The sequence below is a fragment of the Meriones unguiculatus genome, chromosome 3 (genome assembly GCF_030254825.1).
Source record: "Meriones unguiculatus strain TT.TT164.6M chromosome 3, Bangor_MerUng_6.1, whole genome shotgun sequence".
Taxonomy (NCBI): domain Eukaryota; kingdom Metazoa; phylum Chordata; class Mammalia; order Rodentia; family Muridae; genus Meriones; species Meriones unguiculatus.
The window spans coordinates 90,775,802-90,836,749 of record NC_083351.1 but is presented as its reverse complement, the minus strand read 5'-3'; the positions used below and the strand labels follow the sequence as shown (position 1 = coordinate 90,836,749).

The 60,948-nt window shown below is 39.6% G+C and overlaps 2 protein-coding genes across 3 annotated transcripts in view; both read left to right on the top strand.

The window, feature by feature from the left end:
* The first annotated feature begins 549 nt into the window (after positions 1-549).
* Mfsd14b (major facilitator superfamily domain containing 14B) lies at positions 550-47,367 on the top strand. The gene is made up of 12 exons (XM_060380347.1): positions 550-683; positions 11,677-11,772; positions 24,543-24,605; positions 29,894-30,021; positions 32,101-32,215; positions 36,910-37,128; positions 38,575-38,688; positions 40,234-40,305; positions 41,747-41,859; positions 42,648-42,745; positions 44,330-44,469; positions 45,427-47,367. Exons 1-12 carry the CDS (start codon positions 570-572, stop codon positions 45,673-45,675), a joined length of 1,521 nt encoding a protein of 506 aa, XP_060236330.1. The 5' UTR covers positions 550-569; the 3' UTR covers positions 45,676-47,367.
* A 5,039-nt stretch (positions 47,368-52,406) lies between these two features.
* The window catches only part of LOC110541671 (putative serine protease 47), an 8,627-nt gene continuing 85 nt past the window's right edge, over positions 52,407-60,948 (top strand). The window contains exons 1-4 of one of the 2 annotated variants that reach the window (XM_021628382.2): positions 52,407-52,576; positions 55,543-55,820; positions 58,421-58,584; positions 60,420-60,948. The exon at positions 60,420-60,948 is cut by the window's right edge and continues 85 nt beyond it. In XM_021628382.2, coding sequence (XP_021484057.2) covers positions 52,431-52,576; positions 55,543-55,820; positions 58,421-58,584; positions 60,420-60,719 — 888 coding nt within the window. In that variant the 5' untranslated portion in view covers positions 52,407-52,430 and the 3' untranslated portion in view covers positions 60,720-60,948. Of the gene's footprint in view, positions 52,577-55,542; positions 55,821-57,617; positions 57,801-58,420; positions 58,585-60,419 lie in introns of those variants that run through there. The other variant, XR_009590343.1, reaches the window with a different exon arrangement.

Below are 60,948 nucleotides of genomic sequence, written 5' to 3'. Positions count from 1 at the left end.
CTCAGTTCCACCTGAGGACAGAAGTCAGATCCCCAAAACTCACAAAGAAAGGAAGGGGTGATGATGCGCAGTTGGAATCCTGTCCCGTGGTAGGAGGAAACTGGGAATCACTAGGGCTTACAATAAGCCTAATCAAGAAAGCTTGGGGTCCTTCCCGTCTCGGTAAAAAGCAATAGGCCTGGAGTCCCCAGAAGATGACGTCGTTTTGATGCGCTACGCGGCCGGGGCGGAGCTTGCTTGAGCTACTTGAGAAGGGTGGGCGGTCTAGGCGGGGTCCGCCATTGCTTAGAGCGCCGGGTCAGCTGCAGTCCGCTTACTGTCCGGGTGCTGCTGACAAACGCTCGCCGCCAGTGCTCACGGCTACGACGCTCTAGCTGCGGGCCCTGTGCGCTTCCCGCACGGCTCCGGCTCCTGTGTGCACTCGGCAGCCGGCGTCGCCCCTGGCGCCGCCGCCTGAGCGGCAGGCCGCTGCGGACCGCGGAGCCCATGAAGACGCGGGCCCCGCCGCCGCACTCGCGGCGTCGCCGGTGTCTGGGAGCGACCCGAGGCTGCCCGGGCATGACGGCGGCATGAGCACGGACGGGGAGGAGCCGGAGGAGCCGGGGTGGAAGGCGGTGGCCTCGCCCAAGGCGTCAGCCATGCCTGAGAAGCGCGGGAGCGCTCAGGCCGCGAGCGGCAGCTGGGTAGGTTTGGACTGGGTTCCGGCGGGGACTTGGAATTTCGGTCTTTTCTAGAAGAGCCAGGTTCATTGAGAAGCCAGCTTTCCTAGTATCTCCTACCTAGACGAAGGTCTGGGAGATTTGGTTATGGACTCAAGAGCCAGCAGACATGGGACAGGAAATACAAGTAATTTGGGTCTCTCCTAATTCTCCATTCACACTCACTTGAGAGAATCTTCTGGGCACAGATTTTGTTTGTCCAAGGCAATTTAGGCAATGGATGGGGAGTTCTTAAAACCGTCGTTTGACCCAGTCTCCGGAGTAGCCTACAGGGATGCTGGAGGTCGAGGTGGGTGGTACCTTTCTGTTCCTTCCTCCTCTAGTGCAGGGGAGAGACTGTAGGGTGCTGAGCGGAAACTGATGATCTCTGTACCGAAGGACTAAGTTCAGCCTGATCTCCTCTAGAGACACTAGAGATGACTTTGACAGGATAGGAAAGCTTATTTTCATTGACCTGAATTTAGAGTACAGGTCTTATAAATGCCGCCTTGGTTTTTTTATGGTGAGAAATTAAGCACAAGGAATGTCATTTCTTCAGTCCTAAGTATAAAAAGGATCTTTGGGGGAGGGTCTACTTAGGACCAGAAACAAAGTGTTGTTGCAGTGAGTTGAGTACAAACTCTTGCCACCATGGAGAGTTTGTTCAGTGAGAAATAGTGCAAAGCGAGCCGGGCATGGTGGCGAATGCCTGCAGCTGCAGCATTCTGGGAGGCAAAAGTAGGAGGATCACTGTGAGTTCAAGGCCAGCCTAGTCTATAAATCGAGTCCAGAACAGTCAAGGCTACACAGCGAGACCCTGTCTCGAACAAAAACGAGCGTCAAGTTTTTGGTTTTTTTTTTAGTTTTTATGCTTGCACATTTAATTTTTGCTAAAGACTACTAAGTATTTGATTATGTGATTTCATCTTTGGTAGAGGTGGGAGGGTGGAAAATTAGAAGCAGTATGCAGAATGAGATTTTAGGTAAAAATTTATACATGCAAAAATACTGAAGTAAAGCATAAGCACTTTGTATTTAGTACTGGTACAGAATTGCAGGAATCGTCACTAGTCTGCAAGGTACAGATCTTGGAGTTTTGTTTCTTGAACCATTCTTGTGGTTCATTTCTTTGGTGTTTTAGACCTAGGCTAGAGCTTGTTTCTAGTCCTAATTCTGCTAGAGTTTTGCCGCTCAGTACCTGATCTGTAAAATGAGTATTGAGAAAGGATGGGGGTGTTGTGTCATTTTTTCAACGCTAAGGCTTTTCTAATGAGGAACTCTTACCTTGTGAGATGAGTTCTGTAATACTGGTTTTTCTCATTAAGGAGGCAACACTTCTTCCTACCCCTAATGAAACTAAATTACCGCTTCCCCTTCTTGTCTTCCGCCAGTGGATTCACAGTAATTACTAACTAGTGGACGGGCCAATAGCCTAACAAATGTTTTCCTTCACTTCTTCCCATACTTACAACATTGCATATATATGTACAAATTTTAGCCTCTTGTCCTCTCCTTTGTATCTAGGGTTCAGTTCCTCAGAACTTTTTACCCCTATTTTCTTGAGCTCACCCGGCTGCCCTCCTCCACATTGCTGGTTAGTGAGAAGGAACATGTTGGTATTATTGGTAGTGCCATTTTCCCCTACTCTCCCCAGCTGACTCCCTTTGGCATATAGAATAAGAAGTAAACTGCCAAGGGGAAGCATCTTAGCATAGTAATTAGGTGGCCATGCTTGGAATTCCAGTTTCTATCTTTATCGCTTGTATTACTTTGGGTGAGTTATATAACCTCTCCAAATAGTATGTACCTCATAGGTTGTTAGAGTTGCTGCAACCTGGTACCTGATAGGCCCTAAATAAATATTTGGGGATATTCTTAGTATTTTATGAATGTGTGAAATGTTTTTAAGTTTATAGTTTGTTTGTTTGTATATGTTTGTGTACCTGCCAGAGGTCAATGTAGGGTGTCTTTTCTCTATTTCTTTCTACCTTTTAAAAATTTATCTATTTAGTATATATGTATAATATATGTTTACAGGTTCAGGAGCACACCGTATATGTTTTGAGATAAAAGGTCTCTCAATTTGGAGCACACAGATTTATTAGACTGGCTCAAAGATCCTTCTATTTCTGCTTTGTGCCCTCATCCCATCCTTCCTCCCCCCATTCCTGGTGCTAGAGTTACTGCACCACCAGCTTGCCAGCTTTTTACTTGTATGGTAGAGATCTGAACTCAGATCCTTTAGCTTGCATGTCAGGTATTTACTGAATGTGCCCTCTCCCCAGCCCACACGTGAAGTTTGAATGGCCAGGTTATATATGTGAGCCCTTACTATGATAGAAATATTTGGTTCCCATTTTCTAATTTAGAAAGGAACCATACCCCAATCTAAAACCAGTGTGCTTAAAACAGGGACATTTGTAGGGTATTTATCAAAGAAACCTAGACTCTGTTTATTCCCTAACCTTTCTTTGGATCCTAATGCTTATCTAATTTTGGGCAAAGGTAAATTTCTTTCCAGTCTTTCCTCCTCTTTGGGAGTAGTAGGTACAGTCATTGTTGATTGCTGAGAATACTGTTTTCCTTTTCTTTTCCCTATAGTTAATGAAATGACTGGCATGTGCAGGGCCCAATGGAGGGTGTAAAAACAATGAATATCTTTTATTGTAGGGGTTTATGTCATATGCCAGTACTCCGAAATTATTCATTTTTTTAAAATTTTATTTTCATAGTTTCTTTCCAGAATTGCTTTCAAGTACTGTGTTCTACAACTTCCATGATTCTATTCTAATGAGTAATTTTTTTTTCCTTAGTTTCTGGGGATACTCATACTTTTGGATTCTTTGGTATTACTACTAATCACAAGGAAGATTGCCTGGGCACAGGACTATTTTTTTTTTTTTTTTTTTTTCTTTTCGAGGCAGGGTTTCTCTGTGTAGCCTTGGCTGTCCTGGACTTGCTTTGTAGACCAGGCTGGCCTCAAACTCACAGCAATCCACCTGCCTCTGCCTCCCGGAGTGCTGGGATTACAGGCGTGCACCACCACACCCAGCTTCCAACAACTTTTTTTATATGAACTTGAAAAAACATCGTCAACTCTGCGTAATGGAGTATCAGACATTCAGACAATAGTTAATTCTTTAAATAAAAATAAAGCGTATTCATCTTGTTAGTATTAAATTTCTTTCATCTTTAGTAAATCGTAATATTATCTATCTAAATATACCAAAGAATTGTTTAAAAATAAATTTATTTATGACTTATTGTCAATAACTGTTTGCTTTTACCCATTTTTAAAAATATACAGTGTATAACAGCTTATCACTTTTATCAGGCCAACACATGTCTATATAACATCTTTGGATAACTTATAATACTCAATACAATGTAAATGCTATATAAATAATTGCTGTATCTTATTTGTTAGGGAATAATGATGAGAAAAATTTCTGAATTTCTAGTTTGAATATATTCAGACAATATATATATTCAAAATATATATGTATATTGAGTCTGTGGATAGATGTGGAACTTACAAATATGAAAGGTTGGCTATATAATAAATGTAATATTAGCTGTAGACAATTTGGCTTACAACAGATTTTTAAAACTTTATTTTCCCTAGCTAAGTTTTTTATTTTATATTGCAAAACTGGCAATCAAATAAAATTCAAGAGTTTTGAGGACAGTTTTTTTTTAAAGGAAATTAATATAGGTTCCTTCAAGGGACTATAACATTTTATCTGGTACTAGTAACGCATTTCTACCCTCTCCACCCCTTTAAAATAATAACCTTTTATCTCATAGAATGAATATAATTTATTGGAGTGACCATGCTGTCTGTCCTTTAGTGTTGGCACCCTGTAAAGAAAGAAAGAGGGAGAAGAAGGAGAAAAGAAGGAACAAGTCAGGAGCCTGACACAGAGGATGTCTGAAAGGCTCTGCCCTGCAGACTATCAGTGCAGATGCTGAGACTTATGGGCAACCTTTGGGCAGAGTGCAGGGAATCTTAGGAAAGAAGTGGGAATCAGTAAGATCTGGAGAAGACAGGAACTCCACAAGGAGAGCAACAGAACCAAAAATTCTGAGCACAGGGGTCTTTCCTGAGACTGATACTCCAACCAAGGACTATGCATGGATATAACCTAAGACCCCTGCACAGACCCCTGTAGCCCATGGCAGTTCAATATCCAAGTGGGTTCCATTGTAATAGGAACAGGGACTGTCTCTGACATGAACTGATTGGCCTGCTCTTTGATCACCTCCCCCTGAGGGGGAAGCAGCATTACCAGGCCACAGAAGAAGACAATGCAGCCACTCCTGATGAGACCTAATTGACTAGGATCAGAAGGAAGGAAAAGAAGACCTCCCCTATCAGTGGACCTGGGGAGGGGCATGCATGCAGAGGGTGGAGGAAGGGAGGGATTGGGACAGGAGGAGGGAGGGAACCACAGGGGGGATACAAAGTGAATAAAGTGTAATTAATAAAGAATAATAAAAAAAGAAGAATAGAATCTAGACTAATAGAATATAGACCAGAAACATATGTGTAAACAAAATTAAAATGCATACACAAAGTCATATACGCTTTTTTAAATGCCTTATCCTTTAAGGAGCAAAAGTTAACATCCTAGGTAAAATAACTAACCCTTAAGAGAAAAATGAGAGAGTGTGAGAAAGTGAGAGAGAGAGAGAGGGAGACAGAGACAAAGAGACAGAAAAATCCAGAAAACAGGTGAGAGGGCTTTTCTGGTAGTCATATAGTCATTTCATACTTCCAAATACCATGCAAGTTGACAGAGTATGCTAGAATATGTTTACTAAGTATCCTAGACAATGTGTGAACTCCTGAGTACTGAAACCTTAGAAACATGCACACTAAAACGGGCTAAAACCCTCTTATAAAATTTTCTTCCAAACATTGTGGGGGATGTGAGGTAAGTTTTGTGGAAGGCCCATAGGGAACGGGGAGTGAAGTGTCAGTGACTCCTAGGACTACTCAAAAGTTCCTGATCCACTGCACACTTGTAGGGACTTGTAGCTCACAAATGAAGTCTCAAAATGGAACCAGGGCTAGGGGGATGAGTACTTCCCCCTTCTTTGAAGTCTTTTGAGGTGACCTTGTCCCTCACCACCCCCACACATATCTCTCATATTTACTAATAGCTGCACCAACCTAATTGATTGTTATGGGTACTTGAGGCTAGCATGGGGTGATCTGATTGGCCTTTCAATCATTTAAAAGCTGTTACAGTGGTTAAAAAATTTAAATCTGTACCTTTGGAAAAAAAAAAGAAAGAAAGAGGGGTGTGGAATAGAGTACAAATAGCTGCTGACTGCACGTTACAAAAATGACAGCATCTCTCTTGTTTTCCATGCTGGCAGGGATTGGTACTTTGATCTTAAAGTTGGGAATTGTGTGGAACAATGATCTTTTTCCAACAGACAGATCAGATTAAGAAAAGTCAGTGCCTTCATTCATCTGAACTTGTCAGGTCATATTGAGAAAGGGATAAAAACATACTTGGGCACGGACCTTTTGTCCATATACACAGTAGCCAGGCCAGACTTCATAGTATAGGAAACCGGGTGAATGCTAAGTGCAGATCTGAATTTGCTTTCCTTGAGAGGCAGGCTGAATTTGGTTCCTGTCAGTTCTTGTTCAGGTTTCTGGTGTGCAGGCTGCCTGCCACTTGTATATGCTGATTCTGCTTGTAGATAATCAAATGTTTCCATTCACAAGCCTCTGTCATTACCCTTGACGTTTCCTTTTCCATTTCTCTTGGTCAGAACAGCTTGCTGAGCCTGTTCCGAGAGAAGTAGAGGTACAGACTTCCACAGTTTATTTTTCTGTTTTAAGTTGTGCTGGAGGTTTAAACAAAGGTCTCATTCCAGGCTAAGCATTTACTCTGCCACTGAGCTACATATATCTCTAGCCTTAGACATCCTTTTGATAGAATCACCCAAAATGCCATAATTTGAAAAGCTCCACAGATGGCAGTAATTTGTAGGTTATCTTTTAAGCTCGTCAGTGGAGTATAGGGTGGATGTAGAAAGATCAGTGACTGGAAGGTTAATAAAGATTTGAGGGTAAAAGGAAATGTAGTAGAGGACACAGACAGTTGAACTAGAGAGGCTGCCCACGATCAGAATCAATCGATATAATTGCTAATTAGCTTCAGGGAAATGGTGAGTCCACTTTGTTTTGGGTATGGCATCTGGTAGGTTGACCACACGCCAGTGGTTGGCTCTATGATGGTCAAAATATTTGCAGCACCTTTTAAAGGAAGGACAAAAAGCAGCATTTTGTTGCTAAGCAGGACCAGACTTGGACCAGTGGGCTGGCCCACAGCATGTTGTTGGCTGCTGTTGCTGCTGCAGTTCACACTGCTGCTCACCCTCCTTGGTGGTGGAGAGCTTGGGGCTGTGGTGCCTACAGACACAAGGATTGTGGTGCCTGTGGCCTACAGACACAAGGATAATGTGTTGGGGACCCTGCCCCCAGACACCCTGCCCACCTACAAGATAATTCTGACTCTGGATAATTAAGGATATTGGAGAAGAGTCTCAGCGATAGTCCAGTATTTATGGCCCTATAGAAACCAGAAACTTTGAACCAGACCAATGACTCATTGCAGTAAGTGTTTGCATGTAAAGCTGTTTGGGCAAAAAAATATATATATACCATGTGACAGCATAGCAGTTTGCAGTGCCTCTTTGATAAATGCAATGGAGAGGTGGGAACAATGGCAGGACGGAGCAGTGGAGAGAGATGGAACTACAGACTTGGCTCAGAGGCAACCTGTGTGGGAGTGTGGCTGCATATCCCTTCTGAGTAAGGACAGCAGGTTGGTGGACAGCAGCCTGGAACTAGTGCAGGCTGTGCTCTCGAACACACTGCCCAGCTGCACGATTGCCCTGCCTCTGAGCAATGGACGACGATTCATTTTCTGGATTGGGCCACTTGCACTTTATGGTAGGGCCATGCTGCTGTCAGTGTTCCGTGTTGCTGCATAGGCCTGTGTTGGTGTCTGTGGTGTGTGTTGCTGTAGACGGCTATGCTGACATCTGTGGTTTGTGCTTCTACAGAGGGCTATGTTGGTGTCTGTGGTCCATGCTTTGATGTTCATGGTCCACACTGCTGCAGAAGGCCATGTTGAGGTTCATAGCCTATGTTGCCACTGCAAACCATGTGGAAGTTCATGATCTGTGCTGCCACTGGGCGTAATGGTCAGGGAAACTTCTTTTGCAGTAGTACCAATTATTGCAAACTCACAATTGAGAGTGAAAGACACTGAGGGCTTCTGTGATTCCCCCATCCCCCCCCCCCCCACAAAAAAACCAACCAAACAAACAAAAAAGTCTAGACAGGAAGCTATTCAAGAGAGTTCTTTTTTTATATAATTTATTTAATTTTTTTTATTTCATGTGCATTTAGTGTGAAGGTATCAGATCCCTTGAAATTGGCATTGCAGACAGTTGTGAATTGCCATGTGGGTGCAGGGAATTGAACCTGGGTCCTTTGGAAGAGCAGACCGTGCTCTTAACCACTGAGCCATCTCTCCAGCCCCTCAAGAGAGTTCTTAAAAGTTGTGATAAAGATGCTGAAGTGTAGCTCTTCATGGTTGATGGCTTTTGTGGGTGGGGGTACATGGACAACAACTCTTTTATCTTTAAGGGGCTGATCACTGGGTTTGACCATGCTCCATTAGTTTATGGTCAACACAAATGGGACTTGGTGTTTTTGTTGTTTTTTTTTTTTTCCTGTTTTGGAGGAGGGCACAAAGAAGGAATGGGAGGCTCATGTGATCAGGGTACATTGTATGAAATCCACCCCCAAATAACCAATAAAATTATGTTGAAAAAAAAAAAGTGAACAGCAGCCATGCTGTGGTAGTAAATGCCTTTAATTTCAGCACTCTAGAGGCAGAGGCAGGGGTATCTTTGTGAGTTCGCGGCCAGCCTGGCCTACAGAGTGAATACCAGGACAGCTAAGGGTACATAGAAAAGCCTTGCCTTGAAAAAAGAAGAGGAGGAGGAGCAATGTCATTGAAGGGGATTCTGGAAAGTGCTGAGAGTCAGCACACAGAGCTGTGTTCCAGACATGATATGGCCAGAGTTGTAGCTTGTGCTGGCAGTTAAACTTGGTGGTCACCCAGGGGATGCTTGTTTGGAAGGTGTCATGGAGAGTGGCTGAGGCTTGGCACTGTGTGGCAGGACTAGAGTCCTGGAAGATAGCCTAGGAGAGGCTACTGGTGGAAGTGCAGCCCAGCTGAAGGGCCCCAGCAGTTTTGGAGATGCCAATACAGTGCTGACCACCAAGAACAGCATCAGCAGTGGAGTGGGACCAGCCAGAGCCTAGAAAACAGCCTGTGCTCTAGAGGGAAAGTTGGAGAAATGACCCAAGCCCCTCGGGGGAGCCCAATGGCTTGTGAATGAATCCCAGATAATTGGACCTTGAGTGGTATACACTTCTGGAGTTTGGTTTTGCTTGATTCAGATTGTGACTCTCCTGATGCTTCCCTCTTATAAAAAGTAGTTTTAACTTAATTTTGACTTTTTTTTTTACAGGAATCCACAGCTTTAAGACTTTAAACTTTTAAAACTTTTTGTATGTTTAAACAGAATGGACTTTTAATATATTTAAATTTAAAGTTACTTATGTTTTATGTAGAGATATTAATGTTAGTGTGCCACCATGGGGATAAATAAGAAAGGAAAGGTTCTAATTGAAAAGTGATGTTTGTATATCAAGTTGACAAGGAGTCAGTTGTATTGGCTAGTTTTATGTCAACTTGACATACCTACAATCACTAGAGAGAAAGGATCCTCTAATGAGAAATACCTCCATAAGAGCAGGCTGTGGGAAAGCCTGTAGAGCATTCTTTTTGTGTTTGTTTGTTTGTTTGTTCATTTTGTTTTGCTTTTCCAGACAGGGTTTCTCTGTGTAGCCTTGGCTATCCTGGACTTTCTTTGTAGACAAGGCTGGCCTCGAACTCACAGAGATCCAGCTGCCTTTGCTTCCGTGAGCACTAGGATTAGAGGTGCAGTACTAGAACATTCTTAATTAGTGGTTGATGGGGGGAGGCCCATTGCATTGTGGGTGGTGCCTTCGTTAGGCTGGTGGTCCTGGGTTCTATAAGAAAGCAAACTGAGCAAGACATGAGGAGCAACCTAGTAAGCAGCACCCCTCCGTGGCCTCTGCATTGGCTCCTGCTTCTTCTAGGTTCCTGACCTGCTTGACTTCCTGTACTGACTTTCTTTGATGATGAACTGTGATGTGAAAGCATAATTTGAATAAACTCTTTCCTCTCTCTTCAAAACCATGAAGATAAAAAACACAAATTTGGAAAGGGTACCAGAGTTTGGGGTGTATCTGGAAAGAATTAAGGGGTTAAACATTGTAAGCAAGTATAAAATTCTAAAAAAATTAATAGATATATTTAAAATGCAAAATACATCTTTACATTTTAGGAGAGATGCTTGTTAAGTTAAATAATTTCTAATATGTAAATGTACAGTGGTAGTAAGCAATAAGGTATAGGTTTTTCTTTTTTCAAAGTGTTAAAAATAGCAAAATGGCCTAGGCTGGCCTCAAACTCACAATGCTACTGTCTTAGCTTCCCAAGTGCTAGGATTACAGGTATGCAAAACTGCGGTGAGTCTGTTTTTATATTCAGTCAGCATTGCAGCCACATGTCTGCATCCAAATGGGCTTCACAAAGTGTTTTCCTAGGATGAGAGAAAACACCACTGAAGCTGCATGTGAGAGTTGGCTAGGACAGTGTCACCGCCACCCTCCAGGCTTCTTGTTGAGGGCCCTTTGAAGAATGGGTCTTAAAGCCAACATTTTTAAACAGGACACAGCTGCCTCAGAAGTTCAGTGATCTCTGGCACTGGACAGAACAGTTGTTTGTTTGTGAGCATCTTGACCAGTCAGTTATCTCCAACCCTCAGTGGTGTGACAGGCTTAAGGCAATACACTATAACAAGTGTCGAGTTGTTCATATTACTATATCTAGGCAAATTTATAACTGAGTTTCTATGATAGTGTCTTTCTGTAAACCTAGGCTAATAAAAGTAACTACACAATTAGGACTTTTTATATATCACTTGCATAATGACCATGCAGCTCTGGGGCTATAATTTCACTGGTCCTTTTTTAAATGCTGTTTCCAAAGCTGGTATCAACTTCATAGAAATGGCCAGCTACTCCACTCTGGGACATGGCAAATGAGAGATACAAACCAAAGGCCTCAGGACTCTTTGCTAGTCAATATTCTATAAAGGAAACAGATTTTTTATTCTTGAACAAATTCTTACCCGAATTATTATGCTTCTCTGTTATTATTATTATTAATATTATTCTCTGTTATAATATTATTATGATAATAATATAATAATAATAATATAATAATATTATATTATTATTATTATTATGCTTCTCTCATTTTTTCAAGACAGTGCTTCTCTGTGTAGCCCCAGTTGTCCTGGAACTTGCTTTGTAGACCAGGCTGGCCTAGAACCCCAGAGATCTGCTTACCTGTACCTCCCCAGTGCTGGGGTTGAGGGTGTATGCCATTATTCCTGGCTTGGACTTTGGACTTGTGCAGTTGGACTAAGTACATTTTGCATTGTGATAATGGCCTGGGGGCCTCCAGAGAGTGGACTAGTGGTGTTTTGAGTAAGAAGTGTCCTGGTAGTTTCTTTTCAGTGACGTCTCTCAGCTCTGTGTTCAGCTGCCTTCTGCCATTATAGACGCTCTTGCTGCAACTGTAAGCCTGAACAAGCTCTTTCATAAGTTGTTTTTGGTCATGGTTTTTTATCACAGCGATGAAAAATAACTAATACATAGCTGTATCCCTGTTCTCCAGAGTGTGTTTTTTATCTTAAGTGATAAAGGTGGTCCAAAGTTTATATATTTTAACATCTTATGTCTCTTTACTACTGTTTTTTAACAGTTTTCTTTCCTTTTCAGCTACAAGGCTTTGGCCAACCAAGTGTTTACCATGCTGCTATTGTCATCTTCTTAGAATTCTTTGCTTGGGGCCTGTTGACAACTCCAATGTTAACTGTAAGTATTACTGGACTGTGTCTTTTATCTTTATACATGCTGTATATGAAATACAAAGCATTGTGGAAATTGTGTCTTTATTTGAATGTTATTGGCCTTTGACTTGAAGACCTAACAAATGGAAAATTGTTAAGTACTTTGTAATGATGAATGTAAGAATGAACATATCCCTGGTTTTGATAACTTCTCTACAGCCATTTCTTTAAACCAAGTATTGAATTTCTTTTTTTTTTTTTAATTATTTCTTTTTAAACATTTTATGTAGATGGCCTTTTTTGACTGTATACACCTCTTGCATGCCTACTTCTGGAGACATGCCTAGTGCAAGAGACATCGTATCCTCTGAAACTGGTGTTGCAGATGGCTGTGAGTTACATTGTGGGTACTCAATTGAAACCTGGGTTCTCTGCAAGTGCAGCTAGTGTTCTTAACTGCTGAGCTACCTCTCCAGCCTTCTTTATTCTTCAGGAGAACTAAGATGTCTGATGTATTGTAGGCGTAGATTTTTCACCAAACTACTGTATTTAAGGTTCTTAAGCAACTTTACCTCGCTTCCAACCCCCACAACTTTAGGTAGGAGATTAGTAGGGAAAAAGGCTGTACCTCTTTTCTACTTCCTGCTGATTAGAGTCGGGGGATCTTTAGGGGGTTACCAGACTCAGTTGTCAGGATACCAGCAGTCCAGTCCAAGGCCAACACTAAGAAGCAACACGAAGTCAGGGAAAGCTGCAAGACTTAGTTGGATTGCCCGGAGACACTCTCTGGAACGTTTCTCTCTGCAAAGTCAAGTGTTGAAGCATGAAGATGGGCGCAACGGTGTTGGTTTCTCACTTTGTGTGGGCTTCTACATACCTCCTCTCCTCAGAGGCCATTCACAGATGCTCTCAAGCTGGCCAAAGTCAGGCCCCTGCATGTGAGAGTTCACAGCAAAACATCATGGAGCCTCTCAAAAGCCAGCCTTCAGCAAAACATCATGTGCCCAGCTTGCGGGAAAACATCACAGGACAAAACTGAGTCTTCAAGGAAACCAGAAATTTCCACTTCAGTGTATGCATATACTTAGAAAAATAAGTACCAAAGAAAAGATAGGGAGGGGAGGGGTTGGTACAGATTTCAACAATTATTTAACACTTAAGGTAAGTTTTAAATGTCTTTGAAATTAAATTTCAGTTGTCTTTAGTTATTTTTAAAAACCACTAATAGATCAGGTGTAGTGGTACACCTTTAATCCCAGCATTAGGGAGGCAGAGACAGGTGGACTCTGAGTTTGAGGCTAACCTGGATTACAGAGTGACTTCCAGGATAGCTAGGGCTATGCAAAGAAATCTTGTCTTTAAAAAAAAAAAAAATCACTAATAGGTGTCTCGTCTTAGTCATTATTTTGTCATAACAGAAAGCTTCTTAGCATACATTCAATTTTTGTCTTATAGTTAAGTCTAGAAAATACAGAGGTTTACAGGGTGGACAATAGCCAGTTAAAAGACTTTGGCATGATTTTTTAAAAGAATATTTCATTATTACTATTTTGTTGGTGTGTATGTGCATGCATGTATGTATTCGTGTAAGCCAAAGAGCAGTGAAGAATGAGAAGTGAAGAATACCGAAATTCCAAATATACAAATTCCAAATTCTAAAATCCTCCAAGTAGTTAATATCCTTGGGACACTCTGACTTTTTTCACTGGGGCCCTATTTTTATTTTGTTATTTTTTAGTTTTCCCATTTATCTGTTTAAAATTAGCATACGAAGTACTGGCTTGCCCCTCATGGCTTGCTTAGCCTGCTTTCTTATAGAATCCAGGACTGTTAGCTGAGGGATGGCAGCACCCATAATGGGTTTGGCCCTCCATATAAATCAGTAATTAAGAAAATGCCCTACAGGCCTGCCTACATTCTGATCTTAATGTAAGCATTTTCTGAATTGAGGTTCCTTCCTCTCTGATGATTCTAGCTTATGTCAAGTTGAGATAAACCTAGTCAGTACAACAGTAATGCTTTTCATCATGAAATTTACACACACACACACACACACACACACACACACACACACACACAAACTCATCTGTTGCTATTAATCCTCTTCCTTACATACCTTATGCTGGTCTGCTTTCTTTCTCCACTAGCCTTTTGGCAGCCCATGTGTTCTGTTATCCTTTTTTCTCCAGTCCCCAGATCTCCTTTAAGGCTGTTTTTTCCTCTTGGTTCCCTTTTGTTTTCATGGCCTATACCCCACCCCCATACACATATGATTTAATTTTGGGAGATGACATGTTTTTAGGAATTTATCCATTTTTTATTAATTTCTACCCTAATTTTGTTGTTTCTTGTTATCTGTTGCCTTGTTTTTCTAGAACATGGAGGTACTTTATTAGTTTGTGACCTAAATTTTTAATGTGTGATCTTACATCTGTGAAACATTTCTCTCTACCTTTGGTATATCCCATAACTGCCGTTGTTTTCATTTGATTCTAAAAAGTTTTTCCTTTGTTTTTTTTTTTTTTTTTGTTTTGTTTTGTTTTGTTTTTGTTTTTTCCTCCAATGATGTTTGTTTAGTCTCCAAATACTTTCTGACAGTATTTTATTGTACTGTGGGCTGACAAGATTAGAGGAGGAGACTATTTTCCTTTTTCTCTTTCTGTCCTTTTTTTTTTTTTTTTTTTGTCAAGTCATGTTTTTGGGCCATAATATGACAAATTTTGGAATTGGTTTTAGGGAACTGCTGAGAATATTTATTTCCTACCCATTGTGTGGAATATTCTATGGACATCTGTTTTTTATGTTAAATCCCAAGTGCTGGGTGATGTAATTTAATTCAAGCCTTCCAAATTAAAACTTGAGAAAATAACATGTAAATATGAGAATGGTGTTTAAAAGACCTCCTAAAAGATGATAATGGGATGTGATCCTCCCATTGTTAGTTCTATTAGGACCTGTCTTAATTTTTCATTACCTATAATGCCCTTTTATATTTACTGTATTATATTGGGAGCTCCAACAGTTGATGCAAAAATATTTATGATTTTTATACCTTTTCATGGCATTCCTTTTATTGATATGTAATGTGCTTTATATCTTTGAATGAATTTTGGTTTGAATCTTACTTTTTCATATCTGGGAATAACTATGCCTACTTGTTTTAAGCTTCCATTTGCTTGATATATTAACATCTAACCATTGGCTCTTAGTTTATGGCTATCTTTGCTAGTGAAGAATTTTCTTGGAGACAACAGAGATAGTTGTTTTTCAGTCCAGTTAATTAGTCTGCCTCTCTACTTGCCGAGTTGAGGATATTTGCGTTTAAAATGTCTTGTTCCTTTTCTATTACTTTGACAAGACACCATGACCAAGGTAATTTATGGAGTTTATTAGGACTTACACTCTCAGAGTGTTAGAGTCCATGACCATTACAGTAGGGAGCATGGCAGCAGGAAGGCAGGCATAACTGGAGCAGTAGGTGAGAGCTTATGTCCTGATCCACAAGCAGAAAGAAGAGAGGAAGTGACAGACAGAAACAGAGAGAGAACTGGGAATGGCATGGCTTTTGAAACCTTAGAATCTACCCAAGATCTCCTCCAACAAGGCCACACCTCCTAACCCTTCCCAAACAGTTCCATCAAGTGTATGTGTGAACCTGTAGGACCCATTCTCATTCTTACTACCACAAGGTGTTATTCAGATGGTTTCCTGTTTTCCATTGGTAGGTTGTATTCCAGCTGGCTGGATTACTGATAATTTTTGTTTTTTTGTTTTCCTTCCTCCTAGTTAGTGTTGTGATTTTTTTTTTTTTTTGCTTTACTGTGCTAGACAAGATGGATTCCTTCCCAGCTTTCTTTTTTCATCTGTCTCTAAGGGATTCTTTTTTGTGTGTGCTTTTGTGGATGGGACTATTTTCTTCCTCTGTGTATAATATTCCTTTAAATGTTTTTCTGCAGTGTTTTCTTGGTTGTCCTGAAATATCTTAATTTTGTGTCTACCTTTAAAATTCTTATTTCATCATCATTTTTAAGAGATGACCTTGCTGGGTATAAAAATCTTCATAATAGTTACATGGAAGGCTTGAAATACTTTATTTTATACTTTCCTGAGTTTGTAAGGAAGAAGAAAACCTAAATCTTTCATCAGCAATTGTTAATTTTTAATATTATTTATTTCTTTTATACTTTGAATATCTTGACTATGATATATCATATCCATTTAGGCTTTCATTTCTTTCTCTAGGTTTGGGATATGTTCTGATATATTTTCATGAAATAAATTGTCTTTACTTAACTACCTACCTCAATTGCCTCTTCTGTGCAATTGATTTAGCTTTGGTCTCTTGAATATGTCACAGACTTGGAAGTTTTGATCATATTTGTTTCTGCTTGCTTGCTTGATCATTTGCTTGCTTATTTATTTGTTTGTTTAGCCTCTCTGTCCTTGAAATTTGTTGTCTGCTAATGATGCTTTCCATTCTCTTGTTTTGTTTTGTTCTGTCTTTTGTTTAATTAAGCAATTGATTTTTTTTTTTCTTCCATTTCTAGAATTTGTGTTTGGTTCCCTTTTAGAGGCTGAACTTCCTTGATGAATTTTTCCTTCTGTTTGATAACAGTTTGTCCACGTTGGTAATAGTGATAAGTCATCTTGCTTATTTGAGTCCTCTGTATGGTCACTGATCATTTTAAAAGTAGGAATCTGATATCTGTTTCTGGCATTTTAGCAATCTCCCTATTTTTTTTTTCTGGTATTGAGGAATTGTGAACCTGTAGAGGCTTGTTTCTTGTAATTTGCACATCTGTTGGGATTGAGGTGTGCTTCAGTTTTTATTTCTCTCTCCTTGTTTCTCCATTCTTTTTGTTGTTTTGTTTTTAACATGAATCCTGGTGACCTCTCTTCATTTGGATATTTGTTTCCTACTGCTTTTTCAGGGAAAAGCTGAGTGTAATACTTATGCAACGATTTGACAACAGTCCTTGTAGTAACTTGTAGGAGAAAACATCTTTGCACTTCATTTGTGTCCCTTTGAAGGTTGAGAGGCTGCTGTACTTGATGAAATCATAGTTTATAGATTTCTTTCCTTTTTTTTAGTACTTTTTTATTGCAACTAGGAAAGAAAGAATAAAGTAAGTGGACAAATTTATAGAGCTAGAGTTTGAGAAGTAATACATAATATTGTAGAGGAAGGACAGAGATAAAGCTTTTCCTAGCAAGATGAAAGTCAAAACACAATGTTGAACAAAGTGTAAAAGTGTAAATACCTTGAGATAAGGGGGAAATTAATTAAATAAAAATGAGCAATAAAATAGTATTACGACCTTTATCAGTATTTCTTCCTATTTGGAAAGATACTGTTTTGTTTCTGGGGATAGAAAGCACACTCAAGTTTTATGGGACACTCATAATGCTGTATAGGTTCTCCACACAAATGAGGAGCTTAGGGAGAGGTGGACATAGATGAACTCTTAGCTGCGATGCCTGGGCCACAGTTGTGCTACTCTCTCCAGCTGGCAGTGTCCCACTGCCTCCTCTTATATCTTATCTAGCTTTTCTCTTTTAATTTTTGGTGTATCTTGCCTGTAATGTCCAAAGCAGATAATTTTGAGGGTGTTGGAGTATTCCTAGTAGACTCTGAAGCAGTTAGCTGAAAAGCTACTACATGGCCTCTTGAGTTTCTGAGCAGTTGTGCTGCTTGTATAAATTTGCTTAAAATGTGAATTTTTAAGTGTGAGGAGTACCCAGTTGCGAGTATAATTTTATTGTCATGTTATTTAAGAAATGTAGCTAAGTGAGTAGATGTACTAATTTTCCTCTGTAAATTCTTCACTGTTGGCAAACTTGCCTTTGTGTTTGCCTTTGATGTTCTCTAATCAAACAGATGTAATGAGCTTTTCTTGGCATTTGCTTCTCTTTTTAATAAATTTTAACATAGTTTTGTCTGCCATGCATTTTAAAAATGTATTTATTTAAATATATGTTATTGCTGTTCTGTTTTTTACTAAGAAGACTGATTCAATTCCTTTTTAAGAAAAACTCATGTATCTTCTTTATATGTCTGTAGATGTTATTCTTTCTATTCCTTGGCATCTTGACTCTGTTACTAGCCACAGAGTGTATAGCTGTTCGTTTTTCCTTTCTCTTTCTTTCTTTCTCGATCTCCCATTTCTCTCCCCCTCCCTCCTCTCTCTCTCTCTCTCTCTCTCTCTCTCTTTTTCTTTCTTTCCTTTTACCTTCATGTAGCAAGTGGACAGCACTCTTATTTCTAATGAGGCAAAACTAAAAAAAAATTCTAAAAAAGCAGTGTTGGGATCATGATATGAAAACCTAGAATAGTATATGTATTAGTATTTTGACTAGTTCTTCATCTGAGAGTTATTAGGATTATTTTGGAGTAGTAAAAAGCAGTTTACCTTTTGATCCACAGTCTTTGAAATATGTTACTTATTGTTACATGTTAGCTTATAGTTTTAGTTAATTTAGTTAAAACTTTACAAGTTAAGTAAAGTTTGTATCACTAATGCCTTGTAGCAGTTTTATGAACTTGCCTTCATAGAGTGTGGCCTTAGAAGAAGGAGTTATAATGACCTTTCTCTCATCTACATGCGCTTTGAGGGCCTACTCTTAATTTTCTATGAATAATCTGACTAAACTAATACCCCATGGTACATTTAAATCAACTGCTTAATTTAGAAAACTATGCTTAAAATTCTTAGAAACAAGAATTTCATTTCTTTTAATTTGTAGAATTTATTTCTTAAGCTGATTTTGAAAGCTCAGCAGTCAATTAAGAAATAAGCATTCTCTACTTATTTATCTTTTTCTGTAGTGTCTGAAAAACCCAGACTTTTCTTTGAGCACTTTCTTGTGACATTCAGTTCTCTTATCCTTTATTCTTAACTAACTCTCAAGACAGTGTGTCCACTCATTCCTTCATTTGACTAACATGTGTGCTGCATGCTTGCTTGTCTTAGTGTGTGCTTTTCTAGGAGTTATGGTGGCTGAGATGAGGTACAATTGTATACTAGTCCGTTTGGTCACATTACATAGGCACTTTGTTGATTAATTTACTCTTCACATTACAAACAAAAAGAACAAACAAAAAAGCAAGTAAATATTTTAACAAGAATCACATGTACACTGTCTATTTCTAGCATCACGAGATCCCATAGACTGACTTGTTGGTTTTGTTAGATGTACTTGTTGGATTTTTTAGTCCTTCCTTCCTTCCTTCCTTCCTTCCTTCCTTCCTTTTTCTTCTCTTTTTTCTTTCCTTCCTTCCCTCCCTCCTCTTCCTCCTCTGTCCCCCTCTCCCTCCCTCCCTCCCTCCTTCCCTCCTTCCTTCCTTCCTTCCTTCCTTCCTTCCTTCCTTCCTTCCTTCTCTTTATTTTTTCCTTCCTGTGTCTTTCTGTCTTTCTTATAAATTGCTTGTGTTCAGGAACCCTGCAAGCCTCACAGCCAGTAGGGAGATTATCCACATGAGGTGAGGATTGGAAGTTGAGTCAATATCATCTTACCCATTTAAGTATAGTAAAACTTTGGGAAAAAATTTTACTATACTTGAATGGGTCACAACAAAGGTTTTAGGACTAGCTATAAAGAAACTCCCTGACTAAGTAGCCAAGCACCTGTGACTGTTACAATAAGAAGAGTTCTGTTGACTGATAAATAAAGCCCAGGGTTAGGACCTAGACTGGAAGGATTTATAATGAGCATAAGGATAGATTCTATTGGTGGAAGGATTGCAAAGTACATGGACCTCTTTCATAGGGTAGGTTCCAGTCACTGAGAGAGAAAGCTCAGGATCAGGGTCTAAACAGTTCTCAGGATTTCCAGGAAATTCAGTTGGAGCTTGACTCCTAATAGAGTAGCAAAGGATCACCAGGTTGTTGAACCACTTCACTCCAGCATTTTAGGTGATCAAGAATCCTTCATTTTCTTCTGTTGTGGAAAATAGGCCCACATGATTGACAGGCATGGTTTCCCCAATGCTCAGTCTAAGTTGTATTTCCTACAGGCCTGTTCATGGAAATGATAATAAAGGCATTTAAATACTTGCTAATTAATCAGTATTGTTTGTTAAATCTTTGTTCACTTTGAAAAGCTGACAATGCAATGAGCTTTTCTTGGCATTTACTTCTCTTACTAATAAATTTTGGCATATATTTGTCTGTCACATTTAAAAAATATACTTATTTCAGTGTATGCCTATGCGTGTGTGCAAGTGCCAGTGAGAAGCAGAAGAGGGTGTAGGATATGGGCGTTACAGGTAGTTTTGAGCCCTGTGAAGCGAATGCTGAGAATTGAACACTGATTGTTCTTAAGAACACTATGCATTTTTATCTGCTGAGTCATCTCTAGCTCCCTCTGTCACATATGTTTATATATGTAAACAAGTTAATACTTTAACAAACATAACAGCTGATATTCAACTTTGCTAATCTACAATAAAATTATAAAAAGTGACAAGGTAGTATAAAATAATTATTAGTCAATCACCTTATCTTCAAATACGGGATATACAATTTTGGGTACATTCTGATTTTGTTACAGATTTTTCAGCATTGTTGCTATCATTATACTGCCTCTGGCATCAAGTACATCTAAAACAAAGACAGCCATTAATATGAATTTATTCCTCATAAGTCAGTCTGTAAAGCCACAGTATGGTGTTTTGTATGCTTAGGATGACTTTTATAATTTTGATTAGTTGGTATAAAGCAGCTAAATGTTACCATTTTTAAATAATATATTGTAGTTAAAAGGCTTTTTGTTGCTTTGAGCAGTTCTGAGTAATTTGGACCATTGTCTGGTTTGAATTCTACCCCATTTAATTCTGTAAATGCCTCACTTTGAGGACTATGCTTGTGATTATTATCTGTGGCCAGCTACAAAGTTTAGCAGCATTGAGAATAATATATGTATGACCAGTTTTAATAATGCATTTTCTTTTTTTTTTTTAAGATTTATTTATTATGCATACAATGTTCTGTCTGCAAGAGGGCACCAGATATCATTATAGGTGGTTGTGAGCTACCATGTGATTGCTGGGAATTGAACTCAGGACCTCTGGAAGAGCAGTCATTGCCCTTAACCTCTGAGCCATCTCTCCAGCCCATAATGCATTTTCTTTAATAGCTGTTTCTCCTTTTTCTTTTCTTTAGGAGTTTTTGGGATCTAGAACATTAATTTATTGAAAGGCCTTTTTCAGTAGCATTTATTAATTCACTTCAGTTATTTGTAAAAATAAAGAAACAGTGCTCTATCGTAGTGGGGAAGAGATATTGGTTGTTGATTGCTACATATTCCTTTCTAAGAATAATTAAAGGAGCTGGAGAGAGTTACAGATATTTGTTGCTCTTCCAAAAGACCTGGGTTAGACAGCTTAGAACTGTCTGTAACTCCAGTCCTGGGTTATCAGATGCCCTTGTTGGCCTTCATGGGCACCAGACCCACACTTGGTGCATAGATATATATACAGACAAACACCTATACATAGAAAATTAATTAAAAATAATAGTTAAAGACTATATTGTCTTTGATTTTCTTAGAGAAATATAAAATTAAGAGTCTTGATCTTACCTGAGTTTATTGATGTACCTTTTATCATTGTTTGCTATATTCTGATAAGTTATCTTTTATAGTTAAATTATTTACATCATTTTGATTTTTGAATTTGTCATAAAATATCTAAATACTGTCTCTTTTTAAAAAGTTGTCCTATGACTTTTTTCCCCCTTGGGGGGGGAATGTTTGTTATACTTATTTTTCCAGTTAGAGTTTACAGTTACCTTCTTATGGAAGGAGAAAGAAACAGAAAAGGGTGGAATTTTATGTGATGTGATGTGATATGTGTGTGTGTGTGTGTGTGTGTGTGTGTGTTAGAGATGGGGTCTAACTGTGTATCCTAGCCTTAACCTCTGAATCCTATGTTAGCCTCCTAACTGCTGGTATTAAAGGTGTGCATTACCATGTTTAGAACAAAAAGTTTTTAAAATTCAGATTGAAAAAAATTTTAGAGCCTGCATGGTAACTTGATTGCCCAGAATCAATATATTGTAACAAAAACACAGTAGGTTTACTATGCAGTTCAGTAAATAGATGCTGTTCATGCTGGGGCATGATTGCATTAATGATTGTCTCTTATTCTAATGTGCTTAACTGTGCAAAGAGAATGCTATTCAACTATCATCATAGAAATATTCAGTAGAGGTCAAAGGTTGAAGTTTGAGGATGTAGGTGGGCTAGGATGTAGTAACTCACTGCCCCTTTGACAGCTGAGGCCATGCCTGGAGTTACTGCGTGTTTTAGAGCATTGTTACCTTCTGCTTCCTATAAGCTGAGAGGAAGCCAGTAGGCAAAGGGGGTCTGACACAGTATAAAAGGGAGACTGGGGAGTGCGGTCAACTAAAAGATGGTGGAGCAGTAAGTGGCATTTGTGATTAAAGGAATTTTCTAATAGCTTCTCTGTTTTCTTCAGTAGAAGAAAGTAGGGCTTAAATGCCAAGATTGGAAGTACAGTGTGAATATATTTTAATTTTATTTTTAAAAGACTTTTTATTTAGTTATTCACCTTACATCTCAACTATAGCCTCTTCTTCTCCCAGTCTTTCCCCTCCACCCTTTCAACTCTCCCAGATTCCCCTCATCCCTCCCCTCCCTGCCCTTCAGATAAGGGGAGACCCCTTACCCAAACCCTAGCACATCTAATCATATCAGGACAGTGTACTTCCTGTTTCACAGTATCCTGGCAAGGCAGCCCCACCAGGGGAAAGTGATCGGAAAGTATGCAACAGAGACCATGTCAGAGACAGCCCCTGTCCCCTTTCTAGGGGACCCACATGGAGGCTAAGCTGCCCATTAGGTATATATGTGTAGAGGTTAGGTCTAGTCCATGCCTGGTTCTTGGTTGGTGCTTCAGTTTCTACAAGCTCCCCCACCCCCACCCCAGGTTAGTTGGCCTTCTTGTAGAACTCCTGTCCCCTCCAAGTCCTTCTATCCCCCCCACCCCCCGACTCTTCTACAAGGATCCCTGTGCTCTGCCCAGTGTTTGGCTGTGAGTCTCAGTTTCTGTTTGGTCCTTTGCTGGGTGGAGCCTGTCAAAGGACAGCTATGCTAGGCTTTGGTCTGCCAGCACAATAGAGTGTCATCAATAGTATTGGGTTTGATCTTATTGAGTGTTGGGCCAGGCATTGATAGCACATTCTCTAAAAGACTCTTAATGCAGTTTTAAGTTCATAAGAAAATTGAGAGGACATTAGAGAGATTTCTTACATTCCCTGCCATGACATGTATAAGCCTCTTTATCAAAAGTAGTTACCACAGTGGCAGTATACATGACACTGACAGGTATCTTTTTACTGTTTTCTGTGGTGTTTCTTTTTCAGAATGTTGTGTTACAGAATACAGCTTTTTTCAGATTGGTCTCTTTTACTTGGGAATATGCATTTACAGTTCCTTTTTGTCTTTTAAATGAGTGATTACTCGTTTTCTTCTAGCAATAGTTGTGTAGCAGAGTTTACTCATCTATTCACCTAATGAAGGATATTTTGTTTCCTTCCAAGTTTGGGTAATTATCAGAGCTACTGTAAACCTCTGTGGAAAGGTTTTTGTGTAGATAAACTTTCAAGTCCTTTGTACAAATGCCAAGGAGCATGATAGATGGATCATATGCTAAATGTGTAGTTAGTTTTGTAATAAACTACTGAGGTAACTGCATTATATTGTATTCCCACCAGTGATGAATGAGAGCTTTTATGGCCCATATCCTTGTTTGTATTTAGTGTCATCATTTTTTTTTTTTTTTCATCTTGGCTAATGGATCTAATAGCTTGGCTTACAAATCTAATAACTGTGTAGATACCTTTTTTTGGTATACATTTTTAAGTGACATTAAACTCCACTTTTTCAAATGTGTAGTTAACTGTCAACTTTGTTGAGGGGTATGTACCTTTTTGATATTTGGGTAACATTTTAAGAGATTAAAAAAAAATACTGTATGTATCAGTATAGTATGTGCCCGTGAGGGTAGATTCCCACAGAGGTCAGAAAAGGGATCCACTGAAGCAGAGTTTCAGCCAGTTGTAAATTATCCCATATTGGTACTGAGAATGAAACATCGGTCTTCTGAAAGAGCATCATATACTCTTAACTACCGAGCTATCTCTCAAGTCAATGGATCTACCCCCACCCACTTAAATTGGGTTTTTGCTGTTTATTACTTAAGTCTTTTTTTTTTTTTTTTTTGTATATAGGGTTATCTTTGAGTAGGTGCTGATCATTATATGTAGGGAAGAATGTTTCCTTAAAAGCTATTTTTGAGTTTTCTACTAGCTAGCTTAGAATTGCTATAATGCACATTTAAGGCTTAACATTTTTTCTGTACTACTCAGAGAACGAACATGGGTCTGTCCTTGAGTTTGTATCACTCTTTGGGAATAAATGCTTAAAGTTGTTGCAACAAAAATATATTCTTCGTTGGCTAGTCTTTGCTGTAATTTATGACAGAAGCACCTATGAGGGCTGGGGTTTTTCTTGTCCGGTCCTTGCATAGTGTTTTATTATGTTACTGCCTTTTCATGTCTTCAAGGTGTTTATTTTGTTTTTGAGACAAGGTTTTACCTTGTAGCCCTGGCTGAAGTGGGTTTTTGTTTTTTGTTTGTTTTGTTCTTTTCAGATTTCATTAGTAATTGATAATTTTTAAAAATTGATCTTATTTGTTTAGCCTTCTAGTAATAAAGGCAGAAATCGTTACCTTTAATTTATATTTGACTATATCTTGTTTGTTTGCTTTTATAGGTTTTACATGAAACATTTCCTCAACACACATTCCTCATGAATGGCCTCATTCAAGGTCTAAAGGTAAGAAGAATTGTGTGAATTCATAATGAAACAAAACCAGGAATCCCTAGTAAGTCAGAATAAAATACAACACAAATACTTGTAAGGCATAAAGAATTAAACATTAAAAGGCCCAGTGAATACTCTGAAGACCTTAGGCCATTTTTATCTGTATATACATGACAGTCTGCAAGAGTTTAATTAGTATATAAACCTTTAATTGCTCTGCCAGGTAACAAAATAAAATGAATAACTGGACTGTCTTCTTGGACTGAGGAAGAAGGAAATATTCAGCTTGAGAGTCTTTTTGGCTAGTGCTTAATTCAGAGCTTCCAGAGGTCTCCCGGACTTGATTTAGCTGACCTTTCATTTCAGGGTTAATAAGACATACATCAGAAATGTCTGACTAAGAAATTAAAATATGTATTACAGTTTTACCTTAAAGTATATGACAGTTCTATGTCATCCTTCAAGCTTATATAATATTTCTCTGTGTATTATACTGTATGTTAATATGTTAGCATAATTCAAATTAAAATTGTACTTTAGTAATTTGACAATGTTAATTATTAATATTAGTTTTTTTAGATGATTTAAGGATTCTGACGATCATAACAAAGTAATGTTACTCTAGAAGACAAATAGAAAGAGAATTTTCGTTTATTCGAGGATATGAATAAAACTGCATTTCAATAACTTCTGAACTTTAATATTGAACTTCAGTGAGTAGTTTAGACTTAACACTGGGTTAACTGGTTATTTTGTTTTGTTTTCAAGGTAAAGATTTAAAAAAAATCAGAACTCTGCAGTAAAACATGGGTGTGTTAAAATTTCTTAATATTAGCAAGGTCTTTGGGTTCTTCTTTTTCTTACCTCTATCCCCCTAGTTTCTCTCCCTAACACCAGATAGGAGAGAAACAAGGATCGAGGGGGCAGAGAGAGCTAGAGATCCCTAATTTAATTTCTTGTTTCTTCTTTGAGCATGACTACTAACAAACTGAAACCAACCCTCCTGAGAAACTACCAGCCACACCTATCTGGGCTCTCGCATTTATAGACTCTCCGAAAAGTTGTTAGAATTCCAAACACCACACAATTACAGAAACTATCTGCAGTAGGCAAAACCATGCTTCTGCTAGAACACAAAACAGATCATGGTCAGCTGCTGCACACAGTCCAAAGCAGCTTCTCATCCCTACACCTGGGACTAAAACAAAAGCACATTTTTATAATTTTCTCTGTGTGTGTGTGTTTTCTCATTTTTTTAATTAAATCTTCATTTTTATATTAATTAGTTTATTTACTTTGTATCCCAGCTGTAGCCCCCCCCTCATTCCCTCCCAATTCCACCCTCCCTCCCTCATCTCCTCTCTGCCCCTCAGTCCACTGGTAGGAGAGGTTCTCCTTCCATCTGACCTTAGCTTACCAGGTCTCTTCAGGACTGTCTGCAGTATCCTCCTCTGTGGCCTATCAAGGCTGCTTCTCCCTTGGGGGTGGGAAGGTCAAAGAGCCATCCACTGAATTCATGTCAGAGACAGTCCCTGTTCCCCTTACTAGGGAACCCACTTGGATACTGAGCTGCCATGGGCTCCATCCGAGCAGGGGTCTAGGTTATATCTATGCATGGTCCTTTGTTAGAGAATCAGTCTCAGGAAAGTTCCCTGTGCCCAGATATATTTGGTCCTGTGGAGCTCCTGTCCTCTCCAGATTTTACTAACTCCCCCTTCTTTCATATGATTCCCTGCATTCTGCCCAAGGTTTGGTTATGAGTCTCACCATCTGCCTTGATGATACACTGTTAGGTAGAGTCTTTCAGAGGCCCTCTGTGGTAGCCTCCTTTCCTATTACTTGTTTTCTCCTACTTCTAATGTCCATCCCATTTGTCTTTCTAAGTAAGTTTTTTTTTTATTATTATTATTAAAGAAACCTAAATTCCAGAATTCTCACTACAAGTTGTGGCATATACTTATAACCCTAATAGTATTTGGAAGGTAAAATAAGAGGCTCAGGAGTTTGGCCTACAAAGCAAGTATCGGGAGTTTGGCCTACAAAGGAAGCATTAGGCCAACATGGACTACAGATTGAAATCTTGCTTTATCCCATATCCAACCCCCTATCAAAACAAAAAGCTCTTCTTTTAAAAAATAAATAAATGAATAAATAAATAATAAATAAAATATATATGTGTGTATTTAAAATTATGTATCATGATATAGCATTTGAAAAACAATAATTTTGGGAGCAAACTGTTCCCACATTATAGATTTTTTTCTGTTATTAAACTGAAAAATTGTTATAAAATGTTATATATAAAATGAAGTTTCAGAAATTCAGATTGTACTTTATTTGTTATTGCTTGGAATTGTTACTACAAAGTCAGTTGTAAACTTCATGCTAATATTTGAAGGTAAACTAAAATGTTTTAAAGTTTTAAAAAGTATATGAGATACTGTTCCAACTGCATATATTAAATACATGTTTAATATTTTTGTAGTGGCTGATAATTACAAAATTCATATATATTTGCTTCGGGTGAATTATAGTTGCTGTTTTTTAAGACTTGGTACCCAGACTGATGTGGAAAGATCCCTAGTTTAAGGCTAATTTTGGGGTTCATAATGAGACCCTGCCTCTAAAGAACAACCAAAGAATTGTAATTTCTTGAGCAATAAGCTTTAATTGCTGTGTTGTCATATAAGAACCTTAAATGACATAACAGACTTAATGGCTAATTATCCCACCTGAAATACTACAAATGATTAATTTTGCCACTTACAGTTAATATTTAATCCAGTAATACTATATAGTCAAATATTGTTATTTTTGGATTCCATAATTACAGTTTGCCTATTCATTAAATTTATTTGTAACCCTAAATTCAGCAGTGCTTTTGTGTTCATCTTCAGATGTGACCAGAGCAGGGGCAATTTTGAGCTTGTTGTGTTTTCATTGGAAGTTGAAGGAGGTCATACTCTGTACTCTTTTTTTCATGGACCCAGAATTTTGTTGTCAGACTGGCCTTAATTTTAAAACCTTTAAAATTGCAAAGTGGACTTGGCAGATTTAATATTGAAAAAGCACTTACTCAGTAAATCAAATTATGAGCTGTCCTGCTTAATCAGAAACTCTTGAGTTTGTAGCCTACTGTGATCAAGGGCTAGCTAGTGTCATAAAAACTAACCAGGAAAAAGTCTGATTTCTGGGAAATCCAAGATTTCTAAAAAGGTTAAGATTTTATAAAATTATCTCTTAGCAATATATAGATTTTCAATATTTGCTACTGTCACCCAAAATTTGATTTAAAAAATACTTAAAATACAATTTAAATTGTTGATCCAGGAGATTATAATTTTTCTATAAAATTACATTATTTTAAGTGTAAATGGTAACACTTTAGCTTTTCCATACACTTTGTTTTAAAACAGCGTGTGTGGGGCTGGGATAGATCTGTGATAGAATACTTGCTTCATGTACTCAAGGCTCTGAGTTTGATTTCTAGCTTGAAAACAAAGCATTGTATGAAATCTGAGATCAGTTTTTTTTTTTTTTTCCTTTTTGTACTTAAGAATTTTTGTTACAGCTTTGGTATTAGTTATTTTCTTTGCTCCCCTCCTCCTTCTTTCTCGCTCTCTTCTCCCCCCTCCCCTTTTTGTTGTTTTGTTTTGTTTTCGAGACAGGATTCCTCTGTATTGGAGAAACCTGGCTGTCCTAGACTCACTTTGTATTCCAGCATGGCCTTGAACCCACAGAGATCCTCCCGCCCAGCAGGTTATTTCCATCTTACATTTCTTCATGCCATTTTCTTTGCCAGTTGTATTAGCCGATTAGGTGTTTAGGTCTTGATACTCAACTTTAAACAGCATAAGCTATTTTTAAGAGGCTGGAGAGACGGCTGGGCGGTTGGTTAGCAGCACACTCTGCTCTTGCAAAGGGCCAGGTTCAGTTCTTTGCACTCATGTCAGTTGGCTCACAACTGTCTGTAACTCCAGCTCAGATCTGATGTCCCTGCCTTCCACGGACAAGTGTCCACGTGTGGTGAACACAAGCTCACAAGGTCATATACATACACAGAGATAAAGAGAAATCTAAAAAACTCCACAGGTTTTCTAAAATGCATGAAGCTGAGTAGTGCTGGTCTGAGGTCCTCGTCTGTAATCTTTGCAGTTTTTTAGCTTTTACTGTGACAGCCACAGAAGGACGACTGAATGAATTTCCTTAAGTTCTAAGAATATACTAAATTTTCTTGAAGTATACGATGGCTCAGGAGTCTTAAGGTTTGATTTCTTCACTGAGGAATTTTTTTTCTTTTAATCTGATAGGAGCTCAAAAGTTTCATCTTTCTTCCATTGAGTTTCTCCCTTTGACTCTACTCTTTCAGTTTACCTGGGCCTGCTATCCCAGGCCTTTCAAATGTTGTCTGTGGAATGCTAAACTTGTTCCCTTTTCTTCTCAGGTGATTTTAGAAATGTCTGCTGATTTGATTTCTTATTAAAATTCTAATTTACCTCTAATATTTGAAAGCTGCTATTTATAAGACCCTATTACAGGCATCAAAGGTACAGAGTTGAAAAGGAACTGCATACACCATGTGACATTAATCTGTTTTTAATTTAGCAGAGAAGATAGCAAAAGTAACAAATTGTGGTAGAGTATTGAAATTACACTAAAAGAAATAAATGCCAGGTGGGAAAAGTTTGTTATGCCCTTTCCTCTTCATACTGTAAAGAGCTCTCTGCTCCAGTATCTAAGAGACTAGGTAGAAGAATTGCTATTTGTTCCTGATTTAAAACAAAAACAAAAGCAAATAAACAAAACAGCCTAGCAATATACTGGCTTTAGATATGGGAAGAGCATCAGAAGTGTTTATGCATAAGCCTATTGACACAGAAGAACTTGGTATGTTCAGAAAACAGAAGTATTATATGGAGTGATGGCATAGGATGGGAGTAAGGGTCAGATTTGGGAAAATCTTACTTGTTTGATAGGGACTTTTTAAAATAAGTTATAAAGATTAAATACAGAAATAATATGATGACTACCCGTATATTCATGACCCAGCTCATTTAAACTTCTTCCTACCCCGTCACATCTGTCCACTGCCCGCCAACTTCTTATTGTGGTAATGACTTAAAAATGGCCAGTACTGACTGACAAATTATGAGCAAGTAGTACATGTTTGTTTTGCCTCTCTTTAACCTCAGGTCTGTTAAGTTGGATTATTTTCCTTCTTCGTAACTAGATGTAGAAAGGAAGACTTGTAGTAATGGATCGCTTTTTATATCTAACACGGGCTTCTGTTTGTTCTGTAGGGTCTGCTCTCCTTTCTGAGTGCTCCACTCATAGGCGCTCTCTCTGATGTGTGGGGCAGAAAACCCTTTCTCCTTGGCACAGTCTTCTTTACCTGCTTCCCTATCCCACTGATGAGGATCAGCCCATGGTGAGTTGCTGAACTCTTCACTATCATACTGGTATGTTTTGAGTCCTATGTAAATAAAAGCAGATTGGTCACCAATCCTAATCCAAATATCCAAAATATAAAATGACCTAAAAATTCCAAACATTTTGAGCACTGACATAACACAAATACGATTGGTTCAAATGTGTACAGATTTTACCTCATAGTGAACAAGTATACAAAAATAAAAAAGTATTTCAAATATTATATAAAATGAATTTTATACTGTGTATAAGGAGTATATAGAAAATGGATGGTTTCCATTTTACACTTGAGTTCTATGCTTAAGATATCTAGCTCATCATATATAAGTAAAATGCCAAAAGAAAAAAATCTAAAATACTTCAATTCCAATCATTTATGAACTCAGCTTTTACTTTTATCTGCAGAGCATTCTTTGATCATTTCAGGTTAAACTACCTAGTCAGAGATGTTCCAGGTGTATTGAAGAGCAGCTGTCAGTGCTGGGATGTCAGTTATAGGCCAGTGCTGAAAGTGCCAACAGTCCCTGCCCCACACTGTGACTTGTTGCCTTTGTACTTTTTTGTTCTCACGTTGCGTTGTGACACCAAGTGAACATTGTTCATATAAGAACAGGCCAATATTCCACAAGACCCTTGTGTGATGAATCTAGGCGATTTAATTATCACAGAGATGCTCTTCCTCCATGAAAACACTTTCATATTATTATCAGGAATTCTTGTTAATATTTGTAAATTTATTGGCTAACATAATTTATTTTCTACCACATAATTATTTTTGGTAGAATGCTAGCGAATCATGCCTCTCTACTGAGTTAAAAATTACCCCATTCCTTCTAGTTTTATGCTGTTTACTGCTTTTTAAATTTTTTATTAGCTAATAAATTAATGTCTAATTAAAGTGAAGACTATGGACCCTTTTTCCATTTTGTAAAGACTGCTGTAATTTTTTCTTCATTAGGCCTCAAGCCAGCTCTTCCTTCCCTTGTCGTACCTCCCCTCCTTTTTAAACTTAATGTGTATGAGCATTTTGCCTTTATGTATGTGTGTACCATGTGTATACTTGGTGCCTGCAGAGGCCAGAAGAGGTTGTTGGATCCCCTGAGACTGGAATCACAGACTGTTGTGAGCTGCCGTGTGGGTCCTGAGATTGAGCCCATGTCCTGGAAAAGCCGTCATATGTTTAGTCCCTTGTATTTTATTTAAGGAGTTTTTCTTTTAAAATAAAGATTCATTGATTAGATATCAGAATTTATTTATATCAAGAATTACATGTCAGATTTTATTAGATAAATGTTTTGAGGGCTTTTTTTTTTAGGTTATTTATTTATTTTTGCTTCTTTTGGATCCTTAAAAACTGTTACTATGCCCGTGAGACGGTTCAGTGGTAAAAACACTTGATGTGTAAGCATGAGGACCTGAGTTCAATCCCTTGAACCCACAGTAGAAGAGAACTAACTCCTGTCTGACCTATACAGGACTTGATGCTACATGCATGCCTGTTCTCTCTCACATCATACCTATATACAGATACAATAACAGTGATAACAAAATTTTAAAAATTTAAAGAACTGTTAATTTGATTGATTATGTTACTAACTTAAAATAAATATTTTAATATTAAAATATATTTTATGTTGTAGAATAAACTCCATCTTGTGTTCTATAAGATGTTTTTTCACTGTATTTATGTATATTATAGAAATTTTTGGTTTGGATTATCTTTTTTCTTAAACTATTTTTGTATAGATTTTTAAAAAACTTGAAGCATTATCATATTGTCTACCTTTAAAACTACTACTATACCTAAACTATAATTCTATTTAGTCCTATTATTCTTTTTTTTTTTCTGTCTTTTTCTTGGGTGGGGGTAACGTGTATTCCTTTCAGTATTGCCAAAATTCCAGTTATTTTGTTAAATATTTGTCTTTAAGTATTACAGATACTTGAGTTTATTTTCATTAGCATATAATATCCAAATCATTTCTTTGACTTTGATTATAAAATCTTCTTGGGTAATTAATCTTTCAACTGGTAGAAGATGGTGTTCTTAATCATATTTTAAACACTCTTTTGATAGGTGGTATTTTGGCATGATTTCTGTATCTGGAGTCTTCTCAGTCACTTTCTCTGTAATATTTGCCTATGTAGCTGACTTCACTCAAGAGCATGAAAGAAGTACTGCATATGGATGGGTAAGGTCGTCGTAAATTTTTTGTTGGTTTTGAAACAGAAACTTATGTAGGCTAAGTTGACTTTAGAGTTAGAATCTTCCTTCCACAGTCTCTTGAGGGCTCAGATTATGGGTGTGTAGCAATTTGCCTGTCTTAAAACTTTTTGTTATTTTGAGGTAGGGTCTTAGGACAGGCTAGTTCAAACTCAGGTTTCTTGAACTTCAGATCCTCCTTCGAGTTTCAGAGTGCTAGGATTACAGGCTTGTAGACTTTCTAAAAACTAGAGTAATAAGTTGCATTTTATTAAAAATTGACCAGAAATTGAAACTTAAAATATCAGAAATAGATTTGAGAAAATTGACCAGAAATTGAAATTTAAAATAACAGCAGAAATAGATTTGAGAAATATGAGAATCTCAACATGTGTCTCAGACACTCACTTGAGACATAACACTGTAGAAAAAGGCTATTCATTTGGCAGATTGTTGTTGAATAAATATCAAAAGTTATTGGAGGTAGTATTTTTGATAATTTGATATTAGACTGCCCCATTTTCTGAGGCATGATAATGATATTATAGTTATGAAGGAGAAGAAAGAACTATTAGAATGGCAGCATTCTAATAGTTCTTTAGAAGCAGAAGCATTTTGGTCCAGAAAGGTGTTTTTCTTTTTCTTTTTTGTTTTTTGACAGGGTTTTACTGTTTAGCCCTGGAACTTGCTGTGTAGGCTAGGCCAGCCTCAACCTCAGAGATCTACCTTCTCTAAGTTACTTTCAAATGGTGTAGGGATAAGATAGCATATACTCCTATTGATGGGCAGTTGTAGGCACGTGTTCGGTGTCTGGGATATTTGTGTACATTGTAAGAAGAAAAGTGATATGGCTAGACAGCATAGAGTACTAGATTAAAGAAGGGTAAATGCCAGAAATCAGATCATCACTTTCCTTCTTGTACCCTTTTTTTAAAAAATACTGCTTCTTAGAGTAAAGTGCTTTTTCTTTTTCTTTTTTTTTTTAATTTATTTATTTATTATGGATACAATATCTGCATGTATGCCTTCACATCAGAAGAGGGCACAAGATCTCATTATAGATGGCTGGGAGCCACCATGTGGTTGCTGGGAATTGAACTCAGGACCTCTGGAAGAGCAGCCAGTGCTCTTAACCTCTGAGCCATCTCTCCAGCCCCAAAGTGCTTTTTCTTGTTGACTAGTGAAATGAGTACATTCACCTGTCAGTTTTCAACCTACAGGAAAGTTACTACTGTTTCATAAAATAGTTTGTTGACTTTGACACTTGTAGTTACAAAGCTTTACTTTCCCTCTGACTACTGTCTGAACTTTCTCTTCCTTCCCCTTCCTGTGAATATTATTCATACTTTATCTTAAATTGAAGGTGCCTGTACAATGGTGTGCAGATTAGAAGAGAAAGTGAATAGAAATGCTTCAAAAGAAAGCAAATACTCACGGTAGGCTGTGTTAGCCATCAGGGCTGTGAAGAGCACCAAGATTCTGTATCTCATAAAAGTGCAGCTTTCTTCTCCACCTTCTTAATCATGAGAAATGTCTGTGGACATAGTAATTTCCCTACAATGTTACTAGACTATAAAAATGTTAGCAGATCTATGAAAACATAAAACTTGTGCATATTCATGGAAGATAGCTCATGTAAGCTTTGATGCATGTACATTAGATAATGTATGATTGGTTAGACATTTTGTTTCCTTGAAAGGTTAAATGCTTTTCTCTTTTTGGGAATTTATTTATTTACTCTATCTGTGTGTGTATAAGTGTGTGAGAGTAGGTGCCATAGCATTCATGTGGCAGTCAGAGAATACTTTTTAGATGTCACTATTCTATCATGTCCTGGGACTTAAACTCAGGTTACCAGGCCTGTGCAGCAAGCACCCTTAGCTGCTGAGGCATTTTGCTAGCCCCATTTATCTTTTCCTTATGATAGAGTTTTTAGTAGCTATATTTTGCTTTCAGTGGAAAAATAATTTACATTGGTTCTATGCTAATTATGGAAAGGGTTTTCGTAGTCACCAGAAGTGACCATCACCTAATTTGATTAATTACTTAATTTCTAGTTCAGTTCCTCATTGTAAAGTTGCAGGCAGTTAGGATTAGTGCTTACTCATGGGACATGGCAGGAAGCCAGTGAGTGAACATCCCAGCTAATATAGTGTCATGCTGAAGTGTGATGCCTTCAGCTCTTGCAGCTCAGCAGTAGGCTACTTAGGTTTGTCTCAGGCCTAGGGCCTTTGGCAGTAACTCTCTTACAACCTATCTTGCAGAGAATTTACTGCCAATTGTTTCCAGGATGTGTTAATTAAATTCTAAAGGGCATTTTTTATATCTATTCAGTTTATATTAAAACACACGTTCCTTTATTAAACTTCTTCAGGAAACCAAGAAAGTTTAAGGGTATAGCAAGGAATAATACTACTGTTAAGTTAATCTTCACTGCATCTGGTGAATGAATTTATAGGATGACCTCACCACAACAGAGTTCTAATATATGTTGTTAAATGTGGGTTTAGATAATTTAAAACAAAACAAAAAAACTGCAAAAGTATGTCCTAAAACATAAAGTAGCCTACTTGGTAGTATCCTCAGGTGCTTATGAGACCTGTGGCCTCATAAAACTGAAGTAACATCGTTCCCATAATACTTGAAGGTACTACCCCACTGCTCACGTAGCACCGTAAGAAAGTATAGCACTGCTCCCAGAGCTATTTTTAAGTGTTAGCAATTTGTGGTGCAGCTATGTGGCTGCTCGAGGGTGTTTGTTTGTTTCCCCCAAATAAACTTGGTGCCATCTTTGTCATCATCAGGTACTTGATAAATACTGAGTTTCAGGAATTTTTGTTTCCCAAACTAAAATTCTCCATATCTTTATTCCCTTCCAAAACTTTTTCTATCATTTTTAGTTTTTAAAACTTCTTAGTGTAGCTTAAATTTTATATGTATTATATTTTTAATATTCAGTTGTAGAATGACAGAAGAATGTCATTGGCTTATTAGCAGTCACAGTCAGATAAAATTATTTCTACTTATTTTTACTTAGTTTAAAATGTCGTACATGTATATATCTTGATCATACCCATCCCCCACTCCCTCCGTTCAATCTTCCAATTTCATGTCCTCTTCATTATATTTTTTTATTTTCTTTTTTTAAGTTATTGTTTTAAATAATTATTTATTTATTACATATACAGTGTTCTGCCTGCATTCTAGAAGAGGGCACCAGATTTCATTTTGAGCCACCTTGTGGTTGCCGGGAATTGAACTCAGTACCTTTGGAAGAGCAGTCAGCATTCTTAACCTCTGAGCCACTTCTACAGCCCACATTTTTTATGTTAACTCACTGAGTCCTTATGTAACTTCTTTTGTTTCTAATAGAATCTTGTAGCTTTAATAACGTATCAGTATGCTTTTGGTACTGTAATCTGCTTAGAGAGAATGAATACTTAAATTATGTTTCTAAATCTCGAGAACATAGGAATGCCTAAGGCTCCCAGCCGTGGCCTCTAACCAGAAGCTTCCACCACCACACGTCTTTTTTATTTTCTTTTGTGTGTGAGTTTGTGTGAGTTGTGTTAATGATCACACTCAGGGCCCTGAGTCTGTCGTCCAGTCTGCTACTTAGCTATATATTCCCAGCCTTCATTCTTTTATTTTGATTGATTTTTTCTTTTGGTGACTGCTTTTTTCTTTTCCCCCTGTTGTGTTAATGAAATGATCATAAAGTGATAAATGGGTGTGTGGGAACGTATGTGTTTTTGGATGAATCAGATACAGTACTTGAGAGATTAGCTCTTCAGAGAGTTTGTTTTTTGAGACAGTCTTACTCTCTAGCCTAGAACTATCCTTGAACTCATTAGTCCTGCATCAGCCTCCTAAGTACTGTGATATAGCCATGAGCTGCTATGCCACATGCTAGGCAAGTGTCATGCCACTGAACTGTAATCCTCGCTCTATAGGAATTGTTTTCATATTCTTCTTTGCACGTCTCTGTTTTCCAATTAAACAAACAAAAACAGTGAATGTTTTATGAGGAAGGTTTCTACATACATATTAATTTTTATCCTATTTTAGTTATAGCTCTGAGCATATCTCCACCTAGTTAACAGTGTGTGAATACATTTTAAAGCAAAATTGCTTTTTTTTCTCTTTTGGTTTTTTTTTTTGTGTGTGCAACACGTTCATCTTTTTAAAATTTATTTTTTTATTAATTACTTTGTATCCCAGCTGTAGTCCCCTCCCTCAGCCCCTCCCAATCTCACCCTCCCTCATTTCCTCCCATGCCCCTCCCCAAGTCCACTGATAGGGGAGGTCCTCCTCCCCTTCCACCTGACCATAACCTATCAGGTCTCATCAGGACTGTTTGCATTGTCTTCCTCTGAAACACATTTATTTTGCCAAAGCTAGGAGAGGGAGCTGGAGAGATGGCTTAGCAGTTAAGAGCAGTTGTTTTTTTGGAGGACTCAGATTTGATCCCAGCAGCTCCTAACCATCCATAACTCCAGTTCCTCTTCTGACCTCTGTGGCTACCAGGCATGTATATGGTGCTTACACATTCACTCATAAAAGAAACCTTAAAGGAAAAGTACAGAAGAGGATAGCTGCAGCATGTGGGGCTCTGGGGAAGGGATGCTCTCTCCACTGATATTTATCTTCTGGGAACCTAAGTGACTATGCTTTTCTCCATAGGTCTCAGCCACCTTTGCAGCTAGTCTGGTTACCAGCCCAGCCATTGGAACATACCTCTCTGCAAATTATGGAGATAGCCTTGTTGTGCTGGTAGCCACAGTGGTGGCTGTCCTAGACATCTGCTTCATTTTAGTGGTAGTTCCAGAATCTCTGCCAGAGAAAATTAGACCTGCTTCCTGGGGAGCTCAGATTTCTTGGAAACAAGCGGACCCTTTTGCGGTAAATTAAGACATGAAAATATTTACTTTATATATGTATTATATATATTATAACATATATCATATATATGTATATATATATATATATATATCTTTTTGCTAAGAAAATAAGACTATGTATACAAAGATTCCCAATAGTTGTTGAGTCATTTCTTTTACAGTAAAAATAGAAAAACTTTAATTACAAGTAAGGGGCTGAGAGACTGAGAAATATATAGACTTAATAATTAAGCCATGTAAATTATAAGAGACAAAATAAGTATCCAGGTTACCCTCAAGGACATGGTTGTTTTATCTTCAAATGAAGAAAGATGGTTGGAGAGGGTGGTATTGGGGAGTAGATCACACCAACAAGAAGTGGTGTTGGAAAAAGTATGCCCACCTCTCTCTCCCTACTGCATTTGCTTCTATAGAACAGTTGCTAAGCCAGATTGTGTGAGCTTGTGTAGGCCACAGGTGGATGTCTGATGTCTTCATTTATCCATGTCAACCTTATTTTTTGAGTGAGGGTTTCCAGTGAACCTGGAGCTCATCAATCCAACAAGACTACCTGCCCAGTAAGCACTAAGGATTCTCCTGTCTCTGCCTTCCCGGTGCTAGGGTTATAGGCATGCGTGCACCATAATGCCTAGGTTTTTATGTGAGTACTGCCGACCAAACTTGGCTCCATATGGTTGTACAGCAGGCACCTCCCCAACTGTGAACCATCTCCCCAATCCCTTGAAATTATTTTCTGTATGATCACTCAGATTACTTCCTGCAGAGCTTGTCAGTTACTCTTTGTTGTCAAAATGGCGAGAGAGGAGTTTGGGGAAGGAAGCAGGAATGGGCTAGGGAACCTACAAGTTGGGTATTTGTTTGTTTTTTCCTTTTTAGTGATCAAGTTACATGTAGAAACTTCTGTGAAATAGAATTACTGTGGATTATTTTTCAGAGCAGCTGTAAGGACTTCAGTTAAATGTATATGTTAACTGCTCTAATGTCTTTTGTAGAAGGTTTCAGGAGAAATTAGCTGTTTGGGGTATTAATTATATAAAGGTTATAGATGGTACCCTAAAACTTCTGTGACACTTGTCATTCAGTATTACTGTTAAAATAAAAGTTTTAGAACATACCAATTGTCTTCCTGATTTCAGGCAACCTGAATATCAACAGTTTGAAGAGTAGAGTGAATTTATGTATAAAAACTGTAGAAGAGGCAGAAAGGAAGATTAGAATGTCAAGGTTATCCTATGAGACCCTGTGTTGGAAAAAGAAAGAAAACCTTGTAATTAAAATCACTTTAAGAAGTAATTATTTTACAAATCCAGAAAAAGAAATCAATTTTTCTTAGTTGTATAGAAATATTTTTTTCAGGGTCTGTTATAGGATGTTCAGAATCTCTTGGAAATGGTAAAGTCAGTATTGCAAGAACATTGACATGTATATGCTTTCTGCTTATTCCCAGTCATTAAAGAAAGTTGGAAAAGATTCTACTGTCTTACTGATCTGCATCACAGTGTTTCTCTCATACCTTCCTGAAGCTGGGCAGTATTCAAGCTTTTTTCTCTATCTCAGGCAGGTGAGTAATAGATCCTCAGGATCCTTTTAACATGTAGAATAGCAAAGATTGAAACTTGTCTAAGATAAGTTGGGGAAACCACTGTAGAGAAGAAAATGTGAACTTGTTTTAAAGACCTCATAAAGCAGGGACCTATAATTCATTGCTGACATCAGTGACGGCCTTATAACAAGTAAATGGAACTACAGGTGTAGAACCATACCTAGCTTCTCATTAGGCATATCGGGACTTAAGAACAGTGTGAGCAACTTAGTAAGACATCTACTGGGGAAAATTTCTTGTGAGAGATTACCAAAAACAAAATTCTGAGGCTTTTGAGTCTGTATATGTACTGTGTTGGTGTAGAATTCATTATGTAGACCAGGCTAAGCTCAGACTCAGAGATCTGCCTACCTTGGCCTCCCAAGTGCTGAGATTAAAGGCATCCACCACCAAGTCAGGCTCTGCGACTCTTCTCTAAAACAGGATTTAGATCAAACCAAATTAAGAGAAGATACAGAGCTGTCATCTCTGTTCCCCACAGGTAGACAACTGGTACCAAAGTGGCTGATTTGGTACTGTTCTGAGCCTATATACGTTTATGCATTAGCATCATTCAATCTATAGTTTGTGAAAAGGTCATTCATGGTATTGCTTCTGTGTTTAATGAATAAAGCAATAAAGCTGATAATAGGTTGCCTCCACCTCCCTAAGTGCTAAAATTGTAGGCATGTGCTACCCTACCAGTTCTAGATTTTGTAATTTTCAATATGATTAGGTAGTAATAGAAAAGCCAGAGGTTCTAGCTCTAGTACTTTTATTGTCTAATTGTGATTGGGAGAAAGATACTTATAAAGTAAGAAAAGTATATAAAGTTATTTTTAACGTATTTTCCTACATTGTATAGAACTTCAGTAGAAGTCAAAGTAAGTATCCTTTTAAAAATTATTAGTCATTTCATAGTTATTGTTATAATTGGAGGTTTAGAGGTCAGTTGCTGGTCAGAGTTGGCTGTTTACTTAGTTGAAGTGTGTAGGAGCTTTTTATAGCACACCCGCTCTGGATCATACCTCAGAGTCTAATGTAATTGATCTTCAGTGGGTCTGACATCCTATTGTCCTCCTTTCTCTTCTCCCCTTCTTTCCTTTTTAGTTGCCCACATAATTTTAAAGTATGAGACTCAAGAGCCACTGACTTCACTGATAGTCCAGTACTGCCTTAGCAACATTAAAAGACAAATTGCTTTCTTTTTACCCTCTTTTTTGCATGCTCTCATTATCTCCAAACTGAGATAGACAAATTAAGATAGGAAATATTAAACAATAGGCATCATAAAATTTTCAGAAGATTCACAATTTGTGTCTATTTACAACTAGTTTATGTCAAATTTAAATATAAATTACAGGTTAATTTTTTTTTCAGCTTCTGTAACTGTCCTAATTTCTACTGCTTTTGTGAACTTTCCTGTTATTTTTTTTCTATCAATTTCAGTAGGAAAACAAAATTTCTTATTATCTCTAATACTTCTATTACAAAAGTGGTTTTGTTTTGCTTTCATTTCTACAGGTCATAGGTTTTGGATCTGTGAAAATTGTAGCATTCATAGCTATGGTAGGAATTCTGTCCATTGTGGCTCAGGTGAGTATTTCTTTACAACATGTGGGTTAAAATGACAAAGCTTTTTTTTTCCTCGATCCTGAAAACCTCAGATCTGTAGGAAGCCAAGGGTGTAAGTTTTAAAGAGTTGTTCCAGCTGTTGCCGTAGCTGCAGTGACACACCTTGCTCATGTAGAGCACCACATTGAGAGGGCTGAGAGGGCTCAGCTCACAGAACTGGGCATCCACCGACTGTTCAGGTCCTTGGGACGCGGCAGAGCTTCACACAGATTTTATTAGAATATTATTTGTAGTTTGTGCTAGGTTGACTCTTTCTACTTCCAAAACAACTAGGTTGAAGGGGTGGCAGAATGATTTAGTAAAAGGTGCTTGTCACCAAGCAATGGCCCAAGTTTCCCCAGAACCTACGTGGTAGAAGGAAAAAGCTGACTCTTGTAAGTTGTTCTCTGACATTCACATACTGCTGGCACATGCGCACACACATGAAACAAATAGGCGTAAGAACTATTTTAAAGAAGAAATAACGTAACCAGATACTGCAAAATTAACCAGAGGAAGGCCTTTCAATGTTTCTTTAATGGTGAAAATTAGGTAGAAAAAATTTCTGCTAGGTGCTGCTGTCCCCTGGACTAAACAGATAAGAATCAGCACGTTAGAATATATGTAGTGAGAAAACAGCAGTAAACACTCTCCAACTATTACGGTTGTCAGTCCATAAAGAGTGTTCACGGCAGCATTGGTGGATTCCCTTGAAATGGCACCTAGGCCAAACTGTATGTTCTTCTGGGAAACTAACTGGTCCTACCAAATGAGCGCATGAAAAGGCTCATGGGAATGTATGCAAACAAAGGCTGTTCCTTGGTTTTGTTTGTTTTGTTTTGTTTTCTGGCTGTATTAAGTATGTTAAACTTCTCAGTTGATAATGATTTTCATTTGTTTTTCACATTAACCATGTCTGTTTGTCTTTTGGTGTCTTTATCTTTCTTTTCATACTGTCCCTACAAGTTGTATTTAAAAGAATATATATTTATTAAAACAAAGCTCATATCATTCTTGATTTTGGGTAATTGTTAAGTATGAGTGAATATTAAATCTTGCTGAACATTTAGGTGTGGGATTCTGCTGAACATTAAGTGCTTGTAGTCCTCTAAGTCATGATAACTGGGGTGTAGCTGTGTTAGCCTTTGCTGAGGTTCTGGAAGAGCACCCGCCAGGCTTCTCTGGAAGGAGATCAACAGCTCCAAACCCAGGTCAGCATTGAAGCCCTTGAAACTCCAGAGAGTTTCACTGAAGAGTTATTGCTACTGCCTGTCATTGAGGTCATAGACAGACTGTGTCCTTAAAGGTCTTTGGCCATCAGTGAGTGGACTTCACTAGAAGAGCTTATGCTCTGAATTTGAGTTTGTGATCACATCCTTGTGTGCACACATAACTTCTCAGAATTGTTTTCTTTCCTTTGCAGACGGTCTTCCTTAGTAAATGGATGAGAGCATTAGGAAACAAGAATACTGTCCTCCTTGGTTTGGGTTTCCAGATGTTCCAACTTGCCTGGTATGGTTTTGGATCTCAGGCCTGGTAAGCCTTCCCTGATTCACATATTATCAAACAAACAGACTGAATTAACATATATGATGACTATCCTCCTCCTCCTTTTCTTTTTGTCCTTTGAATTCTGGTTCAGCTACCTAGCTAGTCAAAACCTCCAAGTATTTGAAAAGACTTTCTGATAATGAGATTTTTCGTTTTCACTAAAGTCCACCCCGAAAGAAATATAGCTCAGTGGGGCACAATTCTCATAGGTTGTTGGGACTCACACATAAACGTTTTTCCTTCACTGGGGGGGGGGGGGGGAACAAGGTCTGAAGCAAACCGTTTTTGTTCATTCATCGGGTAGCAGACAGTGTTATCAAGGCTGACAGACCACATAGCCTTTGGCAGCTGTGAAAGATGAATTTGCAAGAAATACAGAAAGTCAGTGGGGGGTGGGGGCAGGTGGAGGCATGGTGTTTATTTAGAACAAACAAATAAGAAAAGTACATCCTTTCAAGAACTTCGTTTAGCCTACACTTGAAAATGGCAATGGGGTAACCTGTGATCATTTAATAGTATGAATTCTTTCACACACAGATTTACTATGTAACCTAGACTGGCCTTGAACTCATGCTGCTTCTACCTGAGCCTTTTAGATGATAAGATTACTGGCATTACTGAGAAGCCATGCATTGCCCAGAAAATCCATTTTAAAAGGGAAAAATAAATAAAATGGAAATGAAGAAATACAGAGCATTTTTATATTGTCACCACTGACCATGTTAACCAAAAGCACCTTAAATCCTCACTGCAGTCTCCCTTAATCTTTTCAGGATGATGTGGGCAGCAGGAACTGTGGCTGCCATGTCCAGCATTACATTCCCAGCAGTCAGTGCCCTCATCTCTCGGAATGCAGAGTCAGATCAGCAAGGTGAGATTTGTACTCCTTGCATTTTGTATTTTCAGCTGGAACCTCTTTGCCTGGAAGTATGAAATCCTAAATTCTCCACAATAATAGCAATTGACAACGGTAGGCACTTGCCATAGAAGAAGTTCTGTTTTCCTCCTTCCTCACACTCACTGTAGCAATCCAGACTGTTAGTAAGAGTTAGAAATAGAAAAGATCCATTTCCAGTCTCAGTTCTGATTATATATTGCCATCAGGATTAATCAGTTTATAACCTTATTTCAGCAGATTTCTATTAAATAATAGCAAATTGATAATGGAATATCTACTTAGTCACCTAAATTAAGTTGAAATAATTGAAAGTCTTAGGAGCTTAATTTAAGAAATGGATCTTTGAAAGGATGAAGAAAAATCTGTTTGGTTGTTAGTATTTGGATATAGGGAGAGATAAAATAGAGATTAGAACTGTTGTATACAAACCAGACTTTAGTCCTCCTTCCTCTGCCTGTTTTCAGCCAGTTCTGATGCCAAAATTAACCCCTTTTTCTCCATCTTCTAATGGTCCTGCTTACTATAGTCAGGAAGTAGGAGATTTTTGTTTCATTTATTGTTTTTTATTTCATTGTAAATATTCCTTATAATATTAATTTGTGTTATAGGAAAATTGAGAATTTTAGAGAGCATTTAAAATGTTATATGTGTGTGTGTGTGTATAAGGCAAAATATATGTACATAGTGATTTTGTTTTGTAGCAGTATCAAATCCTAGAATGCACTAGGCTATACCTCTTTCCCTGAAGGAATTTTTTTTTTTAATTCTTAAGAAGACTTTAAAATATTCAACAAAAATTAAAATTTAAAAGATAGTTTATTCATTATCATTACACCTGTTTTCTCACATAGTGAATTTGCTATTATATGTATCCATTCTTAGATTTATGGACTTGTGACACCCTTTGTGTGTCACCAATAAATGAAATAACTCAGGTAATGGTGAATGCTATTATGCTTGACTGTTTTTGGATTACAGAAATATTCATTTCATATTTACTCATTCATATTCAAACCCATGTTTTTTTACTATATTAAAAGCAGAGATATTTGAAATTGGTGCTTTCAAAAATTTTGAGTCTTCATGCAGATGGCAACCCTAGGGCAGGGGAACCTATTTGTATTCACATGTGGCCAGTGCCATCCAAGGGGAGGATGTATTTTTAGTTGACATGAACAATTAAATGGGACAAGCAAGGAAGTCTTAATCCATAGAAAAATTAAAATTACCTGATAAAGAAATAATAATTTTATATTTTATTTTCCATTAAATGGTGGATCTGGTCCAAAAGGTTTTCAACAACAATGCATTTTTTTTTCCTTCTTGTAGAACTAAGTACAGAGTACTAACCATTCAGTGGATATAGTACAGCCAAGAAAACATTTGTATAATGAATGAAAATATAATGAAACCTAATGAATGTTATAGATGCTTTAAGATAATTAGCCTAAATTAGGGGGGTCTCAGTCTAGCCAAATCTCTGTCATAGCATGATGGAAAGTGCATATGGTAAGGCACTTTTCTAGGAAGACTGACTCCTTTCTTATTGTGGTTTAGGGGTTGCCCAGGGGATTGTAACTGGAATCCGAGGGCTATGCAATGGCCTAGGGCCAGCGCTGTACGGCTTCATATTCTACATGTTCCATGTTGAACTGAGTGAGATGGGCCCAAAATTGAATTCTGATGATCCCCTACAGGTAATTTGGTGATTTATGTTATAATACTGGTTGTGTTTTATTATAGCATAATCTTGTGGCTTTTAATTCCTATTTTTTTATTATCATTGTATTTGACAGCAGCAAAGTCCCTGATTGTTACTTGGGATTAGAAAGGGTTCATAACAGATTTAATGTCTTATATGAAAAAAGGTGTCTGTAATTGATTTGTATTCTCTTTTCACCCATATAGTCACTATGAATAGTATGTTATTATCTGGCTAAGTTCAATCTAAATAAGATATGGAGTTACCTAGAAATCTACTGTAGGGAGTTGGGAGGTAGCTCAGTTGGTAGGCGCTTGTACGAATGCACAAACTCAAAAGTGGATGGCGCATGCTTGCAATTCCGGTGCTCAGAAGTAAAGACTGAAGGTCGTAAGTTCAAGGTCACTGTTAGCTGTGTAAGTATGAGGCCTACCTGGGATACAAGGTATCTTTAAAACAACAACAACAAAAACTTGTTAAAATTGAGCTAATATGCTTTCATTTTGAGAAACATTTAATACAGAGTTTTGTAGACACCTGAAATTATTACTGTTCATATGTGGAAATGAATGATCTGAAGTAACAAGATTAGATTACAGAAAGAAAATTGATGCTTTTGTATGTTGCTTTTGTATTGTTGCCTTTGTAAAGGCTATTAGAATTTGCCTTGATTAATGAGATACAGGCTTATGAGAAGACAATGAACTCTATAGTGACTTCATTCAAAACTAGGTTGGAGTTTAGAAGAAAAGCCTAACCATGCTGGGTATGGTAATATATGCCTATAATTCTAGCATTTGGGGGATATTGGCAGAAGGGTTGTGATGTCAAGACTGCCCAAGACTGTCTTAGAGAGAGACAGAGAGAGACAGAGAGAGAGAGAGAGAGAGAGAGAGAGAGAGAGAGAGAGAGAAACTTAACCAAACTTCTGTCTTTATTTGTTTCCCATTAGGGAGCTTTCATCCCAGGCCCGCCGTTTTTATTTGGAGCATGTATAGTTCTTATGTCTTTTTTGGTTGCCTTATTCATCCCTGAATACCGTAAAACCAGTGGAGTTCAAAAACATAACAACAGCATCAGTGGCAGCCTAAGCACGCCGCCTGAACGGGGCAGTGATGAGGACATTGAGCCATTACTGCAAGACAGCAGCATCTGGGAGCTCTCCTTTGAAGAACCTGGAAATCAGTGCACTGAGCTATAACCCAACAGTACAGAAGGTTCTGCAGAGAGCCATGGAGGAAGCTGCACCACATGGAGACTTCATGGTGCTGGAGGGGCGATGCTAGCAGCATCCTTTGGGCCAAGTTTAATAAGTTACTCTTCTCATGCCTCTGCCCTTCACTCTTCTGCCTCTTTCTATTCCTTTACTTCCATCTTTTTCCCCCCTCTTAGGAAAGATTGAAAATGCTTCACTGTAAATAATATGAAACTTTCAAGATTATCTAGAATCTAGACTTTAAAATTTTAATAGAAAAAAAATCATGTCTGTGATAGGAAAGGTCATCTTTCCTTCAGTAACTGGAACAAGAGTGACAGCAGTTTTTCTATGTCCTTTTGGTAGAAGGTGTGGGATGATAGTATTAACTGCCTCTTTTCATTCTCTTTCTGTGAATCATTCCTGCTTAGCCCATAAATGTTGATGAGTGGCCATTCTTAAGAGTCACTTGGTATCAGGGATCTACTGACCTTGTCCAGAGGTCAGGTGAAAACCTAGTTTTGCTTTCTCTTTATTTTCTCTACTTCTTAAGCTCTTGAAAAATGAACATTAATAACATTGATCAATGATCACCTTTATCAGATAAAGGAAATCTTTCTTAGAAAATTTAAATTATGTTGAACAAGCAGCTTTGTGTCCAGATTGAGGCTAGCCATAGCAGCCTACTAAGATCCTATTTCAAAGCAAAGCAGTTAACCATGAAGCCTTCTAGTGGCAACAAAGAAATCAGCGTCTACTTCCAGAAAAGTGCTTTGTTTAAAAATGTTGAACATTCCTAAAAGGAATGAGAGTAACAGGTAGCAATGACATTTGTTTCCAAGTTCATGCTCACAATATGCTACTCTATGCTTCTTCCCATCTCTCTATGTCCTCCTTGTTTTCTTTACCATAATCCTGCCTTAACTGTTAATGTAGAATGTGTTTATTTTTAACTAATCTGTATCTCAGTCTGTTATTCTGATTTTAGAATCTTTTGGGAATGTGCATATCAAAATCCTTTCTAAAATATGAGGGTTAGTGAATCTCAGCTTCATGATAAATGTCTTGCTAATTTTTGAGATGTTTTATGGACAAAGGAAACTACAGATTTTATATTTTGCTGCACAGTAAATGGACCATTAACTTGGGTCTATCTTTTTTTTTTTTTTGGAAAAGAAACTATATACATTTTATTTTAATATATTTAAAAACAGAACATATGTGAGTAAACAGACAGCATGCTGACACAGAACAAGTTTTAAACAATCATTTAACGTGTTGACAGAATTGGCACAGGCAGAGGAAGAATAGTGATGGACTAGGGTGGATGTGATTACAGGAGTAACTTCTTTGTCGATGTTTAAAGTTGCTGAGTAACTTGGGTCTATCTTTAACAAAGCACTCCTTTGAATGTTTTATAGGTATGAAAACATGTAGATATTTGTAAGGATTTTAATTTTTTTGATGGGGTGCTGTGTAAATCTTGTATTTATAAATAATGAAGGTATTGACAGAAAAAATATATACAACTTTTATAAAGGCTTGTGTACTGACTGATACATTTAAAGGAAAATATATTTTGAAGCCTGTTCTGCCATGAACAGATATAACATATCTTTTTACTATGCTGTTGGTTTTTAGGTTACGCTTCCTAATGCATAATAAATTTTCAACGGATACTTATGTCTTAAAAACAAATTGGTATTGCTCTTTTGGTTTTTTGGGGGGATGGGTACCTATGAGTTAGTAATCCTTCAGCTAATTTAAAAAAAAAAACGGTTTTAAAAATGTTTTAACAGTTTCTTGAAAATCTCCCATCAAACATCATATTTATAACAACATGAACAGTGTTGATATGGGTGTAGAAATACTTCTTCCTGTTCCTAATAACTTAAAGATACAAAACAAAAAATCTGTCAAACAAAACCAGGCTGGAGAGAATGCTTATGCTCTTGCTGAGGGAAAAGTTGGCTACCCACGTGCAGCATCACAGTGGGAGGCCCACGGCCAGGGAATCACGCCTCTGGCCTTCTTGGGTACTGGACTCACTTGCACAGATCAACACTCAGACACTACTACTGTTGCCCAGTCTACATTTTTTATCGCCTGCTGGACACCTCCTGTTACTACTGTATATAAACCTCTAGATAGTAAGGCCTGCTGGAGACTCCACCCAAAGCCACTATACCACATACACTGCGATGTGCCAGGCCTGCCCAGTGCCTGTCATAAGGAGGGTTTCTGTTGCTGCAATGAAAAGCCATGACCAGAAAGCAAGTTGGGGAGGAAACAGTTTATTTGGCTTATAGTTCCACATCACTGTTCATCACTGAAGGAAGTCAGGACAGGAATTCAAACAGTAGGAACTTTGCAGAGGCCATGGAGGGGTGCTGCTTACTGGCTTGATTGTCAGGGCTTGCTCAGTCTGCTTTCTTACAGCACCCAGGACCACAGCCCAGGGCTCAGCTCTCCCCTGTCAAGCACTAATTAAGGAAGTGTACTAAAGGCTAACCTCTGGCAGAGTCTTACAGAGGCGTTTTCTCAGTCGAGGTTCCCTCCCCTCAGGTGACGTCAGCCTCTGTCAGGCTGACATAAAGCCACCCAGCACAACTGAGCCCTGGACAACTTGACACACAAACACATTACTGTTAAACCACCTCTACTTTCTCCTTCATCCCCGAGATCTCACATTGGGGAGAAAGAACCTTAAAAATCCCACAATCTTTACAAATTCAAATGTTCAGTCTTTAAAACAGCCAATCTATTAAAATTCAGTCTCAAACTTTGGGCTCCTGTGAAAAAAGAAAAATACTTTTCTTACTTAAAGAGGAAAGAACCAGGGCACAGTCACAACGAACTCAAAGCAAAACCAAACTCCAAAAGTGTAAATAACACAATGTCCAATGTCTAGGTTTCACTCATGATCTCCTGGGCTCCTCCAAAGGGCTTGAGTCACTTCTCCAGCTCCACCCTCTGCAGCACACACAGATTGTTTTCTAAGCTCCAGCTGGCCCCGCTGCACTGCTGCTGCTGTTCTTGGTCATCCCATGAAATTAGTATCTCCAAAATAATGGGGTATTCTCCTTTTCATGTTTTCATCATCTACACTATTAAATAGGAAAAGGCTATTTTAGTCAAGCTATCTCACTGAGTTCAGTTCCTCCATAGATGAACCCTATCCCATCTTTTAAACTATTTTCAGAGAGCTCTAAGAGTACTGTAAAAAGAGGTTTTGAATCTGTTACCAAATCTGGCCAGTCAGATTTGTCAACTATTTTTAAGTTTACCCTGTTTGAATTTGCTTAGGAGGAAATAGTCCAAGAAGATTCCTGGAGTCATGTCCTCATTTCGAAATTACTATCTTTATTATCTGTGCTTATCGCAATCTCCAGGCACAAGAAAGACTTCCAAATAGTGGCAAAGTTATTTCTCTAAAAGCAGAAGGGATAGTAAGTTTAGGACTTAGCACTCTGGGCTAGGGATAGGGCGTGCATCTACTTTCAGCTCGAAGACCCCAACTAGTGCAGATCCATAAAGCCTCTGTGCATTGAGCATGTCAGTAATAGAGGGCCTTGTGCTCTGTATGTTCTTTAGTCGTCCTGTTCTTCAGGGTTCCCTGAGCCCTGAGAGGAAGGATTTGATGGAGACCTCCTGTTTAGGGCCGAATACTCCAAGGTCTCTCGCTCTAAATAATGTCTGGATGTGGGTCTCTGTGGATCCCATCTGCTGCAGGAGGAAGCTTCTCTGAAGATGGCTGAGCAGAGCACTGACCTTCCTGGCTGGAGTCTGTATTATTATGTATGTGTTCATATTGAGAAGGGGGTTTATTAAACTGGATACAGGATGTGGTCTGAGTGTTCCAACAGTTACTGTCTTGCAATGGAGAGTTTGAAAGTCTGGGAGTTGTTCAGTCCTTGAGGCTAGATGTCTCGGCAGAACAAACCTGGCACTATAGTCCCTGAGTATTCTTGGAGAGCTGCTGGTATTATATGTTGGAATCCAGTTGACAACAGTAACAGGATAAATGAACTTGCCAGAAAGAGTGAGGCTAAATGGGAAAAAAGCAGATTCCTTCTTCTGTGGGTCTTTTTATATGGGCTGCCACCAGAAGGTGAGGCCCAAATTTAGGGTGTGTTTACCTGCTTCAAATAATCTGATTAAGAAGACCCATCACTTGCTGGGTGGTGGTGGTACACCCCTTTATCCCATCACTCAGGGGCAGATCTTTGAGTTCAAGGCCATCCTGGTTTAGAGCAAGTTTCAAGATGGCCGGGGCTACACAGAGAAACCCTGTTTTACTTAGTTCCAGATGTAGTCAAATTGGCAAACCAAGACTATGTATCACAGACATACCTACTAAGGGGGTTTTCAGGGGAATCCAAGGTTAATGGCCTACCTCCTGTCAGTGTGTGTTGGTGACTAAGGGGAGCTACAGCAGGAGTGACGACATGTAGGAGAGGGTTCACCTACACTACTAGCGATCAGGTACTCCTGGACACCCAATCAGCACACCAAAACCACTGTTGGATTCAGGCCTTGATGGACATCTACCACCAATCTTAAACGTAGGGATCTGGCTGTGCAGAATACCTACCCATCACACCACCAAAATATGCTACAATTGTTTGGGCCTTGCTAAAAATCACTCAAATGGCTGTCCCACAGACAGCGTTAGGAATCAAGCCATACTGGACACACCTGTCCCCTACCACCATGCTACACAGACTGCTGGATAGCCACATCCATGGTCTACTGTCTACTCCACATCCATGTTGCAGCAGACTGCCCCCTCGGCCCAGGCCAAAGGTCAGCACAGGGTCTGGAGAATGTCTACAGCTCCATTTAGAGATCTAGCTGGGAAGTCTCTAGGATCTGATTAACAGTGGCCAGGTCTACACTAAGCAGCCAATTCCTCTACCTTATCTACCCTCTCACCAAGGCCATGGCAAATAGAAATTCCTATAGTCTGAAGTTGGTGCCTGAGTGACGAAGACTGACATAAATAAATGTGAGATGTCCGGTTTTCAAATAAATTCAGATTACATGTGGGAAAAGAACGTCTTTTTTGACATTCAGATGCTTGCCACCACCGTGAAGAAAAATTACTGATTCTTGCAGTTTGATGGCTAGAAATGATCCTTTTCATGTTTTATTTTCCTGATAGCTTCCTGATAGCACATTTTTCCTATGTGAGGATCTTTTTATGGGTGCATGGAAGTCCTGGTGAACCCACCAGCTTCCCCCCTCACCTCCCCACATGGCTGAGCTACACCCCCAGCCTGATTTACCTTTTCATATTCTTTCCTATTTTCCACGCTTCAACTCCCTGCCTTTGGCTCACTGATCTGCAGAAACTTTCCATTGCACCGTTGCTGGCTATTGCCGTGAGTTAGAGGCTGAGAATAGCAGAAACTAGAGCCAGGGTCACTGCGGTCTTGGAGGAGGCCGGATTGGGTGAGAATGGGTAGGAAGGCTGAACTTGAGGAAGGACTTGGGGCCCTGTCTCAAGAACTATCTCAGCAGGGGTCAGGCCCGGGTCAAGCGGGGTCAAGCCCAGGTCAGAACCAACTTCCTCACAGGTCCTAGCATCTGGGATGGGCACTAGGGCGGTGAGGATCCACTGTGGGCCTGGGCCCCTACTCCTCTGGCCTCTGCTGTTACTGCTGCCCCTGAGCTCCGAGGCCGGCTCTGTCCTAAAGCCTGGTGTCCCCAGCCCCTCAAAGGTTCCCGGGCTAGCAGTAGGTACACCGGGGCCACAGCAAGCCTGGAAACCGTCGGCCAGCTGGCACCAGGATTCTGTGAGCAGAGCAGAAGGTCCGTTTGAAAAGCAGTGGGCGGGTGATAGATGGGTGGAGGCCATAAAGGCCAGGTAAGGCACCGGAAGTGGTTCCCTTTTTTTGCCTTCCCCTCAGAACCAGGTGGTCCCAAAGAAAGATTATCTACCAAGGGGCTTTACGTTCCCCCTCTGGGACTGACTCTTCACACCCGAAAGCCTCGTGTGGTGCCGTGGAACCAAAAAGGTGTCCAGGGCTGACCCAGGCGTGGTGGTAGAAAGCATGGAAATTACGGGGAGTGGGGACAAAGCTCACTTGAGGCTTGGGATGCCCTTTCTTAGGAAAAAGGAAATACAACCTGCCAAGAGCTGGACCCATTAATGCCCTTCCAGATGAATCTTAGAAACAAAGTGGTCCTTCTTGACCTCATCCAGTCTCCTTTTAGAAACGCAAAGCAACTTTCCTAGCCCACCCGTCAGCACCGTAGAGTCCTGCCAGTAAGTCTTTCTCCCTGGGATACTTGGCTCACTCAAGTTGGGACAGACACTAGAGAAGCCATGACCTTGAGCAGCTAATATCAGCAGCCTATGAGACTTCCAGATGTTTCATCTGAAAAGTGAACACAGAGATGTTGTTACTTGAGAAAGTGAGGTCACAGGGCCTCTCTTCTGTCCACTGCCCTTGACAGAGCCATGTAAGGATGGGCTGCTGTGGCCACCCTTTTGTTTACCACATCCCATCTTCCCAGACTCCTGGACTCTTGTTTCCGAAGACCTGACACCTGAACTTTTCATGTCCAAGGTGGTGGCCAGTGAAACAGAGACCAGGGTGGCCCAAAGTCACTTGTACAAGTCACTTGGCTTTTGTCATGGTCTTCCAACCTGTGAAGTGGAGGAGGAGCCTCCGAGGGGCGTCATTCTACACTCCGGGTCCTGTGTCTCTAACAGTTTGCATGGGGGTGTCTCCACAGTGTGTGGGAAGCCAAAGATGGTTGGGAAGGTGTTCGGTGGCCAGGACACATTGGCTGGCCAGTGGCCATGGCAGGCCAGTCTGCTGTACCGGGGCTTGCATCTCTGTGGAGCTGTCCTCATTGACTCCTACTGGCTGCTTTCTACAGCCCACTGCTTTCGAAAGTGAGTTTGCCTTATCTGGAACCCCCAGAGAGGGTGTGGGTGGTGAGAAAGACATGGGATGAGAGGAGGAAGGAGGTTAGAGATAACATACCTTTCTCCTCTGGGCTTTTTTCTGGGGCAGTGTACTTCTACCAAAGACACATTGGTCCTTCCTTGACCCACAATGCTGTCTCCCTGGATTATCTCCGTATGCCATCAGAACCTCCTTCCTCCTGTACAGCATCCATTCCCTCCATGTCTGAGGAGAAGCTAGGCCCGCAGTCAGGTTCCAGAGAAGCAGAGGAATTAGACTCTTGACTGTCCATAAATGTTTCCCCCTCTCTGGGTGGCACCACAGGCTAATGAGTATGCCTAGTTATTGGCCTAGAAGACATTCAAGAGTCAAATCATAAAACTGGGATTCAGCCATGGTTTTTAATTAAGTTTCTTTTTTAAAAAGAGATTTGAGGGGAACCTTCCAGTGCTAGAATTCTTTGTTCCTCCAATTCTAAGATATAATGGGGAATACTTTGTCATGAGGTTTGAGTGGAATATCCATTGGCCTGCAGAAAGAAGGCTCCTATCTTGCTTACTTTTCTGTTGCCCAATTAGACACTATGACCAAGGCAGCTTATAAAAGCAAATATTTATTGGGCCTCACAGTTTCAGAGCATTAGAGTCCATGACCATTACAGCAGGGAGTAGGCATGGTACTTGAGCAATAGCTGATAGCTTATATCCCCATTCAGAGACACAAAGGAGAGAGAACGACAAAGAAACAGAGAGAGACAGAAACAGACAGTGACAGAGACAGACAGACAGAAAGAGTGCTAACTGGGAATGGCTTAGGCTTTTGAAACCTAAAAGCTCAACCCCCACACTTCTTCCGTCAAGGCCACATTCCCTAATCCTTCCAAAATAGTTCCACCAACTAGGGATCAAACATTCAAATATAGTCGCCTCTGGGAGCCATTCTCACCTAAATTACTGCATTCTACCACTTTCCCTGGCCCTCTTAAGTTTATGACCATATAAGGAAAACTGCATTTAGTCCAACTTCAAACATTCCCAAGTCTTCTAGTCACAATGCCTTTTCAAAGTCCAAAGTCTCTTTGGAGACTCAGAATAATCTTGTAACCCCTATAAAGTAAGAAAGCAAATTACATACTCCCAGCATAGAATGATATCCGATATATATTACCATTTTAAAAGGGAGGAATAAGGGATGTGGGAAATACAGGATGAATGCAAAAATGAAAGCTAGTAGTGCAAACTCAAACCATGAAGCTCTATGTCCAATGTCAAAGGACATATATGGCTTCACCCTTCCAGCTTTTCTGATTGCAATATACTTTTCTCTTTTGGATTGGTTCAATTCCCTTCCCCTTGACATGTTTCTCACATCTCTGGAACCTCCAGTATCCTGGGGTCTCCAACACAGCATATATACCGGATCCTCCCTGGTCCTCCATGCAGGGGCTTCCCTGCCACATGCCTGGTGCCAGCAGGAATAGCGGGGCTCACCCCGAGAGCACCCTTCCCTTTAGCACCGCCCTCCTCCTTACCTCTCCAGCATCAACCAAGGCTCCAACGTTAAATTTCCTGCTGTTCTTTTTCTCTCCTTAAACTGTGCAGTTTGTATTTCTTTTTGCCCTACTTGCTCTTTTTCATTATAGACCTGCTTAAGAGCAATAATTAATAGCCAAGTGACAAATTTAATATTAGGATGTCTTAAAATGTCTTCCTGTCAATGAAATTAGTCTCAAGAATATTCATAAGACAAGGGCAAACATAGCTATGTTCTTTGCTAAAGTACAGAAGAATGGTTTATAATCCAGTTGCTAATAGTGTTCCCCTCTGAAAAAAAAATATAGTGTTTCTCTCTGAAACCTCTTGAGCTGAGCCTCCCTAGTCCATGTTGCTCTCAACACTATTGTCTTCCAAGGCCCTTGTAGGATGGCCATTTAAGCCCTGCTTAAAGTGTTCAACTGCTTTCCTAGTCCAAAGTCCTAAATCTAACACATTTCTTAAAAACAACAGTCTAACCAGATTGGCCAAGCCTGTCACAGCAATAGCTCACTCACTGGAACTACCTTCTGTCTTAGTTACATTTCTGTTGTCATGATGATACACTATGTTCAAAGCAACATGGGGCCCATCGTTATAGTACATGAACTCACATGGGGTTAAGTACATGATCATGGTCGGAATCATGGCAGACAGGCATGGCACTAGAGTAGCAGCTGAGAGCTTACATTTCATATTCAGGCACAAGGTGTGTGTGGCGGAGGGGTAACTGAGAATTACCTGGGCTTTTGAAGCCTCAAAGACCACCCCCAGTGACACACCTCCTCAGACAAGGCCAGATCTCCTCATCCTTCCCAAACAATTCCATCAGTTAAGGACCAGACATTCAAATATATGAGCCTATGGGGGCCATTCTCATTCAGACCACTACACTCGACTGTCAGAAAGGGAGAGGTCAAGCTGGACAGAATGAAGGCAGAGTGGCTAGTGATACATGAGGGTTCAGAAAGACAGGGCTATTCTCCCACTCAAAGATAATGGTGACAGTCTTAGTGTTCGAATGCTGTGAAGAGACACCATGACCAAGGCAACTCTTATAAAGGCGCACATTTAATTGGGGCTAGCTTGCAGTTTGGTTCAGAGGTTTAGTCCATTATCATAGGAAGCACGGCAACAGGCAGGCAGACATGTTGCTGAAGGAGCCAAGATCTCCATCTTGATCTGAAGGCAGCCAAAATGGAGCCTGGAATTCCACACTGAGCATAGCTTGAGTTATATATGAGACTTCAAAGCTCACCTTCACAGTGACACACTTCCTCCCACAAGGCCACACCCACTCCAACAAGGCCACACCTCCTAATAGTCCCACTCCCCGTGGGCCAAACATTCAAACACATGAGTCTATTGGGGCCAAACCTATTCAAACTACCATAGTAACAACGGCATTCTTTATCTTTCAGCAAATCCCAGGCCCCAGAGGATTATCAGGTACTGTTGGGGAATACTCAGCTGTACCAGAAAACAAACCACACTCAGAAGATGCCTGTGAACCATATCATCAGTCACCCGGACTTTGAGAGGTTCCATTCCTTTGGGAGCGACATTGCGATGCTGCAGCTGCGACTCCCCGTGAACCTCACATCCTATGTTCTACCTGCCTGCCTCCCATCCAGAGACACACAGCTCGCCAACCACACAGCCTGTTGGATAACTGGTTGGGGAATGCTTTCTGAAGACAGTAAGGGAAAGAGAAGTTGGAGAGGGATTGAGGGCAGGGAGAGGAGGAAGACAAGAGATGCATGAGGAGGAAGGAGAGAGGGTCTCAGCTGGCCAGAGACCCAGGCTTGCTTGTGAATCCACGGGCTGTTGTCCCCTACACCTCACCTCCGTGGCCCCTGACACAAGAAGGCCACTCTAGAGTCGTTTTAGCTCTGAAGGTGTGAGAGCCCACAGCTGCAGAGTCCCTGAAGCTCAGGTTCTGACGGTGGGGAACTGTTGACATTTGCCATCAAGAACCTGGGCTCTTTGAATATTAATGATCTCTTTATTCTAAAATTTTAATCAGTCATGGATCTGAGGAGACTTGATTAAACTCAAAGGCCAGCTCACTTCATATTAATCAGGTTTCCAGCACTAACAAAATATCTGAGGTAATTGGTTTTAAAAGGAAAGGTTTATTTTGGCTCATAGTTTCAGAGCCTCTGGTCATTGATCATTTGGCCCTATTGGTTCGGACCAGTGGTGATGCAGCACCCTATGCTGAGGAAATGTGTGCAAGAGCAATGATACATACCTTAGGGTGGTCAGGAAGCAAATCAAGAGGGGGAGGAGAACCCAGTGGTCTCTAATCTTAACAGACACACGTGCACTATGACCTAATTTACTTTCATTAGGATCTACCTCTTGCCAATAGGATGTTCTATTACCAATAGTGTCACAGGCTGAGGACAAAGCCTCAGACACATTGGCCTAAACACTCTATCCAAAGTATAATACGTGACACTACCAAATATCTTGAAAGGTACTTGAGTAAAGCAGAAATCAAGGCACAAGTGGCTTTTTACCACTGAGAACGCATGGTTAAGTGAAGACTATTGTGGCTCCTTAATCCCACCTCATCTCAGCAGGTTCTTGTCCTGTTTTACAGTCTGGCCAGGTGAAGTACATGATAGAGAAATCTTTTGGGTTTTATTTGCCTGTTTTGTTTGTTTCTGGCATTGGGGATTGGTTCGAGTGTCCCACACATGCTCCACCAGTGAACCACTAAGATAACCTTATTCTTGTTATTTTAGATTGAAAGTGGAGAAGTGTATACAGAGTCATACCCCCAGGACTGTTTATTAAAAGATTACAACTTGGGAAATATGCTTATGGAATAATGTAAATGAAAGGAGAATGTAGATCTCTAATTGTTTATAGGATCAGAATTTGGCACATTTCTTCTCCAAAGACATACTTTGGGTGTTTTGGGAAGAACATGTCTCCCTGAGGAGCTTTGCTTAGCATCTTTGTCCTTGTCCACTAAGTATGTCCTCTCTCTCTCTGTCAATCTCTCTCTCTCTCTCTCTCAATCTCTCTCTCTCTCGAGAGAGAGAGAGATTGAGAGAGAGAGAGATCTAGAGAATGTGGGGGGTAATGAGGAGGGATATCATTACCCTCCACATTTTTGAAGGCAGAGCCCACATTTTATTTTACTATAGCAATCTAGTACCTGATGGCACTGTGCTGCTGCTATCCACCCTGGCTTTTTTTTTTTTTTTTTTTTTCTGTAGTCTCTAAAATGGGCCCCTATTTCTGTTCTTGTGTGCTTCTACATGAGTCTTCACTTGGCTGTCAGCATTACATTAAAACATAGCCATGTCATCTCCCTTTCCAGGACCATTCCCCCACCTTCTCACTTGTGCTTTAAATAAAAATCACAAATGCCTGTTGTGGTAGAGGGACTTCCGTGATGGCTGCACCTCGATTCACCTCTGCTTCCTCTATTCTGCTTCCTCATATAGCCAACCCTGGCTTCCTTATTACTACTCCAATATGTTGAGGTTATTTACACACAGGACCCTTGCTTTAATTTTTTTTTTCTATGTAATTTGCTCCACCCTGCAGCCTTGGCATAATCTCTTTCATATTCTCCCACCTGAATTTTACTTACTCTTGTGAGCTAAAGAAGACAGTCTGTACTGTCACCTCTGCTGTATTATTTCTTTAACGCCAACAAGTAAGTTATTTTCTCTGACTTTCTCAACTAAAAATCTTCCATTGTATCATTTTATCTAGCATAGAGCTAAATGATCAATAGACTCACCAATCTATTGATACAGTCAGTGGATGGCTCAGTGAGGTGGAATCAAGTAAGTGGAGAGGAAGGAAAGAAGGAATGAAGGAAAAAGGAAAGAAGGAAGGAAGGAAGGATGAATGGATGGATGGATGGATGGGTGGATGGAATGATGGGTGGGGTAAATGGATAGATTGGTGAAGGGAAAGAAAATGAGTGGGTGTGTTGGTGAGTGGGTGGATCAAGACATAGAATAGAGGTTAGCAATAGATCACAGAGAATGGATGGACAGTTCATGAAAGTGAAGCTGTTAGTGAAAGGTTTCAGAACAACATTGGGCACCTTGAATGTTAGTGGGTTTTGCCTTTTTGTATAGTTGATATGTGATATGTTGCTGGGAAAGAGGTGAAGATGGTAAGTGAGAGTTTCTGAGAAAAAGGAGAGAAGCTCATAAGACCTAGATAGAAGACGGAACTGTCCTGTGGTGAGCATCTGTCAGAGTAGCCTGGACTTCCCCAGCTAAGCCGAAGTGTCAGTCACTGACCTCCTCCTTATTTTCACAGCAAAACTGTTACCACCATTCTCACTCCAGGAGGGTGAGGTGGGCATCATAGACAATGAGTTCTGTAATGCCTTGTATGGGCGCACACCAGACCAAAGCCTGAACTATATTCATGAGGAAATGCTATGTGCGGGAGGCCTCTCCACAAGAAAGTCCATCTGCCGGGTGAGTAAGGCAGTCATGTGGCCACCCCCCCCCATGCCTGTCCTCTCTCAGTTCCTCCAGAGTTAGTCATACTGTCCTCTAGGCTCTGTGGAGATGCCCACACTTCCTGTCTCATTACCTCTGCTCGTTTTTCTTGGGTTCCTGCCTCAACAGACTCCTTGTTTTGCTTTCACATTCACAGACACTTTTTGTTGCATATTTTATACTTTTTATTGAGGCATAACATATACAAGTATGTAATTTGGTTTTTCTTTTTAAAAATTATTTTTTTATTTATTACACTTTATTCACTTTTTATCCCAGCTGTAGCCCCCTCCCTTATCCTCTTCCAATCCCACCCTACCTCCCTCTTCTCCTCCCATGGCCTTCCCCCAGTCCACTGATAGGGGAGGTCCTCTTCGCCTTCCATCTGACACTAATCTATCAGGTCTCATCAGGACTGGCTGCATTGTCTTCCTCTGTGGCCTGGTAAGGATGCTCCCCCCTCAAGGGGGGGGGTGATCAAAGAGCCAGCCACTGAGTTCATATCAAAGACAGTCAGTCCTGTTCCCATTACTAGGGAACCCACTTGAACACTGAGCTGCCATGGGCTACATCTGTGCAGGGGTTCTAGGTTATATCCATGCATGGTCCTTAGTTGGAGTATTGGTCTCAAGAAAGACCCCTGGGCCCAGACGTTTTGGTTCTGTTGCTCTCCTTGTGGAACTCCTGTCCCCTCCACATCTTTTATTTTCCTCTTCTTTCATAAGATTCCCTGCACTCTGCCCAAAGTTTGGCTATGAGTCTCAGCATCTGCTTCAATACCCTGATGGGCAGAGTCTTTCAGAGGCCCTCTGTGGTAGGCTCCTGTTCTGTTCCTTGTTTTCTCCCTCTTCTGATGTCTATCCCATCTGCTTTTCTGAATGAGGATTGAGCAGTTTCCCCAGGGTCCACCATCTTGATTAGCTCAAATACGTAATTTGTAAGTAAATGGTTTCGTAAAGTTTTTAGTGCTGATTCAGCATGCTCCTGGTACCCATCTCCCTTTCTTGCCGCCAAATGTATTTTGCATGTTCATTGTCAAATGCTGTCTTCTGTGAGGTTTTGTTTAAGTTTCTCTCTCTCTCTCTCTCTCTCTCTCTCTCTCTCTCTCTGGTTGGGTTGCCAGGAGCTCTTTATATGGTATAGTTCTAAGTTCACTATTGGACATAACAGGTTGTCTGGGGAAATTGTCTCAGTGAGGGAAAATGGCTAGTCTGGAGTGTCACAACCAGGGCCCAGATGTTTGGACTCCAATATCACCCCATCTCTGTAGGAGTCAGCCTCCTGAGCTGACATAGTCATCATTATAATCATCATGGGGTTTTCTTAGAGGAATTTCACAACTCCAGTAACTCTTCGCAGTGTCCTGAAGACTCCTGCCCATTGCCTGGTGGTATGAGCCATCTTCAGCCAGCCAGGCAATGGACATTTTTTTTTCAAGAGTCTTAGTTCATAGGTTGAGAAAATATTCCAGGCCAAGGTGACCAAAAGCAGAGGAGTTGACTGGATATATTGTGGCAACTCAAGATTTACAGAGCCAGGATCTACACATAGCTATTAGCAGAACCAGCTTGCTTACAAGTCTCTAAACTTTCCCTTGTAGATATCATGTATGGCCAGCAGAGGGCAAACCCATATGTTTATAACCTCAGATCTGTCCTCATCCACCCAGGAAACTGATTTAGGAGCTTCTTGCTGTTCAATCCCAGTGTCCCTCCCCTACATTTTGCCTAATGGCACTGTGTAGGGTCCTGACATGCAATTTGTATTTCTGGTCCGAAGCAGATCTCACACTAACTACTCTCTCTTCTTAGGGTGATTCTGGGGGACCCCTCGTCTGCTACCACATCAGTGCATTTGTCCTGGTAGGACTGGCTAGCTGGGGCCTGGAGTGCCGGTATCCCGTTTACCCCAGCGTCTTCACCAGGGTCCCCTACTTCACTGACTGGATCAGCCAAGTCAAGAGACTCACTCCCCTTCCAGAACCTGAATCTCCTCATACAGAACTCCAACCCAGGCCTCTGAGGGCTGCTGGCTCCTCGCAGCCCTGCAGTGGCCTCCTAGCTGCACAGATTTGGTCCCTGCTGCTATTTATCCCCAAGGCTCCACAGTAGGCTCCAGGTGAGCACCAGGCCTTTAAGCTTTCTTTGCTCAGACTTCCCTAAGCTACAGCCTCCACTCTTTAGTTTACCGTCCACACATTTTCCTCAGCATATTTGGTCACTCGCTGCCACTACCCAAACAAGCCTAGAAAAGCCTACCAATAAAGCCTCATCTTCCCCCAGCTCTGGTTGCAATGCCTTTGTAGGCTTCCCATATCCCTCAGTGACAAGGCTTACCCTG

Bases quoted from the DNA above. Each gene is read 5' to 3' on its own strand.
- Mfsd14b (XM_060380347.1), top strand. From the start codon at position 570: ATGAGCACGGACGGGGAGGAGCCGGAGGAGCCGGGGTGGAAGGCGGTG. The intron at 684-11,676 runs GTAGGTTTGGAC...TTTCCTTTTCAG, and splicing joins AGGCCGCGAGCGGCAGCTGG to CTACAAGGCTTTGGCCAACC. The intron at 30,022-32,100 runs GTGAGTTGCTGA...CTCTTTTGATAG, and splicing joins CTGATGAGGATCAGCCCATG to GTGGTATTTTGGCATGATTT.